Source organism: Nyctereutes procyonoides, unplaced genomic scaffold, assembly GCF_905146905.1.
Source record: "Nyctereutes procyonoides isolate TBG_1078 unplaced genomic scaffold, NYPRO_anot_genome, whole genome shotgun sequence".
In the NCBI taxonomy this organism is placed as follows: Eukaryota; Metazoa; Chordata; class Mammalia; order Carnivora; family Canidae; genus Nyctereutes; species Nyctereutes procyonoides.
The window spans coordinates 9,443,184-9,515,272 of record NW_026575130.1 but is presented as its reverse complement, the minus strand read 5'-3'; the positions used below and the strand labels follow the sequence as shown (position 1 = coordinate 9,515,272).

The window sequence follows — 72,089 nt, the reverse complement described above, 5'->3', positions numbered from 1 at the left end:
TTAGTTCTTATTTGTATAGATGAGACCTATTTCTGGTTGATACTTCCTCTGGCTTGGAAAAGTTGGCAATATGATATTGATGCCTAAGAGTAATGTTTCCAGCAAAATCTTGGTAATTTTATTTTTTTTTAAAGATTTTATTTATTAGATAGAGAGAAAGAGCATGTGCACAGGCAAGTGGGGGGAGAAGCAGGATTCCCACTGAACAGGGAGCCTGACGTGGGGCTCGATCCCAGGACTCTGGGATCATGACCTGAATAGAAGGTAGAACCTTAACTGACTGAGCCACCCAGACAGCCCAAAATCTTGGTAATTTTAGATGACTTCTTTCATTTAAATTCCTGCTATTTAACAGGTTTCACAATGCATTTGTTATATGATGCCTCAATTTTAGAACTTTTAGTTTAGGACCAGCAGAAATAGTTCAGCTAATGAAATAATGACTTTTTCATGCTGTACTACATGGTAATTTAAAGCATTTCTATTAAACAAACTGTCTCATTAGAGCTCCTGATGATGCTTTGATATGGTCAGAAATCCCATGGATGCTACTGGAATGCACTCTATCATATGAACAAGCTAAAGAAGGTTACCATAAGCCAAACATTTTAGAGTATTCAAACGACCTACTTTAAACCCTTTGAAGCCATTTGGTGGTGTGGACCCAAGATAAATTACTCTTGTTTAACAAGTACCTTCCAATTTATGTTCCAAAAGGCATCTAAGTTCTACCACTGAGATTTATTTGAAAAATTCTATTTTTTCTCCTATCCTATCTTAAGATTACTTGTATGATCTTATCAATGTTACTTTGTAACATTCTTATTGTCCTATTACTACTTTGTTTCTCACAGGATAGGCTAATAATGAATATTATAATAAAGACTTGACTGTTTCATATCGTATTCCCTATCTTTTTTTCCCAAGAGATTCTAGACTCATTTGGATATTTCTCTAGGAAACTAAAGATTAAGGATACAAGTAAACTAAGTTGGTAAAAGTATCACTGAGATACTCTTTTTTTTAAAAAAAAAAAATCTGTGCCCAATGTGGGGCTCGAACTCAGGACCCTGAGATCATGTGCTACCAGCTGAGCCAGCCAGGCACCCCTCATTGGGATATTAAGATAAATGTTGTTACTTTATTTTTTTATTTGAATTCAATTAGCCAACATATAGTACATCATTAGTTTCAAATGTAGTGTTCCATAATTCATCAGTTGCATATGACACCCAGTGATCATGTGCCCTCCTTAATGCCCGTCACCCAATTACCCCACTCCCCCATCCGCATCCCCTCTAGCAACTCTCAGTTTGTTTCCTATAGTGAAGAGTCATCAGAAAAGGAGAAAAACTATGAAAATTGTTGTTACTTTAAGTTAAATTTTCAAATGCCTTCTTATAGATAAGCTGAAGGTTTAAGAAGATAAGAAATTGTTACTTTCATTATGGTTAAAAATAGATGAAAAAATAAATTTTTAATGTTCTTAACATAAGCAAGAAGTGAAATTTGTAAACTTTTTATGTCACCAAAACAACTAGCTTCTTGAATTTAAATACCTGTTGATTTGATTTAAATATCAGATTTGTTATTGTACCTGGCAATCTGCCCAAGGAGGTAAAAAATGGTTTTCATGAACACATACCTGTGTTGCCACAAAATCTCTAGAGCCTGGACAGCAACTAACCAAAAGTAATATAATCTCACCATTGCTCTTATAACAAGAGAGGTCATCATCTGGTCTTTAAATCGAATACTAAATGTTAAGTCTGTGTAATAATCCCTAAAGCACTATTCTAACTAATAGGTATTAAGTAACTAATAGTCATCCACATAACATGATGTTTAACCATCTTTGTCTCAGGTGCCTCTTCAAGGCACATGAAATCAGTTTTTCCCATGTAATTCTCTGAATCTCTGAGTTCTGAAAATACTTCTCTTTTCCACTCACCTGGCTGCCCAAAATGGCAGATACGATAACGTTAACTTCACATTAATCCTGAAAGCTGGAGCACATCAAATTAAACATCACCCAAATATCTTTTTTCCTAGGCAACCCAAATCAGTGTTTTAAAAAAGCACACCTTCCAAACCAATTTAAAGTTCAAGCTATCTATGTGTGTGTGTATGTTTTCTAAGCCATGTATTTTTTAAAGCTGAACATAGACAAAGCCTGAACAGAACATCCAAATAGCCTCTCAACTGATACATCATTCAGTTTAAATTCCTGCCAGGAATCTGATTTTGTGAGTCCTTGTTAATTACCAAGCTTTCCAAACTTTCTGTAATGACCTCTGATGCACAAAGAAATCTACCCATCATATAACCAGTCAGTCTCCAAAGCAAAAAGTGAGCAGAAAATTGAGGCAAGCACCCAGGGAATTCAGGCAAAACCTCACAGCTTGTTTTGTATCTCCTTTTAAATATCACAACCCCAGAGTAAGACAGCAAATAATTGATAGGCAATGTAGAAAAGAGTGATGGGATTGAAACCCTGCAGGGACTGACCCAGAAAGACAGATAAAAGGAACTGAGTGGAGACTGGTTGCTCCAGCTTAACACAGTCCTGAGAGGTAGCTATTTCTGAGATCTAGCCCTGTCTAATCCCTCCATGACTTCAAACATATTGCTCAATGTTTCTATTTTGGTAATTCTTACTTTTTCAAACGAGGATAATAAGATATAGGTTCAGTTTCATCTCTGAGCTGAGGTGCATTCAAAAGGCATCCTTCTAGCTTGTTTTTTCTCTAGGAGGCAATCTTCCATGGAAGCCTTCCCAGGGAGATCCCTTTGTGACCAAAAAGGAAGTTACTTAACCTCCTGGCCTCAATTCTCTCTTCTGCAAAATGGGAGTTAAAAATACTTACCCTGTGGATCTGGATGAGGATAAAATAAATGCATAAAGTCACTGGGGTGCCTGAGTCGCTCAGTGGTTGAGTGTCTGCTTTTGGCTCAGGTCATGATCCCAGGGTCCTAGGATTAAGTCCCACACTGGGCTACCTGCAGGGAGTCTGTTTCTCCCTCTTTGTCTCTGCGTCTCTCTGTGTCTCTCATGAATAAATAAATAAAATCTTTTAAAAAAATGTATAAAGTCACTTAACAATGGGCCTTACAAATTAAAAAAAAAAAACCTTCAGGAAGTGGTAGCTATTGTTATTTTAAAAAGAAAGTTCTTACAAAAAAAAAGTTCTTACAGACTATCAATGACCTTCCGTGTTATCTAATAATCCTTTAAATTGGTGAATTATTATTGGAAACCTAAAATTAACCATATTTAATTTAATCTAATTCCATTCATCTTAGGCTATAAACTAGAGAATTACACACTACCTTCTGTGATTTTATGTAGTTTCAATTATTTAATTTTGAAAATTCTGAGGATTCAGGAAAGTGGTAATGTTGAAATAGACGGTACCAACTGAAGTCAAGTTTGTCCACACAGAAACTCGGAAGGAATTTATGGTGAAGCAGTTCTTGACTTACCTTAGAGACATAGCAAATGTATGGCAGCCACTAACCTCCAAAATATACATCTATATCTGCAAATGAACATCTATATCTACTAACAGATCACTGAACTCTTCCATAAAGTCCAGGTTTTCCCAAAAAAGCCCTTTCAAAAATACTTTGAATGGTCTCTGCTGATCTACCAGCCACCACTGATCTATTTCCAGTCATGGATTATCACACAGATTGAAGCATATTTTAAATGGGGAAGAAGCCTTGAAGATAGAAAAACCTGATTTTGACTTCCTATTTTGGTTTTCTGTGTCTCAAGAACAAAAAAAAAAAGCAAAACATGACTAAGTGACTAAGTGATAATGGGGAATATGATGTAGCATGAACAAATCAAATTAACAATTCTCTAAAGCCTGTATGAGAAATGAGGATTTAAATTTTGTGTAAATATAAAACATCACAGAAACACAGAAACTAAAGTTTTACTTGAAAACAAATAGCAAAAAAAATCCATGATAGGCAACCATGGGCAATGCTCCTCTCTTGTCAGAGCTGTTGACAAGTAACTAAGTCTACAGATTTTAATTTCCACCCACTCTGCCCTTCACTGCATATAGACTAGTAAATGGGGTAATGTATCTGAAGAGGGAGAGAGGCAAGAAGGAACAAGGACAATTGAGGTGGAAAACCAGACTTGTCGATCAGTTCTTGAATAATCTGTATCTGTAAAACTATAAAATTTTGGTGATTAACATATACAAACAGCCTCAGTGCTAAGAAGAGTAAAAACGTTAAGTAACAGTATGGGAAACCTATAGGAAAAAGCTAAACATACTTCAAAGGAAAAACCCAACAACAAAAAAATATATCTAAGCAATTTTGTTTAGCTCTTGTATAAAAGACAAGCTCATCTAAGTTGAGGCTGAGTAAGGATGCTATCTGTTGGGCCACTACCACTGAAAGAAGTAGAACTGACTTTAGGGCCAGACTCTCTGGCTCTCTGGGTCAATCTCAGTTCTGGAATTTTCTAGCCTTGTGACCCTGGACAAGTTGCATAGCTTCTCTGTGCCTCCATTCCCTTCTATAAAGTGGGGATGATAACAGAACCCATCTCAAAATGTTGTGAAAAGGTTTAAATGGACCAATAATATATCTAACATCTAGAATGCATAACAGATATTCTTACCGTAATAGGTATTATACTCAAGTGTTTGCTATTGCTCTTAATTGCTATAAATAGTTAAAGAGCACACCTCAAAGGAAAATTAGGTGCTTTTTAAAAATAATAGGATGTATTATTGAGTTTTTTTTATCATGTGTTTATTTTTAGGTACTTCAGAGAATATATTGATTTCCTATCATTGCCATAATGGATTTCCACAAATTTAGTGGTTTAAACAACACAAATGTATTATCTTACAGTACCAGAAGTTGGAAGTTAGTAATGAATCTCACTGGGCTCAAAATATTGCAGGGAGCTGCCTTTCCAGGGGTCCTACAGGAAAATCTATTTTCTTGTCATTTTAGTTTCTAGAACCTGCCCACTTTCCTTGGCTGGCAGTCCTCTTCCATTGTCAAAGCCAGCAATGCCCAATCAAGTCTTTCTCATATTATATCACACTGACACCGACTCTTCTACCACATTTTAAGAACTTTGTGAGTAGACCAGACCCATCCTGTTAATCCAGGACAATCTCCCTATTTTAAACTCAGTAGATTAGCAGCCTTAATTCCATCTGCAACCCTAATTCTTTCTGCCATGTAACAAAACATATTCATAGGTTCCAAGGTTTAAGGTATAGACATTGGGTGGGGGGGTATTGCTCTACCTATCACAGTGAGGAGTAGCAATCTATCTTAAATGCTGAGACAATTTATATACTTAGTGTGGTAAAGTAAGAATGGCTTTGGAGTGAACAGATAAGAGGCCTGAGGTCAAGCCTGTGTTCACTTATTTCCTAGTTTTATGACTACGATTAATTTTAAGCCACTTGAACTCTCTGGGTATATAAAATGAGCTGCACCCCTAACTAGGTATTTGCTTCAAAAATGGTAATTTGGTAACATGGAGCACAGAGCTGAGGAATATGAGATTGTCATCTCCAATGGAAAAACCACTCAAAAATGCCTGAGTGACAGAGGATGGTCATAAACAGTGTCCCTTTTACTTGTGAACAGTGGCACATGTCCATGCTTTGGCTGACCATTAACCTTGAGATAGCCTCTGGTTCCAACTGGGCAGCAACAAGGATCGCACTGGCTTTCCAGTCTAGTCTGTTTTGAGTTCTTGTATACTTGCACAGATGTTTTTAGCTAGTGATATGTGTTGCCTTGAGAAGTTCATCAATTACAGAATCTTGGAAAGCAGTATGTGTGTTCCCTGCTCCTCTTCCCAGGCAAGAACAGCTGTGTAATAGCAAATCTGTCAGGCATTCAGCTGCTCCTCATCCAAGACCTCCAGGGTTGGCCTATCTTTCCAAGCGAATTTGAAGTTTCTGTCTTCTCTTTGTTTCCTGTGGCTATCTATGACTAGGGGGTGGGTCTCAGAGCTGTGTGGTCCAGTAGGGATATTTTGGGCTAATAATATCCATTGTGCTTGGGAACTTACAGTAAAGTTCCTGGGTCGAATTTGCTGGTCTGTGCTAAAAACATCGCACACCACTGAAAAGGAGCCAAAGCCTTAAATGAAGTGAGAGAGGTTGTTAACAGATGGTGTTGAGCAGGAAGGTAATAGACTCTAAAAAAAAGTGACTTACCTTTGTTGTTGAAGGCATGACCTTGAAAATATGAAGCCAGAAATTAAGAAATGAATATGACACAGTTGATCTTCATTCTCAAGCAGAATAAATCTTCTCCTCTACATTTTTTGTCACTAAGGCTCACTTAGCAAGAAAATCCTTTCTGCCTCAACTCTTTTGGCTCCTTAACAAAAATTCTGCAATAAATAAATAAATAAATAAATAAATAAATAAATAAATAAATAAAATAATAAATAATGCTTTCCTTGTTTGTCAGGAGAAATCACTTATTACATAATTTTATTTATTTTTAAGATTTTATTTATTTATTCATGAGAGACACACACACACACAGAGAGGCAAAGACACAGGCAGAGGGAGAAGCAGGCTCCATGCAGGGACCCCGATGTGGGACTCGATCCCTGGATTCCAGGATCACACCCTGTGAGCCACCCAGGGATCACCCTATCACATCACTTCAGATGTGATTTCCTAGGGTGGCAATATTTGGCTGCGCTAACCATGCATCAAGCGTATACACAGTAGGGTTGAGGGTAGGTCTCTATGTTAAATGATTTCAGCAGAATCAGCTGTTGGCCCCAGGAGCATAAAATCTGTTTCTATTTGTTTGCTTTGTATACTAATATCCAGCAAAAGTATCCCTTGCATTTGGAAGCACTCTTGGTTGTATTTTATTTGAGAGCTGGGTCTCTTTCAATGTTGTATTTTTATATAATAATGGGAACAGTTGATTAATGCAAACGCTTGAATACTAGGCTGAATAGCTATTACCATGTTTTGTCACTAAGGCTCACTTAGCAAGAAAATCTTTTCTGCCTCAACTCTTGTTAATAGAACCATTCAAAAATATATTGGTCAATATTGGTCTGTTTTCTTAAATTGAGAAGTATGACACATTCAATATAATTCTTTAGTGTGTTACTACTATATTAAGGATCTTGTAGGATATGGGAATCAAGATTATGGACAACTGTACAGCCGTGGATTGAAGACTGAGATGAATGTGTATTAACCTTAGAACATTACTTTTTATTAAATGATTGATACCCCATTCTTTTTCCTGAAAGTCAGTATAGAAGCTAATTCCAGTTAATTTATGGTTCATTTCACGGAGTTTCCCTTAAATGAGATTTTACTGTAAGATGGCTCATTCTATTATGAAATGTGAGATTTCTTTGGGGTGAAGTTAACATTTACAAGCAGGAAGAAGACTAATGTCTTTAAAACTTGAAAGATGAGGCTTCTTAGAATTTATTTTCTACATGCCACACAGGTTGGCCTGTTTCTGGTTGAAATCTAATTCCAAGCACTTCTTTTTACATCTAAGAACTCTGGTTCTGATTGTGTCTTTTGCACAAACAGTTGCTCAGAATTTGTCCAAAAAATGTGGAACATCTTGATGAGCTCAGTAACTCTAATCCATCTATAGGTCAAGTGCCCTCTCTGAAGAATTCTTCTGGGCCTTATGCCTGCTGCCCAACCATCAGGGTTGGCTTCAAGGCAGGAATTAATTTACCTTGTTTTAAATCATGCGCTCAATTGCTTTCTTTTTCTCAGGTGGTGAAAAGCCACCTAAGACTAGCTTAATGCTTAAAGGAAAATAAAGTTAGAGAAATTATCCATCTGCTTGTAAACAATAAGTTCGTGTATATAATGTAGCTCATTCTATATGATATTAGGCACTCCTTCAATAAAAGCAAAAGAAATTAAAAGATCCTAGAATTTCTTTGTTATGCTTAAAAGCCTCCCCTACTCCAATTGCCTAGTTTTATAGGAATATGTGTTCTCTCCCATAATCTGAAAATGCATGTACCTAATTGAAATAAGATGTACCCCTTAAATGATGAAAATAAAAAGTGATCAAAATAGATTTTTGTTATCCGTTGGGCATTGGGAGTTTAAATGCAAACTGCATGGCTTGCAGTGTGGGGAATTAATTATTGGTAATTGAAGTTGTAAGCTTAATTCCCTGCTTGCTTCAATGAAAATGAATCCTTTTATTTAATATTGAAATAAGCACCACTAACCTCATGATCTAGGACAGCACACACATTCAGCTATTGAGCAACATTGAATGTTAAGAAAGCTTTATCTCTTAAACACTGAGTTGTGATTAAAACAAAACAAAACAAAAACGTCAGGAGTAGATACATTAGCAAAGAGCATAATAGATGGTATTGGGTACCCTTAATAGATCCTGTTCTTGTTCACCAGTTACAAAATCCATCACATATTCCAATAAATTCTAAACCATAAAATATATATATATATATATATATATATATATATATATATATATATACATAGATACACTTTTTGAAAACTTGGGGCCAGTAAAATGTTTTCATTGAAATACACCATCATATTGAAGCAGGATGACCATTTAGACTGTTAAGCGAGCAAATTTGCTGCCCTGTTCCTGCTGTGAGGTATTCTTTTTGAGGGAAGATTACAATCAGGCATGATGTGGATCCTGCTTCATGCCCAGTCTCTCTGATCTGTCTCTCTGTCTCTGTCTCTGGGCTCCAGCCATTCAAAGATGCCTCTGGGCATTTACATTCCCTGTTACTTAGGTCTGGTAGGCTTTCCCAGGTCCCCTATATTCCCCCTTTGCTTAATCAACATTTTTTACTCCTCTCAGATCTCAGCTCAAACATTATAGCTGAGACTGGGGCAGGTCCTCCTCTTTTATATTCTAAACACAGTAAGTCATGTGCTAACTTGTTTTGTGCTTGCCCCTCTGCCAAAGACAATTTCGGGAAGGCAGGGAGGTGTCTGCCTTGTTCATAGCTAGAGTGCCAGTCACTAGTTCAGAGCCTTACACATACTGGGAATCAAGAAATATGTTTGAGAGAAGGAAGGAAAGAGAAAATAGGAAGAAAGAAAGGAAAACAGAAGGTTAATTAAGGTCAAAGAGTCCCTTGGCAAAATTCCCATTTTATAGTCCTGAAGCGCCCATGACAGTTATGATACAATTAATGATTTCTTTTTTAATTTTTTATGGGAAACAAATGGAATTAATACTTTCCAATTTTTTATTTATTGTACTTCATGATAAGTCCTGAATGCACCTTTCCAGAAGACAATTTATCCATATTTCAATAATTAACACACATAATTGTATAATTTGGTAGGGCCACCAAGTGCCCCCTCCCTCTAAAAGATTTGAGCAGACCTATATCAGAGAACATCATTGTGAAATTTCAGAACACTGGGGACCAAGAGAAAATCCTATGAGCTTCCAGAGAGAAAAACAGTTATATACAAAGGATCAGGAATCAGAATAACTTTAGACTTCTCAATTGCAACCAGACAAGGAAGAAAGACCTTCAAAATTCTCAAGGAAAGTATTTCCACTGCCATTCAAGATTCAGCCAAACTATCAAAGGACATTTTAATAAGGACATTTGTATGAGGGAAGAATACAGATATTTTCAGACGTGCAAGTTCTCAAAAAGTTAATTTCCACGTTCTCTTTCTCAAGAAGCTAGAGAGGATATGCTCCCACCAAAATGAAAGGAAAAAGTCAAGAAAGGGGAGGACATGGTATGTGGAAGAGTTTGTTTCTGCATCCTAACCTGTGTCATTGGAAGCTGACCTTTGCAGAGTGCATCTCAAACTACATGCCCTATGGTTGTGTTCAGCCACAGAGACTCACCAGCAAGAGATCTGGAAGAAAGGAAAGCAAAGACAGCCCAGAGCTCTGATGGGATTAAGAGACTTAACACAGTAACCACAGCATACATTCTCTCACTCATTTCTCATGGATTTCTTTCATTTTCTTTTCTCCCTTCTTAATCCTCTCCTCTCCTACTTTCTTACTCTTTCTCCCTTTCAGTGAACAATCTTTGACAGTACCCTATCACTGTGTTTAACTAAAAAAAGGGCAATCAAGCCAAAATAGGCAATAGAGCACAACAGATCAAAGAGCATGGATCATGGAGTTAGATCAGTGGGGGCAAGTCCTAGCCCTGCCATTTAATAGAGAGGTGACCCTGGGCAAATTACTCACTTTTACTATAACACAAGAAGAAGAAAGATCACTATATCTATTTCAATATGGGTTGATCAAATGAAATAACAAATGCAAAACCTTTGAACAGTGAGTGGCTGATTAAGCTCTCAATAAATGGTAGCTATAAGGAATATAAAATTAAAAGTGCCATTCCCTTAGGACAGCCAGATTGCTTTCAATTCCCCACTTCACAAACATAGCAAAAATCATTTCTATGCAGTATCTATAGTAGTCAATAGTACTATCCACCAGATATTTCCAGTCTTATTCCTCAGCACATGATAAGAATGCCCTTCACCTTGAAGACAGAGCCGAGAATCTGCTTTGGCCAAGGAAATGTGAGTTGGATTGACTTAATGTTACTTCTGTGTGAAAGTACAGTTCATTTTAACTATTAAATCATGGAAGACTGTATCATAGTCTTCCATAGTCATATATTATAGGGCACATTTTGGGTACACCTGTCATATCTTAAACATAAACACATCATCAATGTAGCCAGTGTCAATGGATTGATCCTGGAAGTTTGAGTTATTTTTTTCTATGCAATTGTGTAATATTCTAATGTGTCTATTTGAATATTTTATGCAAACAGTATGAGTTACAGTTATATCTATTTAAGCAATAATTGATGATTAAATTTATCCATTCCATCAATTTCTGTCTTTTAATTAGTACATTTGGACCAACATTTAAAGTAATTATTGATACGTTTGGGCTTAAGCCTGCCACTTTATTATTTGTTTACTGTTTGTTTCCACCATTCCCCTTTTCTTGCCTTCCTGTGGATCACTCTAATTCTATTTTTTTAGAATTACATTTTAATTTCTTTATAGTGCTTTTGAGTATTTTTTGTATAGTTTTCTTAATGATTGCCATAGGGATTATAATACATATGCATAACTTAGCACAGTTTACCAGTGTCAACATTTTGTCACTTTGAGTGATATGGAAACCTGACTTCTTTTAAACCTCTTACTCTTTCACTTCTTTTAACTGAAATTTTTTCTAAAGATTTATTTATTTTTAGAGACAGAGAGAGTGCGAGCAGAGGGAGGAGGGGAGGCAGAAGGAAAGAATCCTTAAGCAGACTCTGCCCTGAGCACAGAACCTGATGCAGGGCTCAATCCCAGGACCTTGAGATCATGACCTGAGCCAAAATTAGGAGCCGACTACTTAACCAACTGAGCCACCCAGGCACCCCTTTTAATTGAAATTTTTATTGAGATAATTGTATATACATATGTAGTTATAAGAAATAAGAAAAATCTCTTGTATACTGATACCAGCTTCTTCTAATGATAACATTTTATAAAACTATCACAACCAGGATACCAAAATTGATATAATCCGTAGATTGTATTCAGATTTTCCCACTGGATTCATTTGTATGTGTGTTGCATCTGTGTGTATATCTTGACTTCTATATGACTTTATCATCTGTGCAGGATTATGTATCCATAATCACAGTCAAGATACTATATAGTTCCAACACTATGGGGATCTCCCATTTGTTAACTACATGCACCTTCCTCCTGCCTCTGCCAACCACTTTTTAATATCCTAGACTAAAGAAATGGTCAATATTTTAAAATACCCTGCTACCTTCAGGGACACTAAGATTAATACACAAATTAAACCAAATACTTTTCATTCCCTCCATAAAAAAATAATTAAGAAAAATTTAAGTGCTGTGGATATGTATTGACTGAAGTCCCTAGACCACAACCAGGATATTAAAATTGAATCTACTGATCATATTCAGATTTCTTAGTTTTACTGATATTAGTGAATGTTTATGTCCTAAGTTTTATACAATGTTATCACCTGTGGAGGTTCATGTATGCACTACTGCAGTTAAGATATTCAAAAGTTCCAGAATCATGAAGACTGTATATGTTACCCTTTTATAACCTATTCACTTCCCTCTATCTACTCCCTCATCCTTAAGGCCTGGCAACCATTTGCTCTGACAATATGCCCTCCATTCCTACATTCTTTTTATTTTAAAAAATGTTATAGAAATGGAAAAATATAGCACATAACCTCTGAGATTAGTTTTTTTTTTCTCATTATAATTTATGGCTTCCCACCTTTTATTTTTTTTTAAATTTTTTTTTAATTTATTTATTTATGATAGTCACACACAGAGAGAGAGAGAGAGAGAGAGAGAGAGGCAGACATAGGCAGAGGGAGAAGCAGGCTCCATGCACTTGGGTGCCCGACGTGGGATTCGATCCCGGGTCTCCAGGATCGCGCCCTGAGCCAAAGGCAGGCGCCAAACCGCTGCGCCACCCAGGGATCCCCGGCTTCCCACCTTTTAAATGTAATGTCCTAAGTATTTCCTCTCCATACACTGAGTATCACATCTGATAGTGTAATAGTAAAACCCCGGTGTAGGCAGAATAATGTCCCCCAACCCAAAGATGTCCATAACCTAATCCCTGGAACCAGGGAGTACATTAGGTTACATGACAAAGGGAACTGAGGTGACAAATGAAATTAAGGTTGCTAATTAGTTGATCTTAAAATGAGATTAGACTAGAGAGATTATACTAGATTACCAACGTAAGGGCACAGTAGTCATCAGATCCTTAAAGGTGGAAGAGAAAGGCAAAAGAGTGAATTGGAGAAATGACAGTGTGACGACTTGGCCAACCAACATTGCTGGTCTTGAGATGAGGAAGGAAACCAAGATCAAGGAAAGCAGGAAGTTGCTGGAAGCTAGGAAAAGTAAGGAAATGGACTCTCTCCTCTAGAGTCTCCAGAAGGAATACAGTGCTGATGACACCTTGATTTAACCCAGTGACACTCGTTTTAAACTTCTGACCTTAAGAGCTGTAAGATAATAATACAATACAATAATACTGTAAGACAGTAATACAATATAGATATTGTTAACAAAGTAAGGGACAATTAATACATAATAGGGGGGCATCTGGCTGGTTTGTTTGGTGGAGTGTACAACTCTTGATCTCAGAGTCATGAGTTCAAGCCCCACGTTGGGCACAGAGATTACTGGGTTTTTTTTTTTTAGATTTTATTTATTTATTCATGAGAGACAGAGAGAGAGAGAGAGAGGCAGAGACATAGGCAGACGGAGAAGCAGGCTCCATGCAAGGAGCCCGGTGTGGGACTCAGTCCCAGGACTCCAGGATCACACTTTGAGCCTAAGGCAGACGCTTAACCGCTGAGCCACCCAAGCATCCTGAGATTACCTTTTTCTTTTTAATTTAAAGTTTAAAAATACATAAAGGGAAGAGGTTAAAGTATCACATTTGATCTGGGGATTGAAAAACATGGTCGATGAAAATTTTAATTTTAAAATGGAGTGATCTTGGGGGAGTACCTTAACCAACTGATTAAACTCAGCATCGTGAATAGTGAACAACAGATGTAACATGACCCCGATATGATGTAATGAGAAGTACACAACATCTCCTAAGTATAGAAGATACAGGAACCAGTTAAATGACAACATGAGAAAAATAATAAGACAAACTCAGAATATGAGACATTGCATAAGACAACTGACTGGCTGGCAGCTCTTAAAAAGTCAACATCATTATAAAAAGGAGAGTGCACTGTTCTGTATGAAAATCAGTTAGAGAAATCTGACAACCAAATGCAATGAGTGAATGATTTGATTTGATCTTGGTTAAAAAATATATATGGTATTCTTGAAACAAACTGGATGAATTCAACATGAAGTTACTATTAATTTTCCAAGGCATAACAGAATTGTGTTATATAGGAGTATCTCCCTATTCTTAGGGATTGCATGGTAAATGTTTGTCAGGGAAGTGTCATGATGTCAAATTTACTTTGAAAATATAGGGAGCAAATATAGCAAAATGTTAACAATAATTGAATCCCAGCAGAAGATAGGTGAATTTCAATGTGCAATCCTTTTAATTTTGATGTACGTGGAATTTTTTTCATAATAAAACTTGTAACTTGATTTTTTTCTGTAGGTGATATGTTTAAAAATAAGAAAAGAGTAGGCCTTGAGCAAGTGAGAAGGGCAGCAGGTAGAAGGACATCCTAGGCTGATGGAAAACCTTGAGTACAAGGATGAAGGTAAAATGCTTGTGTATGAGACTAGGCAATTGTCCCTGTATGTTGTATAAAATTCATTTCTGCTACACCATGTGGCTGATGAACAAACTTCTACTGAGCCCCTGCTATTGTAAATGCCTCTTGTATCACTTAGAGTTCTTTGGCTGCCAGTGATAAAAGTAAGTTGAAGAAAAAGCTGAACATCCAGGACTCAAGAAGAACTGGAACCAAAACAGCTCTGGGGATAATGAAACCCATAAAAAGTCTTCCCAAGGGGAATGGATCAGCTCCAATCCTTTTCCCTCTTTGGTTTACTCTATCTATGAGTCACTTCTTAGGAGAGAGGTTAAAATCTAGATGCAAGCAGGTTCTCCCAGCATGGGCACTAAGGAATCAGTTTCTTACTGGGTGGCATTCTTGCTCACCTAAATTCAACTCTACTGAATCCTTTTATTCTCTGAGCGACCTTTGAATCCTTCTCATTTATTTTGCTTGTTGGCAAGAGTTGCCTTCTGTTACTTGCTACTAAAGAACCACAATACAATTTCCTTTGTCTCTTTTTTATTTGTAGTTAGACCCTTGGACATTTTCCTGTCATACATTTCATAACACAATTGCTTGTGGTAGTTTATTTCTGTCTGAATCTTTCTGGTAGATATAAAATTAGGAGATTTTAAAAAAATGTTTTCCTTCTGGATTCAGTAGGGTATAAGAGTTAAGGTATAAGAGAAAGTACAGTAGGTAAGGGTATGAAACACACAAAGAGAAAAAAATAGAGAAAAGGAGAAGAAAGGGAGGGGAAATAACTTGAGAACAATTTTGGTACTGGAGTAAGTTTGTTAAATACACTGTGGAGCCTCACCCATAAGGAGCCTAAGACAGGAAGAAGCAATGGTTTGAGAACTAGTACAATGCTGGAAAGTCAGTATGGGACGAGTGGGAATTGTGGCTGAATGGCCAAGGTTTTAAGGATTTTTAAATCCTGGGAGAGGATAATGAATACTTACAAGGTCAAGATAGAGCAGGAAGTTCCTCAGGATTCAAGGCAGTCCATACTCTGAGGACCTATAACAGCCACAAGAATTATCAAGAAGAGTTTTGCTTTAAAAAAAATTAAGTGAATAAATATAGCTTAGATCTTAGATTATATTTTGGAGTTGGAGTTAGGAAAGATAAAAGTAGGGGAAGCGGGATGTAAAAGTTTGGTATGTCGGGGCCAGGGGGGATGCTCCTTAGGCGACAAAGACTGGTTTCACTTCTATATTTGCAACCCCTGGCAAAAAGGGAATATTCAAATTGCTTATAAGTAAACAGTTAAGTGGATAAATGAGAGAGTAATGTAGAAAAATAAATCATAACTTGTGGGTGATTTTAAGGAATTCCAGAGATGCTACAAGTTTGCAAGGATAGGAATGACCATGGAGGGAACCTTCTCACACAGTTCAGTGTAAATAGTTGTTAGATACACATTCTGTGCTCTGCACATGCACTTGGGAAGGATACAAGATAAAGTACAGTCCCCATCCTTATATAACTTACAAACTTGTGTGTGCAGAGGGAGAAATAAGTACATTAATACCAATAAGACTGGAAATACCACATAACAAGAAACAAGTAAAACGAAAGTATGGGATAGAATCTGAAGGAGAATTCACGTCTGGTTGAGTGGGAGCTAGAAGATTTAACATGGGAGATGTGGTATTAGAAATGCACTTCAACACACTGCCAAAGTTTCCAAAGATAAAAGCATTCAGAAAGAAGATGTAGGGGATCCCTGGGTGGCGCAGTGGTTTGGCGCCTGCCTTTGGCCCAGGGCGCGATCCTGGAGACCCGGGATCGAATCCCACATCGGGCTCCTGGTGCATGGAGCCTGCTTATCCCTCTGCCTGTGTCTCTGCCCCTCTCTCTCTCTCATTCTGTGTGACTATCATAAATTAAAAAAAAAAAAAAGAAGAAGAAGATGTAGCACAAACAAAAGCAGGGAGCCAGGAAATGAAGGCTATGTCCCAGAGGACAGGTTGTGATCCTACTAGGAAAGTCTTGAATGCCAGGTGAAGGAATCTGAATCTACTCGTAGGTACTGGAAATCATTAAAGGGTTCTGAATGAGAGACTCACATGATCAAAGCAGTGTTTTAAAGAACATGAGTGTGTCAGAGTTTTGTAGGACCTTGCTACTCAAAGTCTGGTCTCGGGCCAGCATGCTCTTCACCTGGGAGCCTATTAGAAATGCTGAATCTCAGCTGGCCTCCCAGACCCACTGAATCTAAACCTACAGAGGAGCAAAAGCCCCCAAGTGATCCTTCTGCACATTCAACCTTGAGAAGCACTGCTGTAGATTATAGTGGAGGAGGAAGATTTGGCTTAAGGAGACCAGTCAGAGGACTAGGCCAAAGAGAAACAAACCACGATGGCAGAAGTAGACCTACCAAGGCTAACGAGGTTGGCCAGAAAGGGAGAAGCCATAAATGAGGCAGAACTTTGAGGCTAGATGGTGATGGTGTATTTCTGCCTCACTCATTTTCCTAATAGATTAATCATCTTCCCTTTGTTCATTAAAGTCATTGTTTCAACACATTTTTCTTCTATTTGTTCCTTCTGTTCATTGGCAAGCACTGCTTCTTTCTGATTGTGCTCATTGCTCACAGGCCATAAAACAAAAGAGATTTTCTCAAGCCTTGTTTTTAAGGAATGCAGATTGCAACTATTGCTATGCCACATGCTGGAGTAAAGAAATCACATAAAGAGATGAGAAGGAAGTAGAAAAGTGAAAATATCTTCTCTCATATATCAGGGTTCTCTTCCCTTCTGAGTTTAATACGAATCAAACAGGTGTGCGTTCAAAGCATGTGAGTGTGTCTTCATCAGCTTTTAATCATCAGCTTCAAGAAAATTCAGATCTCTCAGAAAGAGGGAAAAATAAACAGCTGAGCAGTGCGACTCATTTACACTTCAAATATACTTTGAATTGGTTATTCCTCAATTAATCAAATAGCTGGTGTATCCCTAAAGTAGTATAAAGTGACACGCTGTGTGAAATCAATTTTTCTTTCCCAAATCATTAAATCCAGTAGCCTGTGACTACATCCCTGCTAATTCTGGTACCAGTCCTTTCATCCTCCATTAACTCTGGCACGCCTAACAGGCTGTCAAGAATAATTTCCCAGGACGTAAATAATTCAGAAATTAAAAATTAATAAATAATAACAGAGAACTACTGGGAAATAGGCTGGGTCAATTAGTGTGTTCTGCATTCTGTTTCTTCGCAGCAGGGGGGGCAGCCACATTCGTTACTTGAATCTTTCCTTCGATTCTGAGGTCTGATTTACAGCTCTTCATTACTGGATCCAGTCAGACACAATTACCTCCATCACTATCTCAGTTCCTAACTTCAAAGAAACGAACGTTTTCTTGTCTGCTTTTTTTCTCCTTGCAGCAGGCTCAGCTTGACATCCCTGGAATTTCTTCCACGCAGACTAATTAATAAGTCTTCGACTTATCATATTCACTTCTCTTCTTTGATGTGCTACCTTAGTCAATCATCCCATTTAATTAGAATTTCAATGATAACTTTACTTATCTTGTGGCTAGATGTAAATTAAAATAACGGGATTTTAATTCTCTTTTGTATGGGGTTATGACATTTTTGGAAGCAAAAGTTTCAACACAAACATGATATTATGTACTTTCTATGTGAGAGTAGAGGAGCATTCTACTAAATCATTTTCCTCTTGCTACAAAAGAGTATTGCTGTGGAGCAAGCAATAATGGAAATGCACTGGATTTTTCTGTAGCATCATTTCACCAAGCCCTTCACAGGAAAAAGAGAAATTGTCTTGATTTGCATAAATAATTGGATCAAGACACAGGTTGTGTTGCCAGCCAAGGCAGTGACTCTTTTGAAGGAAAAAAGTATCTCCAGAAAAATCAAGGCTTTGGTGACCCAAGCCTTTAAGATCTTTTGCCCTTTTCTGTCAAGCAATGCTATTCTCCATGTTGGTGAATCCTGCAGTGGCCTCTTTAGACTTCTACAAAATACCACCAGGAAAATTTAAAAACTCCCTCAAGAACACAGCAAACGGCTGTGGAGCACAAGATGTGATACCAATGTGTGATACACAAAACTGGCTAATAAAGAGGAGCAGAATGCAGTATTTCATTCCTAGGGAACAATAGTAAGGCCACTATTTATTAAGCTTCCACTGTGTGCCAGTCTCAAGCTCAAGTTCTTAGTCACAAACTTTACCTCTGTTAATTCTCCCAGCAAACTTGTTACATAGGCTTATTACCCCCATGTTATGGATAAAGAGATAGTCTCAGGGAGGTCAACCTGCTTTCCTAAGGTCACAAGGGCAGCGCCTGAGAGGGAAGAAACAGAGAAAGCATAAGAATACAGTTTCAACCCTTGGAGCACAGCCTTTAAAGCCTTCCATGATCTAGCTTTAAACTGTCTGTCTGCCAAATTCATGGTCCTTCTACTCAATTACATAAGCTCATCCAAAACGCATCCTCAGAGGTGCCTGGGTGGGGCAGTTGGTTAAGCAATAGACTCTAGATTTCAGTGATCTCAGGGTGGTGAGATCCAGCCTCAAGTCCAGCTCTGTGCTCAGTGGGGAGTCTGGTTAAGACTCTCTCCTTTCTCCCTGTGCCTCTCTACCCACCACCTCCTACAATAAATAAATAAATCTTTTTAAAAAAATGCATCTTCAGCATTAACTCATTGCCAGATTTTAGTATAATATATACCTTATTAATACATTGTTGATGGTTGCCTTAATATTTATAAGTCACTGTAGTTATAAACAGGGATCTCAGTCATCATAAACACATTTTTTAAAAGATTTTATTTATTTATTCATGAGAGACACAGAGAGAGGCAGAGACTTAGAGAGAGAAGCAGGATCCCTCTGGGGAGCCTGATGCAGTACTTGATCCCAGGACTCAGGGATCACACCCTGGGCTGAAGGCAGACACTCAACCACTGAGCCACCCAGGCGCCCCTAAACACATTATTTTTAAATAGCATCTGCAAACAGAAAATCATATGCCATATACATGACTTTCAGAATAAGAAAATAAGCTTTTCTTACATTTTCTTATGCTATTTTTTCCCAGGAACAAAATTATTAGCTTTTCTCTGTGTCACTTAAAAAAAAGTTACTAGCAAGAATATCACTGGCAATTTCACACAATTATTCTATCCTTGCTCTCAAGCTTTCCCCTCCTCTACTCTCAGTAACAATGCCCAGCAAGACAACAAACAGAAGTTACAGTGACCAATGGAAACTTACTTCATTAGTAAGACACGAAACCACTGCATTAATGCTATTTTGAAGCTAACCTTTCAGGGATTTAATACAGTTGTTCTTTAACAATAGAACTTGGTTCATTTGCTACTTAAGATATGATTATTTAAATTAAAGTTAATTGGCTTCCTTACTCCCCTTTAGGGCATTAGGCTCAGAACATTTCTATTAGAAAAATCCAATTTGTCTCAAATTCCTATTTCTAAATTTTAGAGTGGTTAAATTACTCTGGTATTTTAACTCTTTGTAGCAAAAATCATCTCTAAATTATAGCTCAAATGGCAAAGCAATTAAAGATGCAGGTGATACAATTAGCACAAAGGCTGCATAGGAGTTCAGAAGACACAAACTCCAATGTCAGGTGAGTTAAAGGTCTCTGGCAGGGCCTTTCAGAGCCAGGAAAGCTTGGACCACTTCTACTTCTCTTGAGGTTCCCAGTACAGAATACCCCCAACTTACAGTGGTTCTACTTGACAATGGTGCAAAAGTGATACACATTCACTAGAAACCACTGTCGAATTTTGAATTTGGATCTTTTCCCCCGGCTGGCAACATATAGTAGGGCACTCTTTCATGATGCTGGGTGGGAGCAGCAGCTGCAGCTCCAAGTCAGCTGCATGATCACGAGGGTGAACAACTGATACAACCATTCTGTACCCAGGCAACCACTCTGTTTTTCACTTCCAGTACAGCATTCCATAAATCACATGAGATATTCAACACTCTATGAAAAAAATAGGCTTTGTGGTAGATGGTTTTGCTCAACTGTAGGCTAATGTGAATGCTCTGAGCACATTTAAGGTAGGTTAGGCTAAGCTTTGATGTTCATATATTGTTAGGTATATTAAATGTATTTCTGACTTATACCTTCAGCATACCACGAGTTTATTGGGATGCAACCCAATAAATGTAAGTCAAGGAAGATATGTATAAATTTAAAATGAGGGGTACCTGGGTGGCTCAGCTGGTTAGGTGTTTGACTCTTGACTTTGGTTTAGGTCATGTTCTTAGGATCATGAGATAGAGCCCTGAGTCAGGCTCCATGCTCAGCAAGGAATCTTTTTGAGATTCTCTTCTCTCCCTCTTCCTTTGACCCTTCTCCTGCTCATGCTCACTCTCTCTCTCTCTCTAAAATAAAGAAATAAATCTTTAAAAAAAATTTAAAGTGAAGACACACCAAAGCAAGGTCACCAAAATCATGACATATTTGAAATGCTTACATTGAAGGGCATGTAGGTGGCTCAGTCAGTTAAGTATCTGCTTTCAGCTCTGATCATGATCCCAGGATCCTGGGATCGAGTCCCACATAGGCTCCTTGGTCAGTGGAGAGTCTGCTTCTCCCTCTGCCTCCACTCCCACTTGTGCTCTCTCTCACTATCAATCACTCAAATAAATAAATAAAATCTTAAAAAATGTTTACATTGAACCAGTTAAAGTTTTTAATACACAAAATACAATGTAATATAATCCATTTCTTCACAACTAATCACAGGATTAATAAAATGAATTAATTCATGGAGTTCTACAGTGTGTGACACCCAGTAATGGGTCAAAGTGTACAAGTTCTGCAATGAAAGTCTATTTCTGTCCTGTATCTCAATGACCAATATAACTTCATCCAGAAATAATGTTGAAATTCTTAAGTTCAAGCTCTACAGGAATAGAAAGCTCAAGTCCAAATGCTCCTTTTCACTATTCTTTGATTCTTTGATAGTCTCCAATCTCATTCATTCACTTAAAAAAATAGTTTTGAGTGCTTACTATGTTTCAGGTACCCCCCTAGGTATTGAAAGTATATCCATCAAAAAAAATTTTTTAAAGCTCAAAATATCCCTACTCCAGCAGCCCTAGTGGCATAGCGGTTTAGCGCCGCCTGCAGCCCAGGGCATGATCCTGGAGACTCTGGATCAAGTCCCACGTCAGGCTCTCTGCATGGAGCCTGATTCTCTCTCTGCCTTTCTCTCTCTCTGTGTCTCTATGAATAAATAAATAAATAATCTTTAAAAAAGAATAAAAGTTCCTTGGTGAGTAACTGTTTAAAAAAATTTCCCTACTCATGCAACATACATCTAATAGAGAAAAAGTAAAAAGTATAATAAATACACACACAAATATATATATATTATAATATATTATATATATAATTTATATAATACATCAAATATAATCCTCAAATTTATATATATATATATATATATATATATATATATATATATATATATATAATGTTAGAAAGTGGTAAGTGCAGGAACAAAAAACCCAGAACACAGGGGTGAGGGAGTTTGAGGGGGCAATGAAGGACAGAAATGAGTAATTTAAATGGGAGTTAGGATAGGGCTCACCAAAAAAGGGACCTTGGGCAAAAAAGTAGAGAAAGTGAGAATAAGCCATGTAGATATCTGGGGGAAGAGCAGTCTATGCAGAAAAATAGCCAATGAAACAGGAACACTATGATGCCTTTGTACAAATGCCATTGCCCAATATTATTGAGTACATTAATTGATCTGAGGAAAAATTTTAAATTATCATCTTAATAGATATTTAATAGATCGTAATACTTAATAGTATCTTAACAGATATTGAGAAGGAAATTAACAAATTCAATATCCATTCTTGACATGGTTTGACAAAAAAAAAACAGTTAAATAGTAATCAATGGCTATTTTCTTTTTTTTTTTTTTTAAGATTTATTCATGAGAGACACAGAAAGAGAGACAGAGACACAGGCAGAGGGAGAAGCCGGCTCCCCACAGGAAGCCAATTCTGGACTCGATTGCAGATCCCAAGATCATGCCCTGAGCCGAAGACAGACATTCAACTGCTGAGCCACCTAGGTGTCCCTCAGTGGCTATTTTCTTAACATAAGACTTAGTAGATGCTTTCCTGCTAATGTCAAGATCAAAACAAAAATGCCTATATCTACACTACTATTTAATATTGTGTTTGAAGTATCAACCAATGGAACTGGACAAGGGGCATAGAAGTAGAAAGGAAGAAGGAATATGCCTAGATAATATACCTGGAAACCACCCAAAAATTAATAAAAAAATTAAATACCAATAATATGAGAATTTAGTAAGGCAGCATGATATAAATTAATAAACAAAAATCACAGTCTTCAATAAAAAGAGTAATAGAAAAGAGGATGCCATTTACATTGGCAATGAAACAATTAAAATACCTACAAATGAAATGTTTACATTGAGAAATATCTAAAACCTATATGAATAAAACTTTAAAAATAGAGATGAATAAATTGACAGATATCCCATGTTCTTGGATACAATGACTCAACATCGTAAGGAAGTCAAAGAATATATAACTATATAAAAATAGAAAAATACAAATGCTAACCAAGTTTTTGCTTGGAGCTAAATAAGTGATTCTAAAATTTGCATGTGAGTTGATATGCGGAATTTAAAATTATTTTTAATGATACAGGTAAAATATCTTGAAATCTATACAAAGCAATCAGGCAAATGAGAAAACAACAAAAGCCATGAGAAATATCAGACAAAAGAAAGCCATCTGTGGGGTATTCAGATAATGGAGTTATTAGTCATAAAACATTAAAATAATTATGCTCAATACATTCAAGCACTCAAGGTAATAGAAGTCAAGATTGAAAAATTCAGCATATAATAAGAAGCATAAAAAGGGAATTGAAGGGAAAATTAGAACTAAAAATATAATAACTGAAATTAAAAAGTTATTCGATATGTTAAATAGTGTATTAAATATACTGAAGAGAGAATTAATGAAGTAGAAGATGGGCTGAAAGAAAATAAAGTGAATTGCTGAAAAACAAAACAACAGTAAATACTAAAGAGAGGGTGGGAAACTGTGATGGCTTTAAAATATAATCCTAAAATTACTGACACTATCCATCAAGAGGTGAAGATATTAAGTCCACTGCCTTTGAACTTAGGTTGGTTTGTGATATTTTATGAACTGAAAAAGGAGATGTAAGGGTGCTTGAGTGGCTCAGTCAGTTAAACATCTGACTCTTGATTTCAGCTGAGGTCATGATCTCAGGGTGGTGAGATCAAGCCCTGAGTTGGGCTCTGTGCTCAGCAGGGAGTCTGCTTGAGATTCTTTCCCTTTCCCTCTCCCTCTGCTCCCCATACTCTCTCTCTCTCTCTCTCTATCTCTCAAATAAATAAATACATCTTTAATAAAATAAAATAGGGAATATATATTTGGTCTTGTTCTGACACATAACTCCTAAAACCCTTAGAATTTTCTAAACGATAAGAACTGGAAATTCAGGGATCCCTGGGTGGCGCAGCGGTTTGGCGCCTGCCTTTGGCCCAGGGCACGATCCTGGAGACCCGGGATCGAATCCCACATCGGGCTCCCGGTGCATGGAGCCTGCTTCTCCCTCTGCCTGTGTCTCTGCCTCTCTCTCTCTCACTGTGTGCCTATCATAAATAAATAAAAAATTTAAAAATAAAAAAAAAGAACTGGAAATTCATTTGTTGTATTAACACAGTGATGTTTGGACTTCATCTAAAGCTAGGGGCTGGTTGCCCAAAGAACCAACCATGTAAATACAGAATTGGTTAGGGAATCATAACACTTCCATGTGCCACTGTGCCAGGCTTAAATTCCATGGGAACAAAAGATCCTTTTTTGGGGACCTTGCCCTATGTATGTCTTCATCTAGTTGCTGATTTGTATGCTTTAATATCTTTTGTAATAAATTGGTAATCTAGTGAGAAAATGGATTTCCCTGAGGTCTATGAGCCACTCTAGCAAATTAATCCCTCCCCAAGGACGGAGTCATGGGAACTTCTGCTTTACAGCCAGTTGGTCAGAAGCAGAGGTAACAACCTGGACTCAGGAGTGCCATCTAAAGTGAAAAGCAGTTTGTGGAACTGTTCTTAACCTGTGGGATCTGATGCTATCTCCAGGTAGACACTATTGGAATTGAGTTGAATTGTAGGACATCTGGGCTGGTGTCAGAGACTTGATTGGTGGTGTAGGGAAACTCCTTCCTCTCTCCATCTCTCCCATGCTGGAATTAGTGACCAGAACCTTGAGCTTGTGACAGCTTTGACTAATAGAATATGATGGAAGAGATGTTATGTGCCTTTTCACGGCTAGGTCGTAAAAGGCCATGCAACTTCTAGAGATACAGTGATAAGAATACAGTGTGTAGCTGGAGTACCAGGAGGAAAGAGAATGGGGCAGAAGCAATGTTTGAACAGATAATGGTTGAGAATTTCTTAAAATTCATGAAAGATACTAAGATACAGATATAAAAGACCCTACAAACCTCACAGAATAAAGAAAAGCTTACCTAAGCACATCATAGTAAAACCAATCAAAACCAAACCCAAAGAGAAAATGTTCCCAAAAATAGCCAGGAAAAAAAAAAACAGACACATTACTTTTAAAGAAGAAAAAATAAGAATAATTTGACTTCTCAACGGATCACAGAAACCAAAAAACAGACTAATATTTTCAAAGAACTGAAAGGAAAAAAAACCACCAAACTTGAATTCTTATTTAGTATAGCAGAAACTGTTGGTGTCCTGCACCATATTCCTTCAGCCCACTTCTAATTTTGGTTTTATTTGTGGTCAACTGATTAGTAACCTAAATTACATCTTCAAAATTCCTCTTGCCACATAATATAGCATAATTACGAGAATATCACCATGGGACAGAAGTCACTGGGGCCATCCTAGAATTCTTAGCCTTCTGCCCACCACACATACTCTGTGACCCACCAATTCCATTTCTAGGGTTATACTCAACTGAAATGTATTCACTAAAATATTTGTACTGTAGAAGCAGCAGTTTATGATAGCCTGAACTTGGAAACTACCCAACACCTTTCAACAGAAGAATAGTATATGTTTACTCAGTGGAATTCTACATAACAGTGAGAATTTTAAAAATATATAGATGAATTTTATAAACATAAGATTGAACAATAGAAGCCAGATACAAAGAATACTGTTCATTTCTAGAAAAAACAAAAATTGGTAAAACTTATCTATGGGGTAGAAGTCAGAATGGTCATGATCCTTGGAAAATGGAGAAAAGAATGGAAGTATACAGAGAGGCTGATAATATTTGCTGTGCTGATAATATTGTCTTGATCTAGGCCTGTTCAATTTGTGAAAAATTATCAAATATTAAATTATACTTCACCCAGTTCACATTATAAAACATTCTAGAACTGGATAAAGTATAATCAGGGAAAACTAGGATAGTGAGACCACTGTTCTTTTCTCTTGGGGTAGAGCAGGGCATGGAAAGATTAGTAAATAATACTAAAGTGGTTTCCCATCAGATTTCCCATCTCCTGTCACTGTACTCATCTGTCCAGCCCAGTCTCTCTAGAGAGACAATATACTTCAAGTAAATGCATTCATTTGTTCACTCATTCAAAAACCACATGTTACTCTCTGCCTGATGCCTGGTACAGGAAAGAAAAAATTCCATAAGGACAAAAAAGTCGAGGACTGGGAAGGAGGAAAGTAACTTCTGACTGGGTCAGGGGAGAAGCAGCTATTTGAGAGTCCACAATGGGAAGGCTACAACCAGAGCCTTCCATTTGCTGTGAGGACAAAGATATGAGGCATGATGTAATTAACAGGACTTGCCATCCAAGACAGATCTCTAATATGATCAGGGCATCTGCCCTCAGTCATCTGCCTCCTTTCTTACCTCAACAGTCAGGCTGGGAAAACCAAAAGGGAACTTGAATGGATACAAGGATGCTCTACTCAAATTCCCTCATCTGGGCCAATGCAGAGGCTCACAGCTGCTTCCGTCACTAGACATTGCTTGCAGCTTCAAGAAACTGCCTCACCCATGGTCAGAGGGCATCCAGGCTCAGGACTGACAGATGTGGGAGTGCAAAAGCCTGGCTCCCTCTGCCCTTTGGGACAACTATGAAGAGCCGTCCTAACTCCAGAGCTCTTTATTGGAACAGCTGAGGCATCAGCTGTGGATCTCCACTCCTACCTTCATTACCTTAGGGGTGTATTTTTTAAGGGCATTCCCCAACACACAGGCATGCAATTCCCTCTCTCATGTTTGCAGGGAGCCTAACCTAAGATAAAAATTTAAAGGCCCTTTGTAGCATTTTTTCCTTAGGGTGCAAAGTGCTCTTTACTTTTTTGAAGGTCATGATACTCTTTGACAATATAATGAAAGCTAAGGACTCTTATCTCAAAATACATATATATACACATATATACATATATATATATATATACACATATATATACACACACACATAAGCACTTAATGTAAACTTTTACATGCTATTTTAGAGGGTTCCCCTCCCTTCCTCTTCATTTTTAAGGCTCAGCTCAAACTTTATTACCCATGTGAAATGTGAAGTTCTGTACATAATCATAAGACTAGCCACCATTTACTGAGCACTTACTTTGGACAAGACCCCATGCTAAGTGCTTTAATTTTATTGTGCCTTTGATCATGGCATAACTCATTTAAAGCTTTGTTCACGGGATCCCTGGGTGGCGCAGCAGTTTAGCGCCTGCCTTTGGCCCAGGGCGTGATCCTGGAGTCCCGGGATCGAGTCCCACATCGGGCTCCTGGCATGGAGCCTGCTTCTCCCTCCTCCTGTGTCTCTGCCTCTCTCTCTCTCTCTCATGAATAAATAAATAAATCTTTAAAAAAAATAAAGCTTTGTTCACTGTAACACAGTTAATAATTAGCAGATACTGGATTTAAATTGTTAAGCTTGTGCTTTGAATGAATGACGAGCAAAAGGAAGGGAAGGTTACAGAGTTAACTCCTCGAAGGTCATCTAACAACAAGTGTCAGAACTGGGATTTAAACCCACGACTACCTACCAAGCTGGTGCTCTTTAGGTTAAATGTGTCGTAACACTTCTCAGAAGGGAAAAAATTGACTTTGTCCCACTCCCGCTCTTCGAAGCTCCCTCTGTTATTTGCATTTGTTTCTACAACGATTCCCAAGGGCTTCGCGCGGTGCTGCCGTGGATCGCTCACGCGCATCCAGGCCCGCAGGCAGGGGCGGCCCGTCAGCTGCCGTACAACGTGGCGGCCCCAGGCATCCCCGCCCATGGAAAGGAGCTGGGTGGCGTCCGTACAACATGGCGGTGCTGGGTCGGACGTAATTTCCGGTCCGACGCAGTCACAGTTAACCTTTAAACTTGCAAGCGCTTCCTTTTTCCTCTTCCGGGGACGGCGTCCGTAGGTATGGCTGCTCTTTCCTTTTCCCCATCGCTCCTTGGTCTGCAATCGGCCGCCATCCGGGGAGGTGGGGGAGCCAGGCTCTGCGCAGCGCGGCCCTGGGAGCTGGCCTGGGAATAAGAGTTCCGGAGGAAAGCTGGTGGTGGGCAGGTCCCTGGCTTTTTAGCTTCAGACGGCCACCGACCAGGACCCCCTTCCCGGGCCGGGAATAGCCGGAGCTCATCCCTCGGGCTCGGCCGCCCTCAGAGGCGTGTTTGGAGACGTACAAGTTGTGGTTCGGCTCGTTGAGACCCTGCGGAATCGCAGAACGGTTGCCTGTCTTAGGCCCACCTTTTAGCCTTCTCTCGTAGACGTTCTCAGGCTGTGCGAGGGCGGACGACCAGCATGTTCGGGTCGTTTCAAGATGTTTTCTTTTCCGAGGCCGATAGCGAGGAAGATAAAAGTGTTAATGGGGAGTATTCTGTCTTGGTTTTGAAGCTGTGAGCGGAATGGTGGCTCCTTGGAGCTCTCGCGTTGGCCTTCGGCGTCGATTTTGGTGTCTTGACGGTTCTGTTTTGGTGTAACGTTAGGAAGGAGCTGACATCAAATGCCGGCTGGTTTCTTTTCCATCGCTTGTGACGGAGCGATCCCGACGTTAGGGATACAGCGGGTCTTGTTGACGGTTTCGTGTTACTTGGAGTGGGAATCCAGGACCCTTCAAATGCCGGCTTGCACATCCAGTTTGCTAAGGGATACTATTCAGTATTAATTCCAGCTGATAAAACAAAACCAGATGCCATGATTCACACCTTTTTTTTTTTTTAAGATTTTATTTATTCATGAGAGACACACACAGAGAGAGAGGCAGAGACACAGGCAGAGGGAGAAGCAGGCTCCGTGCAGGGAGCCCTACGCGGGACTCGATCCCGGGGTCTCCAGGATCACGCCCCGGGCTGAAGGCGGCGCTAAACCGCTGAGCCACCCAGGGATCCCCTAATTCACACTTTGATACTAAAATAAGTATTAGTTGGCTCTTGACTTGTCCCGCATGCCACTCTGGGGCAAGACACTGAGCCCTGAGCATCTTTTGTGTGACTGGCACTGCAGTAGGTTGAGCAGGTTAGTTTCTGTCGTTTAATCCTAATGACAGCCCTGTGAACTCAGTAAAAACTTCGAGACCGGGAAGCAAGCTAGCTCTTTGTGCAGTAGATTCGGGTGGATGGCATAAGTTGAGGATTGAACTTAGTGTTCCTTTAAAAACTCTTCTAAACGTGCCTGTAGCATTTTTCTGGACACCACTCCGGACAGAACCGGGCTTTTTTTGAGGGATAAGTCTGGCAAATTTTAACCAAGTGCCATCATTGATTACTGTCAGGAAAACAAACGTGGGCCTCCTAGCATTCTTAACTAATCACTGTTAAGTATATCGTTTTAAAATAATGGAATTCTCTTCATCAGATACTTTAAGGATTATCGTATAATAAAGTATACGTATGGGATGTATGAATTATGTGATACTGTTTTTGTTGTAAGGTTTGAATTATTTCTACAATGCAGTTTTATTCCATTCTTAATCTAGGCGTTCAGAATGGTTCAGCGTTTGACATACCGTCGTAGGCTGTCCTACAATACAGCCTCTAACAAAACTAGGCTGTAAGTATTTCTAAAATTTAAAATACATATTGTCGTTTTACTCTGCAGAATGCTGAGCTCTTCCCTATTCTCTCACTTCCTAGGTCCCGAACTCCTGGCAATAGAATCGTTTACCTTTATACCAAGAAGGTTGGGAAAGCACCAAAGTCTGCATGTGGCGTGTGTCCTGGCCGACTTCGAGGAGTAAGTTTATCCTTTTGCTGTGAATAACAAGAACTAGTGAGCACTAATACGCTTGTAAGGGAATGAATGAGAGGTCACCACTAGGAAGATTGAGAAGTACTAAGCATCTATGATCCGAGTCTGTCAAGAACACAGACTTTTAAAGCCTATATGACAGATACGGTGAAATGCCTTTCAGATAAATCAGTAATAGCATTTCCTGTTGTGACCTTGTTTCCTGTTTATACTTGTCACATATCTAATCCAGGACCGTTTCTTTGAAAGCATCGCAAAATAATCTCAACATTGACTTTGTGCAGGTTCGTGCGGTGAGACCTAAAGTCCTTATGAGATTGTCTAAAACGAAAAAACATGTCAGCAGGGCCTATGGTGGTTCCATGTGTGCTAAGTGTGTTCGTGACAGGTAAATATAACTCTTTAATGGACTTTCTTTTTCTTAAACGTGTGTGTGCAAGTGTCTGTTCCATTGCATGCTAATCATTGTTAGTCTGGTGAAATTTAAAAGAAAGTTGTATATTTTGGATGCCTTCCTTGATTAGGGATAGTTGGTGCTGTGCAGACTGATAAATGATACTGGTTCAAAATAATTCACTTAGGATTTGGGGGCATCCTTATGCTAGACGTAGAAATTAAAATGACCTCGGTTTTGTGGGAGAGGCAGGTAAACTATTAGTTACTGGTCCGGTAGATGGAGAGTAGAAGATCTTAAAAGTGTGGGAACAAAACAACTACATGTAGTTGTAGTGTGGCTAGAGCCACATTAAGATCTAAAAGCTGGTTGGGGAGGAGGGTTCTGGAAGATGAGAGTATTCCAGGTAGAAGACCGGGCCTTTTGGTTACGTGGAAGGATTGGTAGCGGCATAGGTAGGAGAGGAAGCAATGGAGATTATAATGGTAACATTTATTGCCTGCTTTTTATGATAAACGTGTTACAAACCTATCAGGGAAGGGTTTTTCTGTTCTGTGAAGAAACCAACATTTGTTTAAATTCATATAGCCAGTAAGGGACAGCACTGGGATTCATTCTAGGTTTTATTGAGACCCTGACTTTTTAATCTCATTGCCTCTAAAGACTAAGTGGAAGGATTTGTGAGGTGGTTGGTCTTCACAAGTTAAGGAACTGGTTCAGAAAGTGGGTTTCCTCCAGTTTATTCAGCTAGTTATATAAAGTGGTTGAGCTAAGTTTCTAAACCAAATCTGGCACTAAACTTTGCAAGTTCACTCTGCCTTTCAGGAGTTGATTTATAAGGGGATGTGGTAAGGCATGTTATAGTAATACAAATAAAGGTAAATGTAACATGCGTGAAATAAAAGAAATCTGAACTATGAAGTTAGAGGAGAACAACTTTCAAGGTAGCTGGGACTCTGCAATGGGTATTTGAGGTAGTATCTGAATGTTAGGTTTAAATGTTGGTCAAGAGGTTGATTGAAAGGGCATTGAGGCAAGGAATGAGAAATGAGATTGTAACAGCGTGTTGGAGATGAAGGGTCATGAGTTAGGTCTAAGCTAGAGGAGTTTGGCTTCTTACCAGTGTTTGGTTTGCTAAACATAATCATGGGTGCATTTATTAAAAATAAAATTTTCAAGCCTACTTAGAGATTTGGATGTAGACCTGCTGGTGGTCCTTAGGTTAGTATTAGCTGTGAGTCTGAGAGGAGTATTGTCTTCGAGTAAGTTTAGGAAATTTTTAAGGGTCCTGACAAAGAGTGGCATTAGTTGTGTTTCTTTTTTTCTTTCTTTTTTAAGAGAGGGAGAGGCAGAGACAGGCAGAAGGAGAAGCAGGCTCCATGCAGGGAGTCTGATGTGGGATTCGATCCTGGGACTCCGGGATCACGCCCTGGGCTGAAGGCAGGTGCTAAACCGCTAAGCCATCCAGGGATCCCATTACTTGTGTTTCTGTAATGTAATTACATTGAGAAGATTTGAAGGAGTCCAAAATCCCAGGGATTTTAGGCTGGGTCATTAGATAACCAGGGATGCCAATAAAGAGCATAGGTGGGACAGGTTTTTGTGGCAGTTAAATGAGTACTTTCTCTCTAGAGGTAACTTTGCTTTTAACAAATGGTAGTGAGCACCTGTTGCTTGTCAGGTCCTATGCACTGTAATAATAGTGTTTAATAAAATACACTTCCTCTCTAAAGGGATGTTTAAAACACAAATTACAACTTCTTCCAAGTTGAATCTTCATAAAAGTCTTGTAAAGTGAGTATGAATTTACTGCTGTACCTTAGGACAGAGAAGGTAACTTGCCCAAGATCACACAGCTAGTAAGTGGCACAGTTGGCCCCAGACAGGCTGTAGAACCTTTACACCTGAGAAAGTACCTCTTGCTGGTATCTTTTAACCCATGTGGTTCAGCACCTATAATTCCTTCTTGACTCAGAAGAAGGGGGCAGGTGCAATTAGCATAGAATTGAGGGATTATCCTGCTTTTAAATTCCAGTGTAGGAGGGAGACCTTCAACTGAATGGGTCTGGCCATTTAATTTTAGTTCCTGTGTGTTTAGTCTATGCTGGGTTTATCCAGTATTCATTTAACTTTTTCTTTTTTTTTTTTTTTTTCTAGGATCAAGCGTGCTTTCCTTATTGAGGAGCAGAAAATCGTTGTCAAAGTGTTGAAGGCACAAGCACAGAGTCAGAAAGCTAAATAAAAAAATGAGGATTTTTTTGAGTAATAAAAATCAAAAAGCTTGATCTGTTATTGCTATTGTAATTTGATAGTATACATGTTTGGTTTCTGTGTGGTGTCTGGGGATTTCATGATTTTTAGTTGATTACTTTTTCTGAAGGACAGGAATTGGAATCAGTGATAAAAATTTTTGATGATAGCTCTTGAAGACTTGGGACGGTTTGAGAAAAGTGGCCCTTATATCCAGACGGTTCTTTTAATTCCAATTAATAATTTCCATTGAATCTCCTTCAGTACTAACATCGATAGGACAGAAATCACAGTGTTCAATGAGTTATTTGGAATGGAATCATTTTTACATCATATTTCAACCCTCCCATTTCCTTAGTTGACTTCATTTCAAAGTGGTCTATTTTGGAGAACTCAACTCCATATTCAGCAAATAGCAAGCTCCCCTTATATATAAAACTTCATGTCATGCATCTAGTGAAATTCAAATTCTGATTGGTGTTGAATTTATAATCAGTTCAGAAAATTAAAATAACGGGCCTTAATTATATTTATTCTTGAGAGCTATGTAATATTGTTTCTAGTGACTCTTAGTAATATAGAACTATGTTAAGATAGTAATAATAGCTCATTCTTAAAGTTCTTAGACTGTACCAAGTATTTTCTAATACTCTGCCTACATAATTTCATTTAAATTGGCTTCCAAGACCATTTTTTTCAGATCACATCAAACTTATTTTGGATTTCAAAGGAGAGTCAAGACCAGAGCTCCCCAGATTATTGGTACAAGCCAAGAAATCTAGAAGTCAAGAATTCTATGTATTTTTACCTTTTTTCTTAGTCTAGATGTTCCTCTCATTGATGTGATGCAACTTAGGTGTCTTGGGCAGAGGACTGTTTTCCTCTTAAAAAATGACTGCTTTTAGGAAGGAAAAAAATCTTTCTGACCTCCAAATACTCATTGTGCCACACTGCCAGCTAACTTACTGATAGTTTTTAGACATTATTACAGAAGAGGAAAGCTGACACAGGAATTCAAACAGTAAAACTTTATTTTTTAACAACAGTACTTGATAACCTCTTCGTGATGGCTAGCATTGGGTTTGCCATGTGCCTGACACTTCAAAGTACTTAACATCTTCACTGAATCCCTTTAAGAACCCTGTGACACCTATGTTATCCCTAGTTTACAAATAAGGAAATAGGAAATATCTGGGTGTGATAGTACCCAGTCATTTGTTTTTAGGATTTTTACAAATGATATACATAAGTGGTTGAACTCAAATGACTGCCATGCTTGATAAATAATAGCTGACGCTCCTATTGTCAACATAGTCTCAAGACAATTGAGTTCCACTAGGTTTCCCCAGACACCTGCCAATCCTAAGTGTTGTTAAGCAGCAAGAGTAATACAATTACTTCCTGTGATGTTTAATCATGATAACAAGATTTCTACTGGAGATATAACTAAAATATTGGATTCTGAGGTAGATTAACCTCTCATTTCACCATGACAGGTTGATGCATACTACAGGGACAAGTTTGGTGATCCTGGATGTATTGAGTATAAGAATGCAAAAATTAGTACTTTCAAAATACAATAAAAAAAACAATGCCTTAACATTTAATAGAGTTATTTGCTTGCCTTGTAGACTAATTAGTTTTGGAAAGGCTTGAGATAATTGTTCAATATTAGCTGTGGAGGGGACAGCCTCTATTTGCCAGCTCAGCACGAGTCCTTGCCTGTCTGGGCGCTTCCCTTTCCCACCCAGTGCTGCAGGACTGATTGAACGCAGTCTAACTGGTGAGTACTACTAAGTTTCAGCAAAATGAGTCAGTTAACAAATTTGAGAAAGCTAAAATATGAAAGCTACATACTTTTCAAAGACTATTAAATGGCTTAACCTTTAAAAATTGGGAACATTCTACTTTTATAAAATAATCTTTGCAGATAATTTGAAATGTCTGGAAAAATAGGGACACCTGGGTAGCTCAGTGATTGAGCATCTGCCTTCAGTTCCAGGGGTGATCCCAGGGTCCTGGAGAGGTCCTGGGGATCAAGTCCAGCGTCAGGCTCCCTGCAGGGAGACTGCTCCTTCCTCTGTCTAATGTCTCTGCCTCTTTCTCTGTGTCTCTTAGGAATAAATAAATAAAATCTTAAAAAAAAATGTGGAAAAATTGATTGAAAAACATCCCCTTTAATTTTAGTATGCAGGTTATCATTTAACAGTTTGAGATCTTCCCATTTTGCTTCCTAGGCATAGGAGAGATTTTTTAAATAAAAATTGGAGGCATGTAAATTTTCAACCCACTTAACCCAAAGACATGTGACCAGCTTTACACTTTACAGCTTTTGATGGCTGCATCTGCATATGTGGCATTTATTTCCTTTCTTTTGAACATTTAGGTTATTTCCAATTTTTTTTTCTTTTTAATCCTTGAGAGCATTTTTACATATTTGATCGTTTGATTCATGCTGATTGTTTCTAAATTCATAAGCTGGGACTGAAATACTGTACTTAAATAATTAAGTTTAGTTACTGGGGTTGCAGTATTGCTTCTGAGTGTCTTAGTCTGCTCAGGCCACTGTAACTAATTACCAGAGACCGTGGTTTAAACTACAAACATCTCACAGTTCTGCAGACTGGTAGATTGAGTTCTTAGGGCCCTCTTGCTGGTTAACAAAGCACTGTCTCCTTGTATCCTCAGGTCCAGAGCAGAGAGAGAAGCAAGCTCTTTTGTGTCTCTTACATTGATGCCATTAAGAGGGCTTCACCTTTAATTACTTCCCAAGGCTCCCCCGTTATTTATGCCATCACAGTGAGAATTAGGGTTTCAACTTTGCAATTTTGAGGGGAGACACAGGCATGCTAATTTCCATAACATTAATGATATGAGTGAGCTGTGCCTAATCAGTGAGCCATTTCTTCTCCTGTTTAGTTTAGCCACCAAAGTTCTTGACCACAGGCCACACTTCTTCAGCTGTCTAGCTAATGCCTCTCCTCTTAACCTCTTCCCCGCACACTTCAGTCCAGCTTTACCCCTCCCAACCCAGCACTCATAGCAGTGCAGAATTCATCCTGTAGTGTGTAGATCGAGAAGAGCATAGATGGGTATGAACATAATACCAACTCTGCCCAACTGACCAAAATGAATTCTGTACTGTTCTTTTTGATTTTGTAAAAAGCAAAATGAAGTTTTTATTGAATCCAGTTCTGTGTGTGTGACTTAAGTATTCTTGACAGGTTCCTAAAAAGACATGTGAATGTAGTCAGTGGTTTCTTTTTAAAGTCTAGTATTTCTTCTTCCATTGAATTGCTTATAAATTCTATTAGAAGGATGAGGGAAGGGGGTCTTCCACTCTTAAAAGCAGAATATCTCCATATGTTTAAGTAAATTAAGTTTACTTTCAGCAGTATAATAACATACTTAAAATTTTTACCCTGATGATTTGGAGCTTGGGTTCCCAGAATCTTGATAGTCAGAACTATGTCCAGCTTTAAGTATAAACTATTTTTTATCACACCAATTAAAATCATATACTATTCTTATGGAGTAAGGTTGCTAAGCAGGGCTGAATATTATAGTTTTTCTCTGGTGTGGATTACTTAGTTTATAAGAGTTTGATAAGAGTTTATAGTTATTAGGTATTACCAATAGAACTGGTGGTGTGTAAAGCCAGATCATTCCAGCTGCAAGCGCCAATTGTGCACATCTCTTCCCAGCTCTGTTTTCAGATCAGTACCCTGAAATTGTCATGGTGGGAGTATTTATACCTGGGAAATCAGCAAATGGTACAAAAACTCTTCCCTCCTTGGGAGCTGGTTATTAAATATTTCCAGCAAGCCACTGGCTGTTACTCAAGTTATAGTCTATCATCACAACTTAAATATGATGCTCTTGGTTTCAAGAGCTCTATGTATATCTGGGATATTTGATAATCACTTATATTTGAAAATTGTAATAAATGTGTTTTAATTCTGTGAATATGCTGGGATTTAATCTTATAAAATACAAAACAAAGGTTTTATTGAATCTGGCTGTGTGAATGTAGAGGAAAACAATTTAAAAACTTGGAAAAGTATAAGTTCCATCTCTCTAAACAATGAAAACTAGATGTGATAAACACTGTATTCTAAACCAGGAGTAGAAAAGAGCCTTCATGAATTTCTAAACGATAAGACGCACAATAATTCTAGATCAAAAGATGCTTTCTGGTTTCCAAAATAATACAGTAATTTTGAGTAAATCTTAAATATTTCTGGTTAATTTGAAGGATTACATAAATGTTTTTGCCACTATGTTTATATTGTTACAGTTTGCTTTCGCTTTCATTGGTTTCCTCAGCAAATATTTATTAGAAACCACTATGTTCCAGAAATTGTGCTGTTGGGCAAATAGTATACAATAGTCAACAAAGCAGACTCTTCCCTGCTCTCACAGCACATAGGGGAGACCGTGTTAAATGAGGAAACCAACACATTTTTAATTGCACACTTTGGGATAAGAGTTATAAAGGGAAACTACAATGTTGTGAAACAGGGCAAGAAAGAAGCCTCACAAGATGGTGAAGTAGGCTTTTCTGAGGAAGTGATATTTAATATCATGGTAAGGATAAATAGATTTTAGCTGGGTGACAAGTAGAGAGAACATTCCAAACATAAGAACCAACATGCAAATGCCTTGTCAAGAAAGAGATTGTCTAAAGAAGTAAAATTCATGCAGCCCAATTCACTCTCAATATTTGTAGCTGAATAAATTGGATATGTATGAACAAATTGTTAATCACTAAGGGGGAACATCCCTGCTTGCACATAGCTTTTGGTCCACCTACCTGGGCCCAGAGCCAAGAGGTGTGTGCCTCCTTTCCTTCTTAAGGGAGACCAGTGAAAGAAAAGCTTTCCTAAACTAGTTAGGAGCAAAGACACTCTCCTCTGCATTACAGGGTATTTAAATTATGCAATCCCCTAGATAATTTAGGCATCAACCTACTATTAAAGAGGAGAGGGATCAGAATTATTGATTGAATTCCCCTAATATTCACTCAGCCTCTGTATTCCTTAGACTGTGCAAATACTCTGAGGGCTTTACTTGCTCACATGCATGCTTGCTTTTTTCTCTCTCTTGAGTTGAAAATAAGCTTACAGCTTGACATTCCCAAAGAACAAATGGCCTTAAAAAAATTCAGTTTACTGCATCTTAGTATACATTGTATAAAGACTTTGTTAGCTATATAGTCTTTGATGAAACTACTCAATCCTACCAGCAGTGCGGAAGTAGCCCTAGACAATACCTGAATGAGCACTCATGGCTGTGCTCCAGTAGCTTTATCTACAAAAACTGCTGTTGGAATAAATTTGGCCACAGGTTGTAGTTAATGGGCCCTCCCCTCTTTAGATGACACCTGCTTCCAGCTGCAGCTGCCATCTTATTGCAAATGCACAAGAAACCTCAAGAAACACCAACAGAAAATGGCCTTGTTGAGTAATTAACCCAAAGGATGATGAGAAAAAATAAAATAGTTGTTTTTATCCCATTAAATTTTGAGGTAGTCTCCTTTATAGCAATATACCATTAAAGCAGTGGTATGGTACAATGGTCTTTAAATATGATTTTGCTCCTGGGTGGCACAGCTGGTTGAGTGTTGGATGCTTGGTTTCAGCTAAGGTCGTGATCTTGGAGTCACAAGATCACACCCCACCAGGCTCCCCACTCTCCACGAAATCTGGGGATTCTCCCCCATCCCTCTGCCACTCCTGTCTGTGCTCTCTCTCTCTCTCTCTCTTTTTCTCTAAAATAAGTAAATAAACCTTTTAAAAAACTAAATAATATTTTGTTTGCATATCCTTTAAAAATTTTTGAAAGACTTCGTAGACCTTTTCACATTTTTAGATCATCATCTAAAACTTTTCATGATAAATTTAAATCATTGCAAAGGATATAATTTCTAGCACAGTAAAGAAGTGAATAATTTTTAAAAATCAACTTTTAAATATATAAAATTGAAGCTATATAGCAACCTTAGGAAAAAAGACAGGAATAGATTCTGTTAACAGTTGAATGTTTTATATTCTTCATATTTCTTCTTGACTCATGTTGTAATTCCATTTCCTCAGTAGGATTTTACACTGTTTTTATGTTGAAAGTCTATTCCTGATTGGTTATTTCCACAATTGTATTTCTAAAAAGGAAAAGCAAAAGAGAGAGGCATGGAGTCTTGTTGCCCATTTGCCCCCTGGATAAGATAAGACATCACTGCCCTTTCATCTGTGTTGTTTTTGCTTCTCTTTCATGGGATTCTCGCTGGAATTACCTATTCTTTGACAATTTGGAGGAGATGAAAGAGGGGAGGATGGTAAATGAAAATTGTCATTCCTCATCATTCTGCATTTCATCTGAGATCAGGTCATCCCAATGCAGGCCAGGATGGACTGCTCCAATGTCTAGCATTTCCCTTACATGTAAGTCAGGGGAATACACAAAATCCTGTCACTGATCTTTTATTTCTTGAACATCAATCAATCAAGCATTGTTTATAATTCATTTATTAGTTATGAGGCAGTGTTCTGGATAGGAGGATAAACAAAATAGACAAAAATCCCTGCCTTAATGGAAATTATATTCTAATGAGGGGAGACAGACAATGAAAGAATGAACAAACGAACAAATGAAGGAACGAGTGAGTGAATACATGGAATATACAATATTACTGGTCTATAGAGAAAAAGCAGGAAAAAGGGACAGAATGTAGGGGGAAGCAGAGGCTTACAATTTAAACAGTGCTGCGATGGAAGGCTACTCTGAGAAGGCTGAAAACAGAGTATCTGCAAAAAAAAGCATGCCAAATAGAGAACAGCCTGGATGCCAGAGGGTGCCATGTGGCTGGAATGGAGGGAAATATGAGGAGAGATGAGGTTAGGAAGTTCATAGGGTGCCAGGTTATACCTGTTCTTATAGCTCACTATTCTGACCACTAGAGCCCTCAGAGATGGGCAAGAGGGGCCCCTGCTCTGGCTTCCCCCTGCCAGTATTCCACCCCACAAAGGATCCAGAGGACTGAGGGTATACGACCCCTGAGCATATGTACCCCCCCACCCCCAAGGGTATGCATGGCCTCAGATACCCCTGCCCAAGGCATCCCAATCCCCCTCACCCAGCCTGAGCTCTTCTCTCTATCAAGGAGAACCGTGCCCCTGGGGTGCTCCTCGGAAGCCCAAGGGTATTTGCAGGGACTGTGCAAGGAGCTTGGACATGTGAGCTGAACTGTTCACACAGCTGCACATGAGGCCCATAGAGGCAGGTAGGGTCAGAGTCTGGAAAAGATGGTACTGGGCAGGGAACAGGCTACTTCTATGCCATATGCCACCATGTTCAGACAGAGAGCCCTGACAAGTTCTAGAATTATAATATTGGGCCTGGCCTTTAAGGCCCTTTGAAGGAAGGTATGTTTGTCAAAGGAGAGGCTAGAACTTACCTTGTTGTATCACTTGTTGGCTCGATTTACACTTTCCTGGTGTTTATATGTGATATTCACCGTGATATTACACATTTATTTGTACTCTGGTGCTGAGTCCTGTGAAACGTGTGGTCCAGTCTGGCTCTTTAGCTCTTGAGTGAATGGGAAACCACCAAAGGCTTTTTGTTTGAAGAAAGCTGTGCTGGTCCCAGTATTTATAATTGCCTATTTACTACCCTCAAATTGTATATGCCTCCAGTCAATGCATCATGGAACACCACCCTTTCTTTTGTAAAATGGGAGAAAAATGATTGTACAAGAGGGGATGAGAGGGAAAATTGCTGTGACACCTTCTTGGGGAGATCAGTTTTAGGAAAGAGTACATACAGAAATCGATAATCTAGAAATTGTTTTCCTTAAAACTGGGGATGCCCCAATTCCCCTTGGAATGTCTTCAGGTAACTCTGAGATTAAGGTGTGAAGTACCACAATTTGAAGATCCCTGATATAGTAGAAAGAGTGTTTATACTAGAAGCAAAGAGGCCTGGACTGTGGCGCTGGTTCTGCTACTAGCTACTTCTGTTATCATGGCAAGTCACTTCCCTGTTCTGGAAGGCTGGATTGGTGATCTCCAAAATCTCCCATTCATGGATGTATTAATTCATTTCATTGCCTTGGTAATGAATTGGACATTCATGTTTCAGGAACCGGATAGGGCTTTGAGGGTGACTATGATATCTCAGTGCCCTCCAAGACCTCATAGTCTAGTTGTTTAATTAAGGTGCTTATGGCTCTTGGTAGATCAGTTTAAATCAATGATTTGAATTCTGACAGCACTTATGAGCCATGTTGGAAATGTGTTTGGGGACTGATGCTATGAATTCTGTAATGTATAAGATGGTCCTGCTCCACAAATTGCCTTGAGTCCTATATGACTTTTCAATATCCAATCAGATTTTTCATGTAGGTAGGAAACCTATTTATGATCATCTAAGCTATGGTAAGCTCCATTTAAATATAAACAAAAAAGTATTTTTGCATGGTTTTTAATAAATACTGAATTTTCCAGGAGTGTGCTATGTAAAACCAAGGGAGATTAGATTCTTCTTCTAAACATTATCAGGAGAAATTCAACACTTTGGAAAAAAGAAATAACAAACCATAAAATTTTTATTTTCTGCAAGATAATCCAAGATTCCCAGTTTTTAGGAAAAAAAACTATAAATATATGGATCAATGTGTTGATTTACATTTTTTATTAAATCGATGCTGGATATTGACTGCATAAAATCTGATTAACACTAAATTAATTTGTGGCGTTGTATATAAATCTATCATGTTCTTAAAAGAGGACAATGATTTCTAAGTGCTTTGCTTTCTGAACAAGTTAGAGAATTACTGCTGTGGGCAATTGGGAGCTACCACAGGGCTTTAAGTACATTAGTGTTTAGAACATTTTAATGGCATTCACAGAGAGAAGAATTCACATCAGTTCATTCGACAGATATTGACTGTGCACTGAGTTTATGCCACGCACTATGCTGGTACTGCCCCTGGGGAGCATTTCTGGAGTATACAGAATCTCCTGTCTTCCTTCTTTGGCCCCTATTTCCATACCCACAGGAATATGGCTTGGTGTAAAGGACAAAGCATAGTCTCCACTACTTAGTTATATTACCTTGAGAAATTACTTAAATTCTCCAAGTCTCTGTTTTATGAACCCCAAACATGGGTATAAGAATACCTACCTTCCAAGATTGTTATAAAGATTAAGTGTGCCTGGCACCTTGTACGTTCTTAATATTAGTGCTGGTCCCTTTCCATCTCTCCTCAAAACCCAATACATCTGCCATCAGCCACAGTGTGAATATGAGTCAATGTGTTCCCTTTAAGCCTATTTACATCTTAGCTTCATAATTCCTGAGGTTGAGCTGAAAGGCTGACTTCTGCCAAAAGAATTTCGAGCAGGTGAAGCTGGTGATTCAATTTGCTGGGAGTCAAGGATAATTCTATTAAATATAAATACAAAACCTGCAGGTAATGCCAGGGACATGGTCAACGGTAAAGAAGCACACACTGGGATTGCCACCTTTTTACAAACAGATGTCAGGGTCTCAGATGAGGTTTGTTGTATGAAATTCCCTTTCTGTTTTGAAAAACAGCATTATGATATGGACAAATTTTCCTACACTTTAGATTCACTGAAGAATCTGCTCCTCAGATTCCTAAGCCCCATCTAAGACTTTCTCAGAATCTCTGAAAGTCCAGCCAAGAACCTGCACTTTAACAAAATCTCCTAGCTGATTCTCAAAGAGATGGATCTTGAACTGCCTTTTCACAACATATGGCAGAAAGTACATACAATTTGGTGTTATACAAATACGGGTTTAAATTGTAAGTCCACCAATTAGTCTCCAGTCAGGTAACTTTGAACAAACTTCTTGCCCTCTCTAAATCTTAGTCACCACACCTATAAAATGAAGGTAATATAACTTGAGATGTTTTGAGTGCTCAATTAAATATCCTATGTTATCCACACCACAGAATGCATGATTCTTTCCTGCTTCTAGTATGGAATTGCCTTCTTATATATTTATGGAGAAGACCATCAAGATGGTCATGATGCAGTCTTCTTATTTGAATGATTAAAATCAAGCAATAATGTTGGAAATACACCAAAAAGTTGAATGATACCTTATCCTCCTCTATCATGTTTTATCCCTAATTTTTTTCTCTTTGTAAGGAATTACACAAACACACACACACACACACACACACACACACACACAGCCTGAAAATGCAAAGCTGTATTTGATTAGTTCTGGGCAGAAGCACATTAGGGCATCTGAAAACCACAACTGGAGACATCTATTTTGATGGGCCTAATGCTCTGGGTATTTCCTTTCAACCGAACTTGGGGGGAAAGTACTTTGATATAATGTACATATGGAAATATTTTACAACATTCTTAAAAAGTTAGATATTTTATTCAGTATATATATAAAACATACTTTTCTCTTCGATGTGTGCAAATATGGATAAATCAATGTCTTAAAGAGTCCCTTGTCATTTCTAAGATAGATTTGTTTTATTTTGTTCAGTGGACTTCAGTGAGTATGAAAGGGCCAGACTGACAGCCCTGGAGACCCTGGTCTTTTCTCCACGCTCCTGGCAGACAGCAGGGGCAGCTGCTGTTCAAACCTACCCCAAATACTTTACCTCTGGGAGGATCATTTATGGAGGTGGATAAGACGCTTTGTTTTCTCGTTCACTCTGAAAGATGTTGGTGGTGATGGCAGAGGTATGATCAGCCATTTACATAGGCCTTAGCTTTTGAGACCCCTGCAACATTTCACAAGTTTAACAAAGTTGCAATCTGGGTTTTTTTTTTAAGATTTTATTTATTTATTCAGAAGAGACGGGGGGGGGGGGCAGAGACACAGGCAAAGGGAGAAGCAGACCCCATGCAGGGAGCCCGACATGGGACTCATCCCGGGACTCCAGGATCACGCCCTGGGCTGAAGGCAGCGCTAAACCGCTGAGCCACCTGGGCTGCCCTCAATCTGGGTTTTAATTCAAGATAGATAAAAATGAAGTCTTTTTTGATTGTTTTTTAAGATTTTATGTATGTATGTATGTATGTATGTATGTATGTATGTATGTATTTGTGAGAGAGGAGCGCAGGAGGGAGAAGGAGAGAGAATCTGAAGCCGACTCTGCCCAGTGCTAGACTCAATTCCCACCACTGAAAGATCATGACCTGAGCCAAAACCAAGAGTCTGACACTTAACTGACTGAGCCACCCAGGCACCCCTGAAGTCTATTGTTTGAAATGCTCTTCCTAATCTTGGGGTGAAACATCCCTTGCAAAATAGTCTTCATCATAAGAATCTATTAATAGCAATTATTTTCAGGAAGAAGAAATAAGGACAGGAAACTTTGAGGAGAAAATGGCATTCAATTTTCATATTTTTATCCTTTGTACCTTCTGAATTTTATAATTCTGAACATGTAATCTTATTTTTTAAAAAAGCAGGGACCATCTGTCTGATGGTGTTTCAGTCCACTTTTTGCTATTTATTCTTTATAAATTTCTGCATTGAAAAATGAAATCTAATAAGTTTACTTCAAAAAGCTTAATTGGAAATTATTCTTTCATTTTTTTCTTAAGATTTAATAACTCAAAACTTGCTAGACAAATACACATTTCTTTTATAAGTCTATATGATTTGCAAGGCAACTAGATGTAAAAGAAAGTATCCTGGGTTTGATATTTTATTCATCTGAAAATGTTGCTTTCACAAGATTTTTCTTTCATCATTAAAAGAGTAAACCATTTGCATTTTAAAGACATGCTTGACTGCCGTGGGAAGCAGCCTTTTTCATTTGTATAATGTTTCCTTGAGTTTATTTGATCACAGCATTAAGGCAAGTTTTTTTCAAATAAGTTTGCCTTTTTATTATGCTTGCAAATCTCAAGGTATCAAAAATACATTTTGGCAAAGTACTGTTGATTCCTGTAAAAGAGAACTCCTGCCCTGCTGTGGCCACAGGAAGAAATTACATGTGGGCAGCTGTCGGAAAAACATACTGTTACTTGTTGAATTCCAACAGCTTTGCAGGAAAAGGTAAAAAATGTTCAAGTTTACAGTTATTCTTCTAAAAAATTTAATGTAAAAAATATATTGCATATATTACAAAATATTGCATATATATTACATGTAAAGGTATAATTTTAAAAATATATATAATTTTAAATATATATGTATATAATTTTTTTAAAATCTGGACCTCTAACGCTGCATGCATTCTTCAGAGTGGCTGAAAGTACTTGCTTCTTCTTTATGAAAAAAGATTTTATTTATTTATTTATTCTAGAAGTGGGGTGGGTGTAGGAAGGAGTAGAGGGAGAGGGACATGCTGAGCATGGAATCTGATGCAAGACTTGATCCCACGACCCTGAGATCACTACCCGAGATCACGATCTGAGATCATGACCTGAGATCACGACCTGAGCCAAAACCAAGAGTCCAACGCTCAATCACTTATGACACCTAGGGACCCCTGAATGTATTTACTTCTGTCCAGTCCAACCCTCACTCCGGGTGGCCTAATAATATCTGAACATACAAAAACTATCCTTTGGCACAAAGCTTTAATGTACATAAAGGTGTGGGCCTTGGAATTAGCAGGCCAGTGATCTGCCACTTTCTGACTGTGGTAACTTGAGCATTTTGCCTAATCTCTGTAAGCCTCAGTTTCCTCATCTAAAAATGGAATCAAAAACACCTATTGAATGGATTAAATAAGACAACCTAATACATCTCCTGTGTATAGTACACACTAAATGTTGGTTGCCTTATGCCTCTAATCTGCTCTTTTTCTTTGGAAGATGGCTCAAATCTTTTCCAAGGAAAACTACTTCACTGGTGGGCTCAATCCACCCACTTGAGCCATGACCCCAACTTTGCTCTGCTCCTTAACACCTTCCCCTCCTCTGTCACCTTCTGTCCCACTCTCTACAGAATTTTCTTCCCTTATCTTATGCAAATGTGCCCAAGTCCCACCATCCTTAAAAGTCCTTCTCTGCTACCACCTTAGCTGTCCTCTTCCTTTCCTACCCAGTTATGTTAGAAGGAATAAGTCCTATGTTCCTTCACTACTATTATTTTTAAAATTCCTATTTTAACCTTGGCCTTTTTCTCCACTGACCAAGGTCCCCTCCTGGAGAGTTCTAGAACAATAGTTCTCATCGGACTGATGGCAGGATCTCAGCCTTAAGCTCCATGAGAGGCATTGAGTGGGTTGGCGGTGACGGAGTCAAGCACATATAATCAGAGCCCTTGGGAGGAGGCAGCTGTGCTCTACCCTGGTTCTTGCTATGGAAGAACAGCTTGACCTTGGCCATTTCCCCAGTCTTCTCCTCCAGCTCCAGGAGAAGCCTTCTTCTTCAGTCTAGCTCTTGGATTCAGCAACAGAGTTGCCTGGGACCATTATTACCCATCTCACTTTCATCAGAGCCCTTTCTTTCCAGAGTGCCCAAGTCTCATATCCACTTGTTGATCATATTCACTTGATTCAACCTGTGAAATATTTCTATAGTCTTTACATTACCATCCCTCCCTCTTCTGTGTATTCCCATAGCCTATCCCATGCCCTCATCATCCCTCACCTGGTCTTTTCCAATGAGGTCCTGAAAGGTCTCTTCACTTCATGTCTTTCTGCTGTCCCCTCCATCTTTCAAACATACAACTGATCATCTCAATTTCAAAAATCCTTCAATGTTATTAATCTGTCATTTTATTTATTTTTTTTTAATTTTTTTTAAAATTTATTTATGATAGTCACAGAGAGAGAGAGAGAGAGGCAGAGACACAGGCAGAGGGAGAAGCAGGCTCCATGCACCGGGAGCCCAACGTGGGATTCGATCCCGGGTCTCCAGGATTGCGCCCTGGGCCAAAGGCAGGCGCCAAACCGCTGCGCCACCCAGGGATCCCTTAATCTGTCATTTTAGAGAAAATCTAAGTGTATCATGGCATCAAAAGACCCTCCACCATCAGGTTCCTTCCTTCCTTCTAGAGTCATATCCCCAGCCATTTCTTCTGTCATATCAAGCCACTCATCTTCCTTTGGACTTCTCCACCTCTCTGCCTTTGTTCAGCCTGGTCCTCATGCCTGAAAAGCCAGACCCTTGGGTAATGTAGCTCCTCCAATGCTCAGCTCAAATGTGAGCTCTTCTGTGAGCCTGCAGTTTCCTACCTGCAAGAATGAGTAAATCCTACTTCAGGACTCTCTAAGAAATTGGTCCAGAACTCCAATAAACTTGCACTTCTCAGACAGCCCTGCATCGATTGTGTGTGTGTGTGCATGTGTGCGTGTGTGTGTGTGTGTGTGTGTGTGTGTTTCTCATGATCAGAATGACACTTTCTTGGGGCAGGAATCAGGCACTAGTTATCTTGTACCTCCTCCACACCCACCCCAGCACATAAAACTGAACTTGTTTCTGCTACATTCCTCTAAATGCTTGATGAATGAAGGAAGAAATGAATGACGAACACATTATCGTCACCAGCACTTCCCATTTCTCCTGAGGAAAGGGAAGAAGTGGGATTAGGCTGATGCTTTCAGAGTACACCCACAATTTCCACAAAATAGATATTAAAATATGGAAAGGATCTTTGAGATAGAAAAAAAAAGAAGGTAATAATGAACAAAAGCAAACTAAATTTTACTTTTTATCCAGTTACTTACTTCTCTCTAGTTAGCAGTAAGGATAACATCTTGATTAGCATCCTGAGATTTGTTCAGTCTCTTAGAGCACCTTGGAAGGGTGTGTGGGTGGCTCTGTCAGTTAAGTGTCCGACTCTTGATTTTGTCTCAAGTCATGATCTCAGGGTCATGAGATGGAGCCCCACATGGGGCTCCACACTCAGCGGGGAGTTGGCATAAAATTCTCTCTCCTTCTCCCTCTGCCCCTCATGCTGTGCTTTCTCTCTCTCTCTCTCTAAAATAAATAAATAAATAAATAAATAAATAAATAAATAAATAAATAAATAAATCTTAAACAAATTTTTTAAAAAAAGAGTACCTTGGCTGTAATGTGGAGAGAACTGGGCCAGGAGATGGTTGGGTCTCAACTAAAAAGTGATAGTGGAGTTGGAAGAGAGGGAACAAAACTAAAGAAACTTCAAAGAAGTACAGTTGTTAAGGGGATACAATGAAACATGAAAAGAGATTGAAGAGCCAACAATTCATTCACTGGTTCATTCAACTAATATTCAAGGAGTCCTCTATGTGCCAGCACTGTGGAGGTGCAAGGAATTCTGTGGTGAAAATACTCTCCCTGACTTGAAGACACTGAGTTTCTGATACCATAGATGGCTTGGCTGTCTGCTGGTGCATAGTTATGATCATCCAAATACTCTTACTTAGAATGGAAACAATCTTGGGAAGTTTATTATTTATCCCTTATAGAATACAGCAGTGAACAATACCTGCGTAAAGGCAAAATATACTCATGAAAGACCGGAAAGAATATATCTGTTATGTTCCAACATAATATTATTTTTATTTATTTATTTTAAAGCTTTTTTTTTTAAAAAAGAATTATTTATTTTAGAAAGAGAGAGATCGCACGTGGCAGGAAGGGCAGAGGGAGGAGAGAAACAGACTCCCTGCTAAGTACAGAGTCTGTTGGATCTCACGACCTTGAGATCACAGTCTGAGCTGAAATCAAGAGTAAGCCAATCTGGTGCCCCCATAATACTATTTTTAAAACTTTATTTTAATAACAAAAGCACTATGTGTTTATTGTTGAAAAGTGGGAAACACATGCAGTCTCAAAGAAGGAAAAAATCTGTATCCTCATCATATAAATATTAATTACGTTTATGTCCCTCAGACTTTTTCAATGTACAGTGTCTAGAAAATGCATACAGTAACAGATGGGCCAATTTATACAGACAGTTTTGTGGACTGATTTTCATTACTTTAAACCTATTTGGAACATCTTCCATTTCAGAAAATCAATGGCTACAGTATCATTTTTCATGGTTGCATAAGTATTCTACTACATGGATGTTTCATAATTCACTTAATTAATCCACTAATTTTAATGCTTCAGAAGTAACTAATGATCAGGTGCAAATTTATTTCACTAGCTTACAAAATAATGTCCCTTAAAAATAATAATATGTTTTGAGGCCCACACTAATTGAGAACTTCACAGTGAGAGATTCTGGGAAATATAGTTCCAGCATAGCTAAATTGACACAATACAAATCCACCACAGTCTATCCCTTATCAGTATGGTATCCACATATAATTTTTGAAATATATATATATACATATATATATATTAAGGATTTTATTTATCCATGAGAGACACACACAGAGAGAGGTAGAGACACAGGAAGAGGGAGAAGCAGGCTCCATGCAGAGAGCCTGATGTGGGACTTGATCCCAGGACTCCAGGATCACACCCGGGCTGAATGCAGGAGCTAAACCACTGAGCCACCCAGGGATCCCAATTTTTGAACTATGTTTAACTTACGTTTCAAATAAGGGCAATAGTAACAATATGCTTTCTCTTAACATAATGCAACTATCCCTCAGACAACTGTAACCTGCTCTCTCCAAAGAGAAAACAAAGTCCTTTTGTTTATTTTTGGGTGAGAATCAACCCTCTTCTAGAGAAGAGAATATCCCTTCTTTGATGTCCAGTAATTTAAATAGTGAGAGGTTAAAATATTATCAACAAATTTTATACTATATGTGGTAGGAGAATGGAAAACAGAAAGAAAAAATATTGGTTAACATAGATACAAATATATTCATATTTAAACAAGGAAGAAATACTCATAACTATCACAGTGCTTTTTTCTACAACTGCACACATCGTCGCAGCTGGTATTTATAGTTGCAATTTTCCATTACTGATTCCATACTCCTCTCGCACTCAGCGAAAACTATAGTTGGTTGTAGTTCTTTGTCTGCCAGAGTGACCTAAAACTTAATTCCTAGAAGGTCTGAGCCATTACTGGTCCTGCCCTTACTGAGTTGTTGTTTTCCATGGATTTTAATCATAGAATATGGGGGCACTAAGAGGCACCTTGGGGATCTCCTGTATCCTAGACATATTCCTCCTTAGTGCCATTTTGTAGTGGCAACCAAATTTTCCCATGAATGTCAGGCTCAAATCAGCTAGTCAATATAGCACTCCTTACTTGCTTTTTGATTCACTGGCATGAGGTCACAGAAGAGGTGAGGTGATGGTCTCATCTCTGTTGAATGGAAACATTAATGTGTCCCTTGGTGGAATTATTCCTTTCCTGGAACTAAAACTTCTGGACCATCAAAGCCCAAAGTGGTAGGGAATGGGAAGCAAAAACCTCACTAGTGCATCACTAGAAGTAACAGTGAGAGGAACGGCTCCCATTTTCTATACTTGACTCCTGGACTTGTGAATTCTAGTTCTAAGAGAAACAGGCACATGTATTGATTACTGATTTATAGCACATGCTGCATCTTGGGAGACATTGTTTTAGTTCTAAGAGGCATTGACATTCAGCTGGCATCATAACTGAGTTTTCAAAAGGCCATCCCACCATTCCACACAGCTGCTTCAAGGTGATGGGGCACATGCTAAGACCAGTGAATTCCATGAATATGAGCTACAATTCATTTGTTGTCAAGTAGGCTCCTTGGCCAAAGCAATGCTGTGTAGTATACTATGACGATGAGTAAGGCATTCCTTAAGTCCACACAATGATGATTTTTGTAGCAGCATGGTGGACAAGGAAGAAAAATTCATATCCATTGTAAGTGCCTATTTTAGTAAGAACCAAGGGCCTACTGGAAGTGGTCTGATGTAATTAACCTACACCAAGCAGGTGGCTCAACTTTCTGGAGAATGGTGCCATTTTGTGGGCTCATTGTTGATTTCTACTATTGGCAGTTTGGACACTCAACAGTGGCTCTAGCCAGATCAGCCTTGATGAGTGAGAGTCCACATATAACCCCTAACCCTGCCGCCATGGCCACTTTGTTTGTGGGCTCACTGGGCAAAGATAGGAGTGACTGGAAAAAGAGGATGACTGATGTCCACAGAATAGATCATCCTATCCACTTGATTACAAATATCCTTCTTTACATGTGTTGTTCTTTGGTGAGTATGCAGATGGGGCACAAATATCTTTGCACTTTGAAATTTATGAGATTTTTATTCATTTATTCATGAGAGGCACACACAGAGAGGCAGAGACACAGGCAGAGGGAGAAGCAGGCTCCATGCAGGGAGTCCGATGTGGGACTTGATCCCGGGACCCTGGGATCACGCCCTGAGCCGAAGGCAGACACTCAACCACTGGGCCCACCCAGGCGTCCCCACACTTTGAAATTTAAAGATAGGTTTATCTCCAGACCTCCTCAACAATTTTCCCATTATGTTACTTCTAATTCCCTGGCCATCGATCCTGCCAAATAATTAGCCATTGCCCATGAATCGCTATAGACCTGCAACTCTGGCCATGGCTCCTTCCAGGCAAAATGAACACCAGGTAGACTTTAACATTCTGCCCATTGGAAGGATTTTCCCTCATTACTTCCTTCAAATGAGGATCCCTCTATGTGAGGCTGTTGTGCAAAGTCATTTACTTTCAGGTACTGTTAAGCACATTTGCAGAACCACCTGTAAAACAAACCCTCCCCCTTTCTCCTTCAGTTAACTGGTCATAGGGCATTTTCCACAATGTCACAGGTGTAGGTTAGGAAAGTCAATGTGGCACGGATGTGGGTCATGTGCATTTGGATTATTTCTCATGCAACTGAAACGTATTTTTTAAGATCTACATGAGCCTGATCTCTATAACTTTCTTTTTTTTAAAAGATTTTATTTATTTATTCATGACAGACACAGAGAGAGAGAGGCAGAGACATAGGCAGAAGGAGAAGCAGGCTCCATGCAGGGAGCCTGACGTGGGACTTGATCCCGGGTCACCAGGGTCACACCCCGGGCTGAAGGCGGCGCTAAACCCCTGGGCCACCAGGGGGGCCCTCTATAACTCTTTCATTTGATGATGGAATGCTGCTGTGGACACCCATATTTATGGGCTAATAGGTCAGACAATGCTAAATTGGTGATGGAAGGTACCTTGTTGACATTGGTTAATAGCATAGTGTCCGCTAAGGTCCAATGGCAAGCCAGAAGCTACTTCTCAGTGGCGATATTTATCTGCAGAGGATGGCATAGGTTTGCTGCAAAACTCTAGGGCTTTGTGCTATGATTCATCTAAAGGGGCTTGTCAAAAGCTCCACAGACCAACCCTATCTGCCACAGACATTACAAGTGACATTGGATCTGCTGAGTCATATGGCCCAAGTGACAGAGCAGTTAGCTCAGCAGGCTGGATTTGTTGCAGAGGCTTTGCTTATTCTGGGTGCCCCTCAAAACTAGTGGTTTATTGGATTACTCATTAAATAAATTGGAATAACATGACCAATGAAGTCACTACATGATTAAACTTATTTTAATCTGATGTTTTTCTCCAAGATCCATATTTCTTTTAGAAGGACTGAATTAGCTAACTCATTGGGATGTGGTAGGAATTGCCACTCTACATCTTTCAAATCTTTGATGGTGGCATCAATCTCTGCAGTCACCTGTTTTTGTTTTGGTATGTAAACGTAGTTCTACTGGTTCCACTTAGTCTTTCCTACTGGTTCCACTTAGTCTTTCCTTAGTAAGAGCCTCACTCAATGGGTCAGGAAACCAATGTGGGGATCTTCCATATCCGAGTATGTTTATTCCAACTGTACATTTCAGAATTAATCCCAGCATTCTCACTGCCTCTGGAAGGAGACAATGAAAGCAGTGATAAAAGGAAACTTATTCCATGCATCTCTGGTGCTACAATGGGCAGGTGCCTATGTTTCACTTATGAATTTTAATTTTCAAAATTTTAAATAATGACAATGATAACAACAAAATTCACAATCTAATATTGCATTAGAAAGAGTTTACTAGAATGTAGGGCATAGATCTGCCTGGCACAGAGTTGCCACTCAATAAGTACTTAGGGAAACAACCATACTCATGCTTATACAGAACCCAGAGGGAAAGAGCATAGTTCACAAGACCCTCAACACAACTGCAAAATGTCCTTGTAAATGAATCTGGGCTGAAAGTATATATTATTATCTGATTTAAAAAAAACCCAAAGCTACTAATTTCCCCCTAATACATGTGCAAAAAAAAAAAAAAAAAAAACTAAAGTCAGTGGAATTAATAGTCTTGGTAGGTCTATTTTTTTAAAATTTGGTTAAAAACATACTTGTGGGATTTTTCTTCTTTTGACCAGTGGAGCCATTCCTGATTTTAAGGCTTTTCATTAATATTTCTACATTAAACATGAAAATCTTTGCAGATATTAGTTTTATGTTCTTTTCTTCCTTGAGTGTAGATTTGCTTGTGCATAGTAAGAATTAGTCATTTTTGCTTTTATGTATAAATAGCTTAAAATGATACTCTACAGTATATAACGTTTAAATCTACGTTTCTTCCAACATTTGTGCTTCTCCTTGTATATAATATAGAACATCTCTCTCTCTCTCTCTATATATATATATAACATCATCATGCTCTAATGTCCATGGTTATGTTAATTATTTCCTTGGTTTTCAGCTACAGAGTTTATGTTGTGTTTAACCAAAACATTTTCTGCAGAAATATTTTTGGTTAGGACACAGATGAAAACAGATATACATTTTTATTCATAAAAGGTTTTTTTAAAAAATACTTGGCTTATAGAATATTACAAATCCAAGTTGGAACATATTTCAGACTTTAAGATGTTAAAAATAATAATGAATTGGTTTCTGAGGGATCCCTGGGTGGCGCAGCGGTTTGGCGCCTGCCTTTGGCCCAGGGCGCGTTCCTGGAGACCCGGGATCGAATCCCACATTGGGCTTCCGGTGCATGGAGCCTGCTTCTCCCTCTGCCTGTGTTGTGTCTTTGCCTCTCTCTCTCTGTGACTATCATAAATAAACAAAAAAAAGTTTAAAAAAAAGAATTGGTTTCTGAAACAAACTCACATTTTGGAACAGAGTAAAAATGTGACAGTAATAATTCAATACAGAGATGAATGTGAAGCTCTGACTAGGTGGTTTCATTCTTTACTACAAAATGTATATGTTTAAAGTTTTTATGTTTTTTCCCCACAACACATATAGGATTATTTGGTCCTAAAATACAAAGGAAGAAGGTTAAACTTGTCCCATCTTAAACATCTCAAGATTATACTTTCAGGGATCATTTCTATAGTTTGTTACTAGAGAAGTTTGTCTGAATGTGTAGCCTTCTCCTCTTAAACATCTCCAGTCATATTTCCATTCACAGCAAGTGCCTTCTGGTCTCATCCCATCACAGACTATACTATACTTCTTAAGTCTCACTTCTCAAGCTTCAGTTTTGTCATATGTAAAATGATGATAATAGTATTTAATAGTATTTACCTAATAGAGGTGTCATGAAGATTAAATAAGAACCAGTGTAGATCATTTAACACAGTATATGCCAAGCAGGGGTTAATTAATGTTAGTTTCCCTCCTGAAGCTATAAAGGGAGCTTAAAACTTTTCATTTCTATGTTTTTCCTTATTTTTTTTTCAAGGCAACCTATTTTTAATTGTTCTAAAGTTTTTCTTAGCTATACAATTATGGGAACGTCAGAAATATTCTGCTTTGCAATACCCAGAGAAACTTCCTATGTATAAATACTGGTTCGGCTGTAAACCCACTTCATTATTGCTCATATTTTGGAGATGGGAGTTTTAAGAGAAAGAAACCAGGATGATTTCAAGATTTTCGGTCACAAAGATTTTACCATTTATGAAGATAGGGATGGCTGTGGGAGAAGCAAAGTGGAGGGAAGAACACGTGTTATTTAAAATAGTATTTTGGTCACGTCAAATCGTATCAGCTTTAGGCGTGCCGGGGAGACGTCCTCGAGGTTTTTGACGCATCTGGACTTGATATCTCAAAATTCTTGATATTGTTTCAGTAATTATTAATAGCAATCGTTATTTTTACTGTCTCCACAACTACATCGGGGAGTAAAAGTTCAGCAACTAGGGCTTTCTCGGGCTCTTGAAAAAACCGCTAATAGAAAATGCAGACCCCCCCCCAAAAAAATAAAATAAAGAAAGAAAGGAAAGAAAGGAAGGAAGAAAAGAAAAGACGAAAAGGAAAGGAAAGGAAAGGAAAGGAAAGAAAAGAAAAGAAAAGAAAAGAAAAGAAAAGAAAAGAAAAGAAAAGAAAAGAAAAGAAAAGAAAAGAAAAGAAAAAAGAAAAGAGAAAAGGCAGACCCTTCCAAACGTTCCCATTCATCCTCCTGCTCTGGGAACCTAGAGCGCCCGCGCCCAATCAGCTTCCAGCACCGGCGAGTGGGCGGGGCTCAGAGAGATTCGGTCCCCTCTGCTTCTCCCGCTTGGCCACGTCTGACGCCCCGCAGGTCCTGGAAGGTACATAAATCATCCTCCTAATCATTGGCAAGGCTTGAGCTCCTTATTCAAATTCATGTTCCGCGGAGCTTAAGATCACATAGCTTAAAATCCCGTTGTTTATCTGTTCTTCATAGTTTCTTCTTTTTCTGATAGTTAGACAAAACTGCCTTCTAGAGTTGCGGACCTGCCAGCCTCTTCCCCGCGCACGCGCCGTCGACCGGGAGGGGCGGGCCTGTTTCCGGGCGGCGCGTGGGGCTTGAGGTCGGGAGAGAAACCTCTGCCGCCACCAACATGGAGACCTTGTACCGCGTCCCGTTCTTAGTGCTCGAATGCCCCAACCTGAAGCTGAAGAAGCCGCCCTGGGTGCACATGCCGTCGGCCATGACGGTGTACGCTCTGGTGGTGGTGTCTTACTTCCTCATCACCGGAGGTAACTCGGGCTTGGCTCGGGCCCGAGAGGCGCTGAGACGCGGAGAGCCGGCCCGCCCCGGAGGGAGTCTGTCCCGCTCTCAGCCCCGGGGGAAGCATCACTGTGCTCTCGATCTTTTCGGAGGGTGGAGGGAACTTCTGGGGTCTCAAGTATTTATTTGCCCTCCCGCCCCGGTGCGTATGCCGAGAGGCCACTCGTTCTCACGGTTGTCACGCCCGTTGCCTTCCCGCACCTCCAGCCTCTGAGCCTGGGGATCCGAATCGATTATATAGTTTAAAGCCCAGATCGTCGCTCTCTTTATCGCCCGCCGTAAGTTGTTTTTAACCAAGATCCTGGAGGAGACTAGTCTTGTCCGTTCTACTTCCATGGTTGGTCAAAAGGGGCTAGGGACTTTTACCTTATCTTTGTCTGCAGTCCCTGGAACGTTGGAAGAGACTTGGCATCCTCAGGTTCGTTGGCTCACACCTAAGGACCAGGTGTTGCTTTTACCCCCCCCCCCCCGATCAACAATAAATACCATTGGAATCTTCCGAGTCCACGGTTTTGATCACTGTTTGAGATTGGAGTTAGATTCGCAGAAGGTATTTGTATTTCAAAAGGCAGAAGTCGAGAATGTAAGGAATTAGAGGAAAATAGCAGTTCCATTAAACACTCCAGAATGTCTTACCCTGTTTTAATTTCTTTGAATTTTTTCTCCCCCAAATAAAAAGTCGCAAAACGGGGCGTTGTTTTGTATAGTGATGAGTTGGCAATCGGGCCACAGTCTTCCAGCCAGCACCCTTTCAAAGCCCCACAGATTTCACCATATATATACTCAAGTCGGTTCTTCTGTACTTGTCAGATTTTCGGAAGTGGAGTACTTAATCTGGAAGTTATAAAATGGAGACTTTACAGATTAGGGACAGCCTAGTAACTTTACTTATACTTTATAACTGGAAGTTATAAAATGCAGACTTTACAGATTAGGGACAGCCAAAGATGGGGTTCCGTTTTTAAGGGAATTAGCCACAGACACTTTATTTTCGTAGATGTGAAAAGAGTTGGTACCAAAGAGGGAAGACTGAAACTATAAGAGCTTGGGACTAAAATGCATCTTTGAATCTACCACCTAACCTCCAATCTAGAATAATGATAGTTAATCTGTACTCATTTACATAAGGTATATTTTAAATATTTTTTATATTGGTAAGATAGATCCTAGCATTAATATTAACACTTGCTTGGCACATTAATAGGTACTGTATTGAACAAATGAAATTTAAAATGCATGTGATTTAAAAAAATAATAATAGAGTCTTCCTCTGCTTTGATCATCTGCTAGTCTCTTTCTCCTAACCCTTACCTCCCCTTGGAGCCTGAGTCTTTGTCAGAAGCCTCACAGTTTTCCTTTTGTCCACTTAATTCCTGTTGATTGTTGTAATGGGGAGATTCACTGCTCCAACCCCAGGAGCAGATTGCAAAGGACACCTTTTAGTGGCTAAGGCCATGAGTTATCTCATAGAAGGAATCGGTTTTGCCACTGGAAAGGAGTCTCTTCTAGAAACTGTGGGTGTACATCTATAAATAAATAATATTTATTGTTGAGAAATATTCAGTAAACTGCAATGAGAACCTGTTAAGTTCCGGGCACTAGGTACTGGGGACTAGTTAACGAAACATAAAGACGCTGCCCTCCTGAAGCTTGTAATGTTCTGGGTGAGACACGTTAAATGTTTTTCCACTGCATTATTTTTTCCATTACAAATTAATAGAAATTAATTCCATTCGTTGGAGGGAAAGAACAAGAAGTTACGAGAAGATAGTGGGAGTTGGGATTGGAGGAAAGGAAATACTAGGGAGAGGGAAAAGAATGAACAAATATGGAACCAAGAGACCAATTAGGTGGGTTTTTGTAGTTAATTGAGACAACTATGTTGGTGGCAGCAGAGATGAAGGAAAATATGAAAGATAGTTGGGAAGTAGATTCAGTAGGTCTTGATACATTGATTGGATGTATGGATTGATTGGGGAGAATGAAGTGTGAAGGAATCTTTTAGCATCTGAGTAGATTGGAAGGGTCGTTTTTTGAGATTGAAGATATGTAGGGTTTTTTGATGGGGATTGGTGAACAAGAGGTCACTTTGGGATATGTCAAGTTTGCAGATAATGAGTCTAGAGAATTGAGAAAAAAAGGCTTGTTGAAAGTTGGTTAGTAACAGATATTTTTTGAAATCTTCTCATAAGCCAGATATTGAAGAATATAGAGGAAGTCTCTGTTCTTAGCTTACATCTAATTCTACTGATGCTAATGTTATTTGATAGATATTGGCACATTGGCCATCATTAATCATTAGCACATGGAATTGAAAACCCTGGAAAGGGCTAAGTTCAATTCGGGAGAGAATGTAGAAAAAGAGGACAGTGGATCAACCCTGAGGCATGCCCAATGTTTAGTGGAGAGGAGACCCTGCTAGAGATGTAACAAAACATGGATAGGAGTGTCACAAAAACCAGTTTCCCCCCCCAAAAAATGGATTTAGTAAACTGGATTTAGTGGCACTGGGAAGCCTCCTAAGATAACTAAAAAATGTCTGTTGAATTTGGCAACATAGAGATTATTGGCAGCTGATGCTAGGTTGGAGTGAGCTGAAGAATGAAGGCTAAGTGAGGAAGGGGAGAAAAGTTTGCTATTTTTTTTTTCACAGAAGGAAGTCTGACTTTGTTTCAAAAAGGAAGCATAGAAATAGGATGTTAACTAGGAGGGTCTGGAGTCAAGGGAAGGAGGATGTGGGAAAGGAGAGATTGAAAATATAGGCAGGGAGATAGCCAACAATCAAAGTCTCTGACAAGGCAGTAGGGTAAGGAGTCCTGATAATTGCAGAAGGAATCCCACTTTGATAGGAGGAGGGACTCTTTCTTGTAGCTGGAAGGAAGGAAGGTAAGGATGGATGCAGATGCCAGTTTGTCGGAATTCCTATGTGATTGGTTTGTTAGCCAAGGGTGAGGGAGAGACAGTCTTACTATGCTTAAGAAAAGCTGGAAATGATGTTTTGGAGAATGGTAGAAAAGGTGAAGAATAGATGTTGGCTGTGGGAGATTGGAAAAACAATGTTGATGGACATTAGTACTAATAATCATAGTGACATCGTGACTTAAGTGATGGGCATAACATTAATGAACACAAATCTCTAGAATTGCTTGTCTGCCTATTGGTATGATTTAAAAATGTCTCCTTTTATATATAAGCAAGAAAATTTCTCTGGTTACCTCTCAATTGATAGAAACATCCAAGCATATATGGAATATTTTCTTGAACTAAAATATAGCCTTTAATATTAAATCTTTATTGTGGAGTAGTTCTTGAGTATTAGAAACAGTTACTGAATGAATTTCTTTTATGAAATATCTCTTTTAGACATAATATTTTAAAATAGTGAGTTGAATTTTTGAATGGTTTATCTAAAGTTTAGGAAAGTAGCTGGGCTTCACTTGATTATGATAGTATATCACAGCAGTCCTATTTAAATATAAATGAACCTTTAGAGACAAAACAAAATTCTGATCCTTTTTAAAAGTTAGGAATCCAGTCTTATCTATACTCTTGTCTTTCATGTAGGAATAATTTATGATGTTATTGTTGAACCTCCAAGTGTTGGTTCTATGACTGATGAACATGGACATCAAAGACCAGTAGCTTTCTTGGCCTACAGGTAACAGTTACCTTTCTGAATGATTTGGTGGGAAGGAAGGTTGCTGGGGTATGAGTGTTTTTTAAAAATACAGTGAAACCTATGGATCATCTGCATTTAGATAATAGCTGTTTTAAAATGCTAGATTCAGAGATGGCAGGAAGTGGGCAAGATTACAAGTATGTTACTTGTATTAGGAAATATAGGAAATAAAATACTTGACAGTGATTTACACGATCACTTATTTGAAAGAAGATGTTGGTATAAGTACATTTAGACTGTTCTGGGGATCAACAAACTGCGTGTACCTGTTTATTTGTAAGTAATGTTTTATTGGAATGAGGCATACCCATTTATTTATATATACTGTCTGTGGCTGCTTTCAAGCTACAGTGGTAAGTGTGACACAAACCATGTGGCCTGCAAGCCTAAGACATGTACTATCTGGCCATTTAAGAAAAAAAAAAAATCTGTGGATCCCCAGGCTATATTCTTAGATAAAATAACTTTTTGAGACTTGGATGTTTCATTTCAGTACCGAAACACCATTGCAGTGTGGTTTGGTTCATCAGAGCAGTGCTTATCGTATTGCTTTCTAAAATCCACTTGGTAACTGCCTGCCAAACATAGCTATATATTTGCATTTACACTTATTTTAATGCTATCCCATGCGTAGAGTATTCCTGAAAAGATTATTGTGATTCTCCAGGAGTAGAGGGAATCTAGATGATAGGAGATCTTGGTAGGGGAACCCTTCATAGTGCCATCATTGGCACGGTTGGGATTTTGAGCCTAGTGCATATATTGTGTTTTCACTTAACGCAATTAGCTAACAAAAAATACATACCTTTGTTACATATACCTATGTATAAATTATCCCTTTAACAGAGGAATTTGCTCTTTGGGGATCCGTGAGCTCACACTTTTCAAAGCTCTCTATTCCCAGAAAAATTGGATACACATATATAAAAAGTTTATATAGAATTTTAATGATTTATAGATTTTTAGAGATCCTTGTGGGATTCATGAAGCCCTAGGTAAAAATGCTTGCTTTTAAAATTTTCTTTTTGAAACAAGAGGTTTATTTATTTTTTAAAAAAGATTTATTTATCGATCTTAGCACATGTATGCACTTTAAAAATTTTCCCTTTATTGATTGATTTTTCAATATTTGCGTGCATGCACACACGTAAGTGAGGCAGGTAGAGGGAGAGAATCTTCAAGCAGACTCTGCTGAGTGTGGGGCCCCATGTAGGGCTCGATCCGAGATAACCCATGAGATCATGACCTGAGTTGGATGCTTAATCAGCTGAGCCACCAAGGCCCCCCGAGAGGTTTATTAATTCTTTTTTTTTTTTTAAGATTTTATTTATTTATTCATAGAGACAGAGAGAGAATGAGAGGCAGAGACACAGGCAGAAGGAGAAGCAGGCTCCATGCAGAGAGCCTGACATGGGACTCGATCCAGGGTCTCCAGGATCACACCCCAGGCTGCAGGAGGGACTAAACCGCTGCGCCACCGGGGCTGCCCCAGGTTTATTAATTCTTATAAAACTTCTAGAAACATTTCTAACCCCCCCCCCAAAAACAAATTTCTAACCAATTCAAAATATGAAATTGATAATGGAAATTTAAATACCATAATTTTTAAAAGCTAAACAAAAGTTCTGGGTAAAGGGTTCATATACATACACTGGCTTTTTAAGCTAATAAAATCTCAGCATTAATTTTACATAGACAGTTGTATTAGTTGAGGCTTTAAAACTTTTTGAACAAAAGCTCCATGAAGACACAGATTTTCGTTGTTGCATCCCCAGGACATAGAATCGTGCTTGATATGTAATAGGCCCTCAATAAATTTTGTTGACACAAATAGACAGAAATTTGATTAAATAGTTGTAAGGGTAAGAATAAAAAATTAGCACCAAAATATTTTAGCAGAAATAGGAATTTCAATCTAAAAACAAGTTTTATTTTTCTGGGAATTTTCATTTATTGTTTTGCTGTGGTCTTTCTTTTTCAGAGTAAATGGACAATATATTATGGAAGGACTTGCATCCAGCTTCCTGTTTACAATGGGAGGTTTAGGTTTCATAATCCTGGACCGATCGAATGCACCAAACATTCCAAAACTCAATAGATTTCTTCTTCTCTTCATTGGTTTCGTCTGTGTCCTATTGAGTTTTTTCATGGCTAGAGTATTCATGAGAATGAAACTGCCGTAAGTTATTAAGAACTTTGTATAGTCCATAATTTAACTTCCATTGCAAGTTGGTAAAATAATTACTTGGATCACATGAAATCATGGGAGATTTAATATTTGTGACTTGCTCAAGGTTATAGCTATGGTTAATAGTAAAATTGAGACCGGTATTTCTTTCTGAGTATTATCTCCATACTGTTATTTTGCTATAATATCACTGACCACTGACTGGAGATATTGTTTCTTTAAATTACTTTTTGGTTAATCTATAACATTCGGAATTCCAGTAGTAATAGTGATAGTAGGGAGTATTTTCAAGGCATTAATTATTTGTGCTCTTTGAATACTGATATGAGGAAAACCCATTAAGCCTTGGACAGGAAGGGAGTTACTACCTCTCCAAAAATACAGGAAAAGGATTTCATATATATATCTAATTCTAGGATTTAAATTTTTAAGGGAAGGAATTTATGTTTCCAGGCCTAATATCTATATCTATATCTATATCTATATCTATATCTATATCTATATATATTAGATCACTCTGTTTCAGAAAATATATATATATAATATAAATATATATATTATATTATTATATAATATAATAATATATTATTATTAATATATAATATAAATATATATATATTAGATCACTCTGTTTCAGAAAATATACAATACCTTTAGAACAAAAACAAATTGATTTTATGTCAATTTTTATAATTCCATTTGAGATTGTTAATTTGAAATGTGGACAAGTCTGATCACATTTCCCTATATTCTGATTTCACCTATGGATGTATTAGTAACTGCAGGAACTTTGGGCAGACATACCATACAAAAATTGGCTCTTAGTAAATTCATTTCTTAGGGAATATGTTAAACATCAAGTGTCAACTATACTGATTTCTTAGAACTGATACTCCCTTAATTTTATTATAAGAGACATTAAAGGGGAATGTAGGAATGTGTATGAGTTTCACAGTTCACCTGTTCTGTGGCTGCACGTGTCCATGGTCTGGTCTGTAACACATCTGAAGTGGAATGGGCAGACTTCCCCTGGAACGTCAGAAGTACTTATCCTGCAGTTATGGTCGCATCTTAGCAGGGTGGGAAAAGAGAGCAGTGTTCTTTATCAGCTGAATATCTGTGGCCGTAAAGTTCCTTCAGACTCCTTTACTGGTGGCTCTTATTTTTGTCTGGGGAAAATAGTTTTGGCCTTTGGCTAAATTGTATGAAGAATTAGGTACTTCAGCGTCCTCTTTTTGTTTCTCTTTTTTTTCTGCCCCTATTGGAAAAGGTGTATTGGCGTGGAAGAGGCTGAAATTTTCCATAGCAAAACAAGAGATGGGGAGGCTCCCAGAGAGTTCAAAAGGCTACTACAAGTTAACCAAAACACATGCACCCTTTGGAGGCATAGAGCAGAACAGGAGTGGGCTGGTTTTGCCCATAGAACCAGATTTATTTTTATTCTACCAAGCTTCTCATTCTTCCTTACGGTTTTAGGTCCTCTCCTTAGGCATATGAGTGCTTTTCTTTATAGCTCAGGCATTTGACTTGTAGGATAATAGAGCTATCTACTGCTTTTAGAAGATGTAGAAAGTGCTTAACTCCCTGGATTACCTCCATCTTACGGTTTCCATTATTTATGTCAGTATTTGTCTTCTTGTCCCCATTTGTAGACCAGCGTCTACAAATTGCTAAGTGAACAATAGGAAATAGGGTATATTCCCCTTTAATATAATCTTCCAGATGTAAATTATATTTAGATTTAATCCAAACAGAACAGTGATCTAAACAGGTAACTATTTCTTCCTGTAAATTATCATGCAGCTAAATCTAGGATTTAAATTTTTAAGAGGAAGGAACTTACGGTTTCTTGTTTGATATGATTTCTCATCTGCACCTCCTAAAGCCTGGTACTTTGGGTGTGGAGTGGCAAGAAACAATGGACAACTTTAGAAAAGAAAGGGAAGCAACAGTATTGTATTTTCTCGAATATTTGCAAGCCCCCAAAAAGGTGATGAGCCATGTCTGTGGGCCTTGGTGTTACACTCAATAGGACCGTGGTTAGTACCACCAGCAAGAAGGGGATATGTCTGTCTTCTTGCACATAAGTTATCTTTGATGTTTCAACATATATAAATAATTTGATGCATAATAAGTGGAACAACAATAACAAAAAGACATTAAAAAACACCAGTAACCAAGTGTGTTTTCAAACCAAATAAGTTGCTAGCATCGGAGATAAAGGGTGGCTATGCTATAAGATTTCATCATTATAACATCCAGGGTTGAAGTCTTTCACAAAAAGTTTGATACCTTTAATAAGAGGAATCTTTAAAAAGGAAGAAACAATAGGAATGAATTGGTACTATCAGTTTTATATTTTCTGATTTATGCTTTTTTAGAGACCTAATGTCTCCCCTACAGATACAATTTTACAAATCAAAGCCTGGCTTTATTTGATGCCTTGTCTTTTGTAGAATCATGGACACTAATAAAATGAATGACGGTTGACTATTTGCATATACGACAGTACATTTAAAATGAAAAATCAAATTTTAGTGCCTAATATTTTTATGGTACTAATACAAAGTTACAGAAAAGCAGTTTTCATTTTGAAAATAAAATTTTTCTAATGTAATTCATAAGATAATCTATGTGGAATTGTGTGTGTGTTAGGTACCTTTTAAATATGCACAGGTTTGGGACACCTGGGTGGCTCAGCGGTTGAGTATCTGCCTTTGGCTCAGGGCATGATCCCAGTCACGAGATCGAGTCCCACATCGGGCTCCCTGCGAAGAGCCTGCTTCTCCTCTGTCTGTGTCTCTGCCTCTCTCTCTGTCTCTCATGAATAAATAAATAAAACTCTTTTTTTAAAAAATGTGCACAGGGGGATCCCTGGGTGGCGCAGCAGTTTGGCGCCTGCCTTTGGCCCAGGGCGCGATCCTGGAGACCCGGGATCGAATCCCATATTGGGCTCCCGGTGCATGGAGCCTGCTTCTCCCTCTGCCTGTGTCTCTGCCTCTCTCTCTCTCTCTCTCTGTGACTATCATAAAATAAAAATAAAATTAAAAAAAAAATGTGCACAGGTTTAAAGAAATAACATTTGGATACTGGGTGGAGCACTTTGGTACAAATTTGTACTTGGTTCTTCTGAAAAGTGTGGTCATTCGATTCTCTTTATTTTTCACTATTAGGGTAGTTTTGATCTAAACACAGAATTGTAAAAATTAAAGAAATTAAATATGGCATGCTATGTCGTGATATGATGTCCTAAAATTAGGCAAAGTGGTTGGGAGTAGAGGAATAGGTTTCCACTTTTAGGCAAGGCTGTTATAAAGCTATATAAATAGTCTGTTGAATAGATATTATGCAAATGAGGACAAAAGGCCTATTTTATTTTCTGTTTATTTATTTTTAAAGATTTATTTATTCATTTGAGAGAGAGGGGGGAAGGACAGAGAAGGAGAGAGATTCTCAAGCACATTCCATGCTGAGCGTGAGCCCGAGACTCAGGGTAATCCCACAACCTTAAGATCAAGACTTGAGCTGAAACCAATTTCTGGATGCTTAACTGACTGAGTCAGCCAGGCACCCCCAAAAGGCCTGTTTCAGTCAGAGTGGCAAAAATTGCCTTTTTAGCAGTCTGAGGTAGTGTTTGTTAAACTTGATGAGAAAAGCTAGGGTGCTCCTGCATAGGTCCTAAGATCATAGGATCAGTTCAGAGAAGAAATTCTAAAGGGCGGGGGAATGAAAAATAAATGTAAGAAAATAATGACACTTTACTTAATGTCATATAGGGACTAGGAGAATGCAAATACCTGATTTTTCTGTATAATTGAAATTCTACATGTACTAAAAAAACTTAATCCTTTTTGATAGGCCACTTTTTAAAGTGTTTGTTTTATTGTTCCTGTAACATTTGTATTTAGTAAATATTTATTATTTGATAACTATTCATTGCTGGACACTGAACATTAAGCCTGATTTTTCCTTCTTGACTTAGGGTCCTTTTACATGTGTACTTAATTAGACACAGCAACACTTTTCAGTTTTTTAGTTGATTTCCTTAGTGTCACCTGCTATTTCTCCTTGCTACTATCGTATGCCTGTTGTTCTTTTCTTTCCTTCCCCTTCATTTTGTTGTTAATTCTGTGATTTGGGGAAATAGATAACCTAGCTGCGTGCTTGCACTTTAAATCAGTCCTGGTTGATGGCTTAGCTTTTTAACTGCCCTTGCTGATTTGTGAGTCTCTTTTCATCTACTTGTGGGTTTGGGACATGTTGGTTTGTAACTCTATCCTTAAAAGGAAGGGGGAATGGAACTGAAGCCTAGTAATGTGTATATTTATTAGGGAGGTAAGATACGAAATAAAACCATAAGAAATCACACAATTATATTTTCAGATTGTCATTTGATTCATCATAAAACTTGGGCGCTTTGAAATGTTGCTTACTTTTCACTTTTTATGTTTATGAATTTTATTCCTACAGGGGCTACCTGATGGGTTAAAAAATGCCTTTTGACAAGAAATCCGTGGATATTGGATTTGCTCCTGTTAATGAAGTTTTAAAGGCTGTACCAATCCTCTGATGTGAAATATGGAAAAAGAGTGAAGCAGCAGAAAAGAAGCATCTCGTGAGAAATAGGAATCATATTAAAGCTTGAACTAGAATGTCTTCTTGGTATCAAAGAGACAAATTTCTCACAGTATTTCTCCTGCTGGCCTGTACTGACACACCAATGATGTTTAGTGGCATTTTCTTCTTAGTTTTTCATTTCTTAAAGAAAATATACTCCCATTTCCACAACTATAATATTGAATAAAGTGATTATTTCTTACAGCCCCCTTAACATTTTGTGGAGATGACATTTCTTACTTTCAAAAATTAATGTAAAATCAGGAAGCAAGATCCCATAAGCTGAGAACTCTGATCAGCTTTACCTATGGTGCTTTGCCTTTAAACAGTGTGACAGTACATTATTCAGATATGTGTGAGACTGTTTCTGCACAATAAGATGTATGAAAGGAGCAGAAATAAATAATTTTCTAATTAATATCTTTTATATTTGTCTTTTATGAGACTGACATGCTACCCACTGTGCCAAGAAGGCCACTTATATATGTGATTGAATTAACTGGTGATAGGAACTTCGGTCTAGAATTATTCATTCTTGTGACTCTTAAGCTGCTGTTAGTAGGTCTAAGGTCTCACAGTGTAGTTGACTGGTGGTCTTGTGAGGTCACAATTCTGTATGCCTGTAAGTATTCAAGCACGGGCTGCCTATCTATGTCAGAGTTGTTGGAAATGTGGTTATGTGAGATGAAAACTCCCTTCAGACATTCATTTTCAGTAATTAACACAAAAACCTTTCTATACCAGTCTGGTTTTGCCTAATTTCTTCTAACCAGGCCTTTTGGATCTCCCTTACTGGCTGTGAACATCACTTCTCTGGTGGCTCCGTTAGTTCTTATCCCAAAATCTTTAAGTTTACAGGAAAGTTATCTCTCAGGTGATTTTTTTTTTTTTTCTAATTCCAGGGCTGATTTTTATGTGTCCACTTATTAGAAAGAAGATTGATTCAAAAAATTTTAAGTACCTATTATATGCCAAGTGGCACTGAAGATTATGACGGATAAAGGTTCTGTTTTTACAGAGCTTATGTTCTTGTAGGAAAGCTAGATAAACAAAAGATAGAAAACAGTTATGAAATGTTAGATGCTGATAAATACCACAAAATTAATAGTCTGTACTACTGTGATGAGAGATGTGGAGAGAGGAGGTTGTTCTACCTCAAGGCTCTGAAAAGGGAAAACAAAACCTGTATATTCTCACCAAGTTTAAAAGCTTGATTTAAATTTAATTGTATTTTTTGTTATTTGGCCGTATTTTAAAACCTTGGTTAAACTAGATGGACAGGTGTTAAGACTTTAAAAGCCCTGTTCCTCAGCAATTGAGTAGTGAACAGTTCCTGCTAAATACCACAAGATGGCACTATTAAGGTTGGGTTTTTTGTTTTTTTGTTTTTGTCTCTGCTCCAAAGGTTTTGTTTTTATAATAAAATAAATGCATATTTACTAAATACAATGAAATATATTTAAATAACTGCAGTAAAGTTGCATGGTATTATGTGAAGAAAAAAATCTTGTCTTATCCTGGACTTAAAATGCTTCTGGGGACACTAATACTAAAATGGCACAGTCTGATGGAAAGCCTTTCAAGCATTATCATTAACAGCAGAGGTTAAGCAAATGAGAAAGAACTAAATTAATAGGCTAAATTGGAAACAAAATAGTCTGATTTTACCACAGGGCTCTCCAGGAGTTGATGCTAACATGGAGGGAGAAGTGCAGAATGGTCCAATGAGGGGTAAAGCAGGCATGCAAGGCTAATAAGCAGGGGAGGCTGGCGTTTGGTGGCACAGAGCTGACAAGGTAGCTATCAGTCTGATGGGGAACTCCAGAGTGGAGACTGTGGAGACTGCCTGTTGGAGGAGTTAGGTAGAAATGGCTAGCTCCTTGTATCACTGCCGGGTCTTCGGCCCAAGGCCACCTTGAGATTAGCAGGATCTTGGCTAGAAAGCTGAGATGTGAACCCTGACAGAGCCAACAACTGGAGGCTGTCACCTAGCCCCACACCTTGTAGCTGGGCAGTGAGTTGGTCAAAGGGATCTGTATAGGGCAGCCCGGGTGGCTCAGCGTTTTTTTTTGTTGTTGTTGTTGTTTTTTTTGTTTTTGTTTTTTTATGATAGTCATACAGAGAGAGAGAGAGAGGCAGAGACACAGGCAGAGGGGAGAAGCAGGCTCCATGCGTCGGGAGCCCGACGTGGGATTCGATCCCGGGTCTCCAGGATCGCACCCTGGGCCAAAGGCAGGCGCCAAACCACTGCGCCACCCAGGGATCCCGGCTCAGCGGTTTAATGCTGCCTTCAGCCCAGGGTGTGATCCTGGAGACCCGGGGTCGACTCCCATGTCGGGCTCCCTGCATGGAGCCTGCTTCTCCCTCTGCCTGTGTCTTCAGTGAAGAGTTATATAAAAAATGAGGGGTTCAATAAAAATAAAAGCTTTGTTAATGTGAAATTTATAATCTAGTGAGCATACACAAGTTGGCCAATTCTCTCTGCTAATAGGAGCACATGGGATGAGCAGTTACACCTAGAGTTGGGATGAGGAAAGGCTTAATTTGTTGGAACAATGGGCCTAAAAGTCTCAAATACAAATACTTTCCCCAAACCTCTTCTATTTGTTTTTCCTTGTTTTGCTTAATGTACAATATACTAAGTACGTACTTACTAAGACTCTTAATTATAAGTGAGAGAAAATCAGGCTACTTGAAGCAAAAGTAATTTGTCAGGATGCTAGAGTATCATGATACTCGAGACATGGAAACTGCTTTGCATTAGGCATACCAGAATTGAGGATATACTGCTATAAAGACTCCTGTTTATTTCTGACATATTCCATGATGTATCTGCTTCATGCTTTTCTCTATAAAACCGGTCACTTCTATTACTTTAGTTCAAAGTGGTGGGAATCCTGCCTGCCAACCTATCTTGATCATGACACTAGCTTCAGCTAGAGGAAATTTACTTGATTGAATTTACTTGATTCAGTGATTTTTTTTTTTAAAGGGCATCTCTTTCAATGGAAACCCTACCTCTTCCCTCATCTTTGGCCAGTCTTCCCTGCCCTAGTCCTAGCCCCATGGCACCCAGTTGACTAGCTGCCTCTTTGCAAGGTTGTCCAAAATCCAGTTGTTACCACATCTATGGAGTTTAGTTCATATAATTTGTTATAAGTTACGTGAAGCAATTCAAGTCCTAATTTCATTATCTGTGATGAGTTGTCCTATAATTTACGTTGAAACCGCCATTGATGGGAATCTTTTTACCTCTCAAGGCAGCCCATTCCATTTTCAGATCTCTCTTTTTTAGAGAGGGGAAGAGAGGGAGATGGGAGGGGGGATGGGAAGGGGCAGAGGGAGAGAAAGAGAGAAAATCTTAAGCAGGCTCCAAGTCCAGTGCATGAACCTGGGATGAGACTCTGTCCACAATCCTGAGGTCATGACCTGAACCAAAATCAAGAGTCAGATGTTTAACCAGCTGAGCCACCCTCAGACCTCTTTGTCTTTTAGAAAGCTATCTTCTGGTTTGCTTTAGTTTCAGGTCTACTGCTTGTGTCATACCAAGGCATATCTAACAGTACTACATAATGACAGCCAGCAGTTCAAATATTAAAACTCTTAGGAGCCTCCAATTTTTCAGGTATACCATTACCAGTTTTCAGGCTCAGAAACATGGGATCTGGTTCCTTTAGGATCACTGTTCTCTCATTACACTCTAAGTTGTTTATATTCCTTTAAGTTCTCTGAAAGATTATGTACAGCTTTTGGGGTTCTTAGATTGACATAGCCATTTTGGTGGCTACATCTCGTAAGTTTTGTTAATTATCAGAGCTTCTACAATGGTTACTATGGATCTTGATGGACAATACCATGAATTATTAGGAGCTCAGACATGGGATCAAGTCAGATTTGGATTCATATTTCTGCTCTGCCAGTTACCAGCTGTGTCACCATGGACAAGTTACCTAGAATCTCTGAGCCTCATTTTCTTCTTAGTAAAATAAAGATAGCAATACCTCCCTTATAGGAATGTTCTGAGAATTAAATGAGATTATGCACAGCCTCTGGAACATATCAGGTGCTCTAGAAATGTTAGGTCTGTACTTTAGTTATTTTTCCTTCACACTCTGTAGTTTTATTTAATGCATGATTATGCATTCTCCTCCCTGGGGATAGGAGCGGTGGAAATGTGCACACATAGGCACGTGTGATAAATATAATTGAAGCATGGAATGTCTGCTTTTAGTTTTATGTCCATTTAAAAAATTGTTTTTACGACTTACGTTGTATTCATTTCAGGGTGGAAATAATTCCACGCAGCAGGCAGCATGACGCCACTACTCCACTGAAGGCCAAGGAGCTGCCTTTGCTTAATAGATGGTGTCGCCTCTTCATAAAGTCCATTTCTTCAGGCATGTCCTGATGAGGATGAACCTTCATATATGCCATTAAGTGCTTATGTTGGCAGTCGCTCCACCTCAGAAAAAGGGTTTTCGCTTGACAGCAGAGTGTGGGCGCCAGTCTAAACATAGAGCACTCAAGGTCTGACCAGGTTAATAGGTTGGAACAGCTGTAATTCCGAGTCCCCAGAACTGTTGTACTATTTTAACTGAGATGACAGGAAATTATCTAACAACTTTAAGCCCAGAGAGCACATGTCATGCTGTATCTTTTCACATAACACTTTATATTTGTATAACACAGTTCAACTTTTCAAAGTGCCCTTGCATCTATTATCTCATTTAAGGGGTAATGAGGACCCCAACTATCTTCTGGGTCTTTTAATGTCTTAAGAAGAAATAGGCTGAGTCAGCGAGGGGAGGTACCATGCTGGGTCTTTGATCCATATTATTCCCAATCCTTACAACAGTTCAGTCTAGTAAATAGTACTGTCTCCATTTCACGGGGATCAGCTGGCATGGAACTAAAGTGTGCCTAGCTCTAAATCTCACATACTTTTCCACTAGGACATCCTATACATTTCATCCTATATTCTAGTTCATTGTTTTATTTTTAAAAATATTTATTTACTTGACAGCAGAACAAGCAGGGGAACTGCTGGCAGAGGGACCCCAATGTGGGGCTCGATCCCAGGACCCTGAGATCATGACCTGAGCCAAAGGCAGACGCTAACCAACTGAGCCACCCAGGAACCCCTAATTCATTTTAAAAGTCAGTGTCTCCCCTGATGGTAGAAGTCAGAATAGAGGTTGCCTAGAGAAGTGGGGTAGTGACCAGAGGGGAGGCAAGGGGAGCTGCCTGGGTTGCTGCTAATGTCATTTCTGGATCTGGGCCCCATGTTGTAGGGAGTGGACACTTTGGGAAAATGAATTGAGCTGTACGCTTAGGATTTGTGTACTTTATGAACATTATATTTAGATAAAAAGGTCTTTAAAATCAAGTTCTTTTGAAAGCGAGCTCTTATCCCCAGAATCTAATACTGTGCTTGTTTGTTACAGTGAACAAATTTAGCTCCTATGCATTTTACTCATTTATAATGGATAAGTGAATGCTAAATATACAGGATCAAGGTAAATTATTTCTTCTAAGAATGCTGCTCAATCTTTTGGGTCATGGACCAGTTGAGGATCACATTAAAATTATAATAAAAAGTAATAAAGCATACACGTTCTATATCAGGCACTGTGCCAAACTCTTTATACTGTTTTACTTGTACCACTGTGAGATGGGGATTATTATCCTCATTTTATAGATATGGGAATCAAATCTCAGAGATAAGCAACTAGACCAAGATCACACACTAAAGAATATTTAATCCAACATTCGAACCCAAGTTTTCCTGCTTCCCAAATCCATTCCCTTAGCTACTGCACACTGCTTATCTCTAGATAGTTTTGCCAAGAGAATGGACTCTTTCCTCCCTCCCACCCCCTCCAAAACACACACACACACACACACACACACACACACACACACACACACACACTTTTGCCTGTTATTTCAGGAAGCTCATAAACCTGAAGTACATAACCTGTAGATAGATTAAGAACCAATTTAAGAAAACTTTCAAGTTAAAAAATATGACAGAAGAAACTTTCAAAAAGGACTAGACCATGGAAAAACACTCAGATCATTAATTTGATGAGGTTGTGGTTTTGATATCTTACATTTTTTTTGTTTCCCCCATAAAGCTTGATTCATGTCATTTTTCATGTTAACATTTTATTATATAATATATACTATAATCAAAGGAATATATGAAACAGACATGTAAACTGAGCAGCATTATAAAATGAACAAAGTCCTGAGAACCCATAACCCAACATAAGCATTAAAATATTACCAATACCACTGAGTCTATCTTTGTATTCTATCCTTATCCAATCCTATGTCTCCCCTCTAGAGGTATCCATTGCTATGAATTTTGTGTTTATCACTTCTTTACTTTAAAAAAAATACACATTTGTGTAACTATTATATCATTTAGTTTTG

General features: G+C 38.5%; 2 protein-coding genes and 1 pseudogene across 2 annotated transcripts; all 3 read left to right on the top strand.

The window, feature by feature from the left end:
• The first annotated feature begins 27,783 nt into the window (after positions 1-27,783).
• On the top strand, positions 27,784-32,307 carry RPL34 (ribosomal protein L34). Its single transcript, XM_055342515.1, has 5 exons — positions 27,784-27,802; positions 29,357-29,430; positions 29,514-29,613; positions 29,913-30,016; positions 32,180-32,307. Exons 2-5 carry the CDS (start codon positions 29,366-29,368, stop codon positions 32,262-32,264), a joined length of 354 nt encoding a protein of 117 aa, XP_055198490.1. The 5' UTR covers positions 27,784-27,802; positions 29,357-29,365; the 3' UTR covers positions 32,265-32,307.
• A 21,188-nt stretch (positions 32,308-53,495) lies between these two features.
• Positions 53,496-53,584, top strand: LOC129521268 (small nucleolar RNA U3; annotated as a pseudogene).
• A 1,358-nt stretch (positions 53,585-54,942) lies between these two features.
• On the top strand, positions 54,943-66,069 carry OSTC (oligosaccharyltransferase complex non-catalytic subunit). The gene is made up of 4 exons (XM_055342555.1): positions 54,943-55,136; positions 58,732-58,825; positions 60,828-61,025; positions 65,505-66,069. The coding sequence occupies exons 1-4, from the start codon at positions 54,998-55,000 to the stop codon at positions 65,521-65,523; spliced, it is 450 nt and encodes a 149-aa protein (XP_055198530.1). The 5' UTR covers positions 54,943-54,997; the 3' UTR covers positions 65,524-66,069.
• The last annotated feature ends 6,020 nt before the right edge of the window (positions 66,070-72,089 follow it).

What these genes read in the sequence shown, in the direction of transcription:
- OSTC (XM_055342555.1), top strand. Translation starts at nt 54,998, where the DNA reads ATGGAGACCTTGTACCGCGTCCCGTTCTTAGTGCTCGAATGCCCCAAC. An exon ending in TTACTTCCTCATCACCGGAG is followed by an intron (nt 55,137 to 58,731) that starts GTAACTCGGGCT and finishes TCTTTCATGTAG; the next exon opens with GAATAATTTATGATGTTATT. An exon ending in GTAGCTTTCTTGGCCTACAG is followed by an intron (nt 58,826 to 60,827) that starts GTAACAGTTACC and finishes TTTCTTTTTCAG; the next exon opens with AGTAAATGGACAATATATTA.
- RPL34 (XM_055342515.1), top strand. Translation starts at nt 29,366, where the DNA reads ATGGTTCAGCGTTTGACATACCGTCGTAGGCTGTCCTACAATACAGCC. An exon ending in GCCTCTAACAAAACTAGGCT is followed by an intron (nt 29,431 to 29,513) that starts GTAAGTATTTCT and finishes CTCACTTCCTAG; the next exon opens with GTCCCGAACTCCTGGCAATA. An exon ending in GCTAAGTGTGTTCGTGACAG is followed by an intron (nt 30,017 to 32,179) that starts GTAAATATAACT and finishes TTTTTTTTCTAG; the next exon opens with GATCAAGCGTGCTTTCCTTA.